Here is a 72089-nt window from a genome sequence, read left to right as displayed (position 1 = left end):
GAATGAAGCGGCGAAAGTAGGAGCAAAGCCCCAAAAAACTCCTAACGTCTTTCGTTGATTGAGGTTTGTGAAAATCTTTGACTGCCTGAATTTTTTCTGGGTCTGGGAGGATACCACTTTTGTCGACGAGATGCCCCAGGACTTTACTTTGCCGACTTCCGAACCGACATTTTGATGAGTTGAGTTGTAGTCCAGATTGTTGAAAAACTTCAAGAACTTGCTGCACACGTTCGAGGTGCTTGGAGAATGAGTCAGAGAAAATGATTACATCATTGAGGTAGCATAAGCAGGTTACCCATTTTAGGCCTTTGAGGAGACGATCCATCATTCTTTCGAACATGGCTGGCGCATTGCAAAGGCCAAAATGCATCACCTTAAATTCGAAGAGTCCATCAGGTGTGATGAACGCAGTTTTCTCGCGGTCCGATTCGTCGACGCTAATCTGCCAATACCCCGAGCGTAGGTCAATGCAGGAAAAATATTCAGCGCCATATAAGCAATCGAGAGTATCGTCGATACGGGGCAGAGGGTACACATCTTTTTTTGTTATCTTGTTTAATTTGCGGTAATCGACGCAGAAGCGCCATGATCCGTCCTTTTTTTTTACTAAGACGACAGGCGAGGACCAAGGACTTGACGAGGACTGGACAACGTTTTGTGACAGCATCTTATTAACTTCATGTTGGATAGCGCGGCGTTCGCTCGGTGATACTCGGTAAGGACGGTGGTGGATTGGAGGTTCAGTACCGGTGTCGATTCGGTGAGTAACTGCATTTGTCTGGTCAAGAGGACGACTTGGAAAGTCAAAGATAGTGTGGTACTTGGAAAGTAGGTCGTGAAGTTGATGGGTCTTATCCTCGTCCAAAGTCGGATCAATCATGGTTGTAATGCTGGCCAAGGCAGGGCTCGATAGTTGCATTGCGACGGTGCTTTCTGATTGTTCCTCGGAAATGGCTGCGACGACACAATTGATTGTAGGGAAACTTCGCGCAATAGTCATACCTTTCGGTAATATTTGATGACTCTGACCAATATTGACTACCCATAAATCTGTGGCACCACTTTGGATAATTGCGACGCAGTGTGGTAATGCAAGTTGCCTTTCAAGCAAGATGCTCATATTCGGTGTGATAATGTAGTCACCGTCTTGGATCGAGTGGGTCGTTGTGACATTTATGGCGGCAGCAGACAAGGGAGGAATGCGTGATGTCTCAAGACAACATAATCTGGACACAACCGAGTCAGAAACGTCGCAGGACTCACTGGTATCGAGCTCAATCTCGCCTTTGGCACAGTCGATGAGGGCCGAATGTGAGGAGAGAAAGTCCCAGCCGAGGATGATCTAGTGGGGACAGGTAATAAGGACCGTAAAAAGGATGAAGGTAGTCTTGTTGTTAACAATTATGCGAGTGCCGCACATGCCATGAGGTGAAATAATGCCGCCATCTGCACCGCGGAACGTTTTCGTGTCAGGTGGCGTCAGTACTTTTCGTAAGCGTCGTCGGAGGTCTTCGCGCATTATGGAAATTGCGGCTCCAGTGTCGACAAGGGCTAATGCGGTAATACCGTCAATATGAACCATGAGTCGATTATGAGATATAGCGACGATATACTGTAGAGGATTTGCGGCTATAAACTGTGATGCAGCCTCACCTCCTGAAGCTGCATGGTTCAGTTTTCCGAGGGTCGAAGATCGTGGGACGGTGAAACGGGGCGGCGAACGAGTGGGGACAATGATTGGCGGCGACGCGGGGACTGAGGGCGAGGGTTCCGCGAGGAGCGATAGAATGTTGCATCTTGGCTTGGGTAGTCATCAGAGGGTGAAGCGAAGTTTCTATTGTAATAACGACCGTCATTGGTGGGTAGAAACGTCCGGTTGTTTGGTTGTCGGTTGTTCCAGCGATTTCGACAGTAGCGGGCGACGTGAACAGCCATACCGCAAGTAAAACAAATGGGTCGGTTGTCGGGGGTCCTCCACGTGGCGGGATCACGTCGGTGGTACGGTCTGAAGGATGGCGTCGCATTTGAAGATTCACAGGCGCAGCATTGGGGTGTCTGTGCCTGTTGATCAAATGATGGTCGAAGACTTGGACGCGGCGAGCCGCCGAACTTCTCTATTTCTTGCCTACCGACAGTTTTAACGGCGGCGATGGATAACTCGCTAGTCGATGAGCGGGGAGACGGGGAAACACCGTCAGCGGGCATCATCGCCTCCAGTTCTCGGCGGACGATTTTCGTGATGCGCTCTGTGTTAGTATCAGGGTCTTCACAAGATGATGTTGCGGGGTGTTTGGCAAACGGTTGAATTTGTGCGCTATCCTGCGAGTCTTTGCAGCTTCGAACCTGCGGCACTCTTTCAGGACGTCGTCGACAGTCGAGCAATCCTTAATGACAAGTAGCTGGAAGGCATCATCTGCGATGCCTTTGAGGATGTGTTCCATCCGTTCGATTTCTGGCATTTCGGGGTTAGCTTTCCTGCACAGAGATAGGACATCTCGGATGTAGGTCACATATGACTCGGTCGATGTTTGGACTCTGGATGCAAGCTTTCGCTTGGCCGAGAGCTTGCGACCGGTTGGACGTCCGAAGAGGTCCTGAAGCTTGGCTTTGCAGAGGTCCCACGACGTTAGTTCCTCTTCATGCGCTTCAAACCATGTTCGGGCGGTATCACGCAAGTAGAATGGACACTTACCCTTTCATAGAGGTCTATCCAGTCTTCAACCTCCTGGTCTCCGGTGCCGGTGAAAAGGCCAGGATCTCGCGGTTTGGCGATAACCAGTGAAGGCTGCAGCGGAGCTTGAGCGACTCCGGGTGGTGTTTCGGAACTGGAAGTCATATCGGTGGGAGGTTGGCGGCGTCTGCTTCATGTGTCCAGGTCGGGGCCGATCCGCACCTCCACCAAAGAATGTTACGGTGAAAGATGCTTTATTTACAGACGATTAAGGAGGGTTGTAGGAGAAGGATGAGGTGGGTGCTTCGAACTTGAGGGATCCGGCGATTGGTCACTTCTTCCTTTTCCCCTGCCTGATTGCCCGTCTTTGTTTCCTTCGTCTTCGTAAGAATATATATATATATATATATATATATATATATATATATATATACTGTAAACGACTAAACTTTCGCGGGACATAATTTTTGCGAATCGCCTACAAATCGCGAAAAACACGTCCCGCGAAAAATTCGGGCAATATGTGAACGCTACGGAAGCTACACTCGATTCGCAAAAATTAGAACCCGCGAATAATTTCAAATTTTAAGCTTTTGCCCCTTTTGCGAAAGTTTAAGCCCGCGAAAATTAAATAGTTTTATTTATTTATTTATTTATTTATTTATTTATTTATTTATTTATTTATTTATCTATTTATTTAATTTTATTTATTTATTTATTTATTTACAAATGCCCTCAGGGCCCCAAGGGGCATTACAGAGGGGATCGTGCAGGCAAAACGGGTACAATTTTAAATTTCGCTGAAAAAAAATATATGTTCTGGCGTCGTCTCTAAAAACGCAGTGGCCGAAAACCGCAAGTTCGTCGGATGTTTTTGTTCTGGAGTTAAGAATTTTAAAAGAGGCCGCACCGGAAAGCAGTGCTTTCACACCCGTCATGGGTCGGATGTTTCGGTCGATTTCCCTCTGTGGATTTTCAGTCCACATTATAGTAATTTTTTTCAGCACTCTGTGAGCACAGGTGAAAGGTTCTAATACCATAACGTAATTTTAGGCGTCTTGCTCTTTTTTTTTTAGTAACAATGTGAAAAACTCCCCCTCGGTTAATTGTTGAGGAACTTTAACAATAAAATACTGGCGATCCACTTGCGTTACGTCGATACTTTTTATATCTATGGCGAGCCCAAAACACGCTCTTTATATATATTATAATATCACTCAGCTGTACGAGATTACATTTGCGGTACGTTTACGTAAATGTTATGCGAAAGCCAAAAAGCACCTATTTTATAATCGATTTCCTCAAAAAAACCTTTTTTGTTGTGTTACAATGTAGATATGATAGTTGTCTACTCGAAAAGCAAGTGAAGAAAGTGTGTATTTTCTTTGTATGTTCTATATTTAAGTATCAATATCGTACGAAACGTATTTTTACGGCAGGAAACGGACTTGCGGATTTGGCGTCTTCACAAACTTGGAAATATTTTTTGCCTTTTTTCAACGTTCCCACATAAAAATCAAATAAAATAGTTCCACCCTGTTATATTTATTGAACATTTAAATTTTATTATGTGCGGCAAGCTGCATTGGAGGAGTTCAATAGAGAAAGCAACACTTCGTAACAGACCAGCAGGCGTCATAGATATTTAATGTTTAGAAATTGGCAGATGTGGTATTGATTCGGTGCCTTCATTGGCCTATATAAACGTCCCGCTCTCTCGGAACCAGCAGATGACCACGACCTTTCGCGCTCGTTGTGTTCGATGGGACGGCCCGTGGCAGTAAAGCCAGCAGCGCACCCTGTGTCACGAGGAATGAAATGGTACGAATGTGTCCTTGACGCGGCGAACAGTGACGGCCACCAGGAGGAGTCAGTCAGTCGAAAGCAAAGGAGCTGTTGCCTGGGAGGATGAGAACACCACGGCCTTAAAGTATCGACGGTCAACAACAGTTCTGCCGGCCACAACAACGTCGCGTGCGCGCTAAAAACGGCTGCGCGGGACAAAAATTCCTCAGACGCACACGCGAAGATGGGCCGGCTTTGTTAGGGATGTGGGGAAATTTTGAAACCAGCCATTCGTGCACGCGTGAAACGATACCGCGTATTTGCCCAAGCTTCGAGCGTCCTATCCTTCGAACGGCCGTGCTCTATCTCTCTCAGCGAAGATATGACAGCACCTAAAGGTATCTCCTTTGGAAATAGCAAAGCCCGGTAACTAAAATTAAAAACGAGCGTGTTCGTAACTATATTTGTGTTTATTCTGCCCGGAGACTAGATGGGTTGAAGTCAGCCTCCTTGTTAACTATAACCGCTTGTGACGAGTGGTCTTCTCCCGGAGATGAAATGTTAGCGCCGGCTGCCGTGTTCTTTTCAAAAAGGGAAGGGGAAAAAGAATGTTTGAATAACTGCATAACTACGGTCGAATGCACCTCTTGCGTTAGAAGCTCGAGGCATGTCACGTCTCGGTTACCTTCTCGCACATCGCTGCTCGAATCTATTTTTCACTTTGTTCCGCACAGCCACTGTTCCGCACAGCTGTCGTGGCTGTCCGGAACAGAGTGAATTATAGATTCCAGCATCATCTGGGACGCCGTCATCCTGCCAGGCTTTAGTGTCGTGGGACTGGGCTCGGTGTCGGTCAGTTAAGACTTTTCTTTTATATTTTTTTTTATTCGTACGAGTTTTTTCTTTCCGCTGAACTTTGTTTCTCGGTTGCGGTTCTGCTGAACGTTTTTTTTTTTTTTGTTTGAATGTTTTCTTATTAACTGTTTCTTAGCATTGTTTAGTTGTTGGGTCTATTTCGTCATGGCGTAGCGGCCTGACGGTGCTGTAGAGAGTGTGTTCGCACGCATTTGGTTGCGTCCCGTTTAGGGAATGCCCGGAGGAGTTGGTTTTTGTTCTTGCCGTGTGCGGCTGAGTTTTTCAGTCTTGATTATATATATTTTTTTTATTTTACCTTTAGGAGTCATCGAATTTTTTGTCTCACTCTCCACCAGGCGTGGACCTATCGCCTTGGCACCACTCGAACCTAAATATTAAATTTTTTGATGAAATTTTCGTTAAAATTGAAGTTGGGAATATTATTCTTATTTATTTATTTCTATTCCGTACCCTCTCCATGCTAATCTCTCCGCGAGTTTCGGACCGTTTCTGTGTCTTCACTTTTGTGTATTACGGAAGTGAAAGGCCATTCCCGGGTGATCTGTGCGATGTGCGGTGACTAAACCCTAGCATTTGGTTTCGGAAAGAATTGTATATAAAATATCAATGATCTGGTGATTTCTATGTCTTAGTAATTGACAGCTAATAGCTAGCCATGCTAGTTTACAGTGAAAGTTTTATAAATCGAAACAATGCAACATCTGTGCCTCTTCGATATTTAAGGTCTGCTCAGCCTGCTGATTTGATTAGATATATTTCTCGCGGTTTCCCTCTCCTATAAAAAAGTTAACAACTATTTAATACCATAAAATGCGTTTATAATTGATTACAAAACGCAGAAAACAATTCAAAAAAGCTTTTTCACAATTCATAGAAACGCACGGGTCGGTATGTCTGACTTAGGTCTTGCAAAACGAAGACGTCTTTTTCCGATATTGAGGCTTTTATATAGAACATACAAACAATCTACACACTTTCTCGACTTGCTATTCGAGTAGACACTTATCATACCTACATTTTAACAAAAAAAATGTTTTTTTTATTTTTTTTTTGTTTTAAAATTGGTACTTTTTGGTATTCGCATATTATTAACGTAAACGTAACGCAAATGAAATTTTATACAGTTGAGTGAATTTATAATATATATAAAGAGCGTGTTTTGGGCTCTCCATAGACAAAAAAAAAAGTATCGACGTAACCCAAGTAGATCGAATTTTTTAATTGTCAAATTTTGTCAACAAATAACCGAGGGGGCGTTTTTGAGATTTAAAAAAAAAAGAAAAACGCCTAAAATCTTTTATGCTATTAGAGCTTTTTTCCTGTGCTCCCAAAGTGCTTGAAAAAAGTTAATATAATGTCGACTGAAAATCCACGGCCAGAGGTTGAGCGAAACATCCGACCCACGACGGATGTGAAAAATACTGCTTTCCGCCGCGGCCTCTTTTGAAATTCGTAAGTCGAAAATAAAAAATCCGATGAACTTGCGGTTCGTGGCTACTGCATTTTGAGAGACTACGCCGTAACATATATTTTTTTCAGCGAAATCAAAAATTCTACCTTTTTTGTCTGCAGGATTTGAGATGAAAACACCCATATCACTCTATGTATATAGATAGACATATATATATATATATATATATATATATATATATATATATATATATATATATATATATATATATATATATATATATATACATAGATAGATAGATATCAGTTTCTCACAGCTCTCTGCGTACTGTTTAGTTTCGGATTCGCTTAACTGCTCTTGTCCGACATTTGCAAGCTAAGATGACGTGCCACGTCACTGCCGCATGTCGGAAATAGCGCGGGCCTTAAATCAGCAACGGTTGTCGTCTACCAAGTTAAACGAATTCGAAATTAAACAGTACACAAAGAGCTCGTCAGAAATTGATTTGGCCGAAAACAGTGGCCGGAATGGTCTAATCGGTTATGGCGTCGCCCAGGACAGGCGAAGGTTCCGGGTTCAATCCCCGCCCTGGCCCAATTTTACGCCAGCTCTCTCTCCCTTTCCCTTTCCCTAACTTTAATGCAATACATTAAATAATCACCTTCTCCCCTCTTCGTTCACTATATATATATATATATATATATAGGAAGGCGGGACTCCGGCCGAAACGTCGAAGATTAAATCGTCCGTTGTTGCTGTTTTTCACTAAGGGTTTTTTTCTTCTCAGTTTTATACCCACGCCTTCGGCCTCCCGCCACCATGCCCGTTATATATATATATATATATATAGTGAACGAAGAGGGGAGAATATATATATATATATATATATATATATATGTGTGTTTAACACTAATAAAAAAGTTAATTAGTGAGTTTTAATTAGTTAGCCGACTTATCTCAAAGATTAGTCACCCACATAATGTCCCTCTCGGCATATAACTCACTCGCACAAACGGCGTAAGTGTAGCTTTCATGCCTTTTTTTTTTTTTTTAACAAATCTCCAGGAATAAAAAAAAACATGCTCGGGCTGCAGAGCGGCGGAAGGAACAAGAAAGCGACCGAAGGGTTTTCGAGTTATTTTCTTTTTTTCTTCGTGCCGAGACTTTTGTTTTGAACCGAGTGGCAGCCGCCGGCACTGCCGCGCAACTCAGCATGGCAAGAGAAAAAGCCAAGGACAGGGATGCCTCGTTGTCGAACGCGCCAACGCACTTGGCCTCCGATGACAAAGCCGCCCTCGTCCAACAGACGGGGGATGCCATTTCTGCCTCCTTCACCTCAACCCTGGGAGCTGCCGTGCTTCCAATCGTCGATGCTCTGGCCGGTCTCGCCCCACACTGCCAGCAGCCTCAGCAGTCCCTATCGCAGAACTCTGAACGCGAGTTATTTTAACCTCAGCACGGTAAGCTCGAATATCCACAGACGCGTCAATGGATCGCTTTTAACATCGCCGGAGACCTCCCCGTGTTTCCGCCGGAGGTATGGCTTCTACGGGAATCATTTCTACCAGAGTCACCAACAAGATCCGACTACCTCTGGTGGAACCCCCACCGCCCATTCTCGGAGCGAGGCTCCTTCAGGCCTAAGACATTCTGAGCGACGTCGCCCAGAACACCAGAAGTTTGTCAACGAGAGATGCCCACGAGATCCGGCATCTCCGCCCGTATTGGTTCTACTGGGATTTCAGGCTCTCCGAACACCAGCACCTCATTTTTGAATGACTGGAACTCTTTTTCGTCGTCACGAAAGGGAACTGGAGGACGGCTATCTTTTACCAATGTCCAGGCTCGAGTCCGACGTTTTCAAAGAGCTCCCCGACCAGCTACCTAACCAGCTCGACGCGGACGCCGCATGTCTCGTGCTTCCGTGAGCACCAGCTACCACCCAGGCACCAAGTCCCAGAAGGCCCCTAATCCTAAGTGAGTCCGGCAGCTACCCTGGGTCTTCGAGACCCACCAGTGCCGTCATCGACGGCATGGTCGTCTCCTCGACGCCCCTGGATGCTTTCCCGGTTGAGGCCGTTCTCGCCCATGCATTTAGCGAAGCTTGCGTCTCGGCCGACCTTGCCCTTGCTTGATCTTGGACCGAAGAAGACGACACTATTGATCCGGACTTGACGGCCACTGCCGCCGAGCGAATCCTGGAGTGGCTCAGCAGGACCGACAGTGTCATCGATCCCCACGCCGATGACAAGTCCTTCGACACCTACGATGGCGAGGAGGAAAGCCTCACCAACACCAAGGAAAACACTACAGACAAACAAAGCGACGTCGAAGACTCCGAGTCGGACCTGGGTAGCACCGCCCACAAGTCGGAACCGACGGAACCTCCGCCGCCAATCCACCCAACTGGCACCTCAAGTCGACTGGGCAGTGTTTAGTGAGGCATGTAGTTTTCACGGACCGCCCGACTTCGGCGCACTTTCCATTCGATGCACAAAGCCTTCTTGCTCACGGCTTGAACCCCTCTCCCTGACCAGATCTACCGTAACCATCATGTTGGTGGCATCATCGAACGCTCCTCACGTGGTCCGTACCTCAACCCTGTCTTCCTCGTATCCAAGACACCCACCAAGTGCCGCTTTGCTTTAAACTGCGCCGCACTTACTCCTTACTTCCAGGCACCTCAGTTCCGCCTTACTCTGCTACCCAAGGCTATCAAAGTAAACCCCCTTCCCGTCCAAAGCGTATATGGTGAAGCTCGACCTTGCAGAGGCCTTTTACCATCTCGCGCTTCATCCCTCCACCCGTAACCTGAGCACATTGAGACAAGGCCGCCGTTACTGCCGTTGTTGCCGTATGCCCTTTGTGATACGCCCGATGTCGTTTTACATGCAAATTTTGGCAACAGGGCATTTCCAGGGAAATGCGTGGCCGTGGACTCTGGGCTTGGTCTCCCATATAAAACTTCTTGCGCGCCCACCCCGACCCTGACACGTTGACGTATGCGTGCTCCTCCTCGTGGAGGACTTGTTGCGGTGGGGGTTTCGCTTAAACCTTGGCGACAGGAGCAGAGCCCACGAGACGCATGAATTTTCTTCGGTTCAGGCTCGACACAGCCGAGGACACCGTTTCGCAGACGCCAGGACGGCTCCGAGCCATTCCTCGCTCGCTGGAGCGTCCGTTTCCCCTCAAGTCGCTCCAGGGGGCGACGGGCTTCTTGGCGTTTTACTTTTCTCTCCATGGCTCTGTGATTTTTTTTCTTCTTCTTTTTCCTCTGTTTGACAAATTTTCAAACCAAATTCCCCTTTCACTCAACTGGCTTCCCTTTCTGGTGCGTGTTTGCCAAGTTTGCCGCACTGCCAACCTCTCCCCCTTCCCCCCGCTACTTAACAGCGCATGGCAGATGCCGCCGGAGTCGGTTACGGCATAGATGTTCGGGACTGTGCGCAGGCAATCATCGCCCCTCTGCCGAGGTCAATGTACATCCGGGAAGGACTCACCGTATTGTGGTGCGCGTGTATTGCCGAGAGAAGGACTCTTCTACACACGGAGAACAGAACTTTGGCTCTCGCGCTGCGCCGCAGCCATGGACGAGGTTTGCCTTGGGGCTATTGCCAGTGCCAGTTTTCTTCATTTATTTATTTACTGACATTTATGCAAACCTCGGGAAACCCTTCGGACGTTCCCTCGATTCTTCCAACGCCCTCAGCACGAGAAGGACAGTATGTCTCGCGCCGAGAGGGTGAGAACTCGATTGCCCGCCGGTTCGCCCTCGAGTGTCAAGCGCGCAACGGCAGGTCCGCGGGGCTCATGACCGACAGTGCCCATTTTATTGAGACACAGCTTCATTAAGAGAGAGAAGAGAGACGGCACTGGCAATATCTCAAGGCAAAGCTCGTCCGTGGCCGCGGTGCAGCGCTAGACCCCAAGCTGTGTTGTCCGTGTGTAGAAGAGTACCTTCCTCATTAATGCACGCGCACCACAGGAAGGTGAGTTCTTACCAGTGGTATGTTAGCATCGGCAGAGGGGCTATGATTTCCTGTGCACAGTTCCCTACATGTGCCCCAAAACCAACTCCAGAGGCATCTGCTCATGCGCTCTCGCTTCGATAACCATAGGCGATTGCGTGCACTTCGATAACCACAGGCAATTGCTTAAAAATAGCAAATATGACGTAGGCGTAACATGGCACAACAACGAAGACTTGGTAAAGGGACGAACAACATATGACATATTTTTACAGCTTTCTATGTTGTTGGTTCCTCTCCTTGGTCTTTTTTGTTTTGTGCTGTGGCATTTACATTATGTTTGACTTTTACCAACTAGCCCAGCTCTCAATTTTGTTACTTTATTTCACTTAGCAGTATTTTACTCAGACTTGTACCGTACGCATTAGAGGTAATCAAATTACTTGTAATCGAGTACTTTTTGCAGTAATTTTGTAATCCGTTTATTACTTTTATTAGGCTGTAAGCAAGTGAGTAATCTGATTACTTTTTAAAGTAATAAAAGTTACTTCTAACCGTTACTACTTTTTCAAAGGACCCCCCCCCCCCCCACACACACATTTTTTCTGAAATGACATAATAAAATTTCCTTCTTTTTTCGAACGGAAAAAAAAAACGATTTATTCGCACCTGTAGGACACGAGGTCAACCCCTTTGTATGTACAGTTTCTGTGGAATGACCGTTTATTTCGAGCTGGGACTGGGACTGGGAAGCCCCAGGGAACCTCAGTGCGAGACAAAGGCCATTCAGGGCGAAGTTTGAGGGAGTAGAATGTAGCTTTGTGAGTGTTTCGTTCAAAGTAGCCCCCTCACGCACAGAGAGAACTATAAAAAGAAAAAAAAAACAATCCTGCTTACGGTGCCTACTTGCAGCGCGTAGGAGAACCAGAACCAAAGAATGTCTAAAGAGGATGGAAAATATAACAAAGTCAGTTCAAATATTTCCCTATTTCCCCTACGGGTATTTGTAACAAGCAAGGGTTGGAGTTGAGAAGTGGTCGGGGTGATCTCTTCCGCTAATTGATACTACACATGATCGGTTTCAAATCCTGGAGCTGCTGCTCTTTTGTATAACATGCGAGTTAATCCACATGTGAATAATAAAATGAGCGACGCAAACTTTGAGCGACAACCTTAAGCTTAACAAAGTCTAGAACCCCCTCAGCTCCCCCCCCCCCCCCCTTACGGGCGGAAGCCCAAGTAATCAAACTCCTTCAAACGAATTTTATGCTTTTGTCCGCCTCGTGAAGTGCAACAACCACGAAGAGGAAACCTGTTTTTTCTTCTTCAATACTTGTGAAAATGTGAAATATAGACCTTTTCCGCTTACTCTCGCCCCCGACCGTAGAGACATGTCCGGTATGGGCGAAGGAAAAATATCGGAACGTTTCTACTTTGTTGGAACGTTTCAACCACCAAATAGTAAAAAAATAAAGGCGAGGCTAAACGAGGACGTGTGACGATTACGTTTATGTCCTAAATGCCTTCTATTGGCGTGGCGACGGCAAAACATTGTTTTCGTCCATACTCGAAGTGACGACAATTCAAGATGGCGGCGCCCTTGCGAAAAAGGTCAATAGGTTGGAAGAAGTTCATTGTTCTGAGCCCTAAAGATGTAAGTCTTCACACAATAAAGCAGCGGGGAAAGTAACGCTTACTTCTTGAAGTAATGTCCAATTACTTTTGCTGTCGAGTAATCAGGTAATCTAATCAAATCCTTTTTAGCCAAGAGTAATAGTGATTGTAATCGATTACTTTTTTTAGTCACTTGTACAGACTGATTTTACTAGAGGATGACTATAGTTCTGCTCCTTCTTTTAGAGTGGGCGAAGACTTGTCTGTATGTGTTAGGTTGAAATCAACTATAGCGACGAGAAGGTGCGAATGCTTTTTCCGGCACACAGTGGGAACTTTCTTAGGGTTGTTTACAAACGCGACCGAACAACAAAGTAGGAATGTTAATTTTCATTTTTAATATATAGAGTGCGATGATCCCATGGTAGCGGAAATAACCTGTATGCGCGTGTATCAAACAATGTAAAACAATGTAATGTAAGTGGATGTAATGAACCAGCATTGGAGCTAGAAACGCGTGCAACTTTTGACCAATTGAAAGTATTAAGGAGTTTGTGAGTTTTTTTATTATCAAGTTGTTAGATATCTGGGACTATTTTAAACCGCTTATTATAAGACAGCTGTATAGCATTCAATTAAACAAATTATTGGGAAAACCGAAATAAACCGGTTTTTAGGAACGTGTAACTGGTAACCGAAACCGTAAAAATTAAAACCATAAAAAACCAAAACGAAACCGTTATTAACAGGGAGCGCTAACCGTAACCGTATCCGATACGTTATATTTTTCGGTTTGAGTCCCTGTCTCGGTCATCATTTATATATGTCTTCTTATACCTGCATTTGGAACGTTGGGGTTGTGGTGTGTTTTCGCAATGGAAGCAGGGACCCGTAAACAAGGCGTCGCACATGCGCCGTTAAATTTGGTGTGCAATGTATTGAGATGTTCATCATCTGAAATATTTGCTTTTGTTTCAATATATTACTATTCCTTACAAGAATATAAGTTCAGGTGTCAAACAACTTAAGAGTCATTTATTTATTTATTCAGTTCAAGTACTGCCAAATCTTGCGGGTTATAGCAGGAGTGGGTACAGTAATACAGCAAAATACACGTGACACAAGAAATATACATAGAAAAATCATTCTCTCATGTGCAACTAGATGGAAATATGTAAGGACTTGATGATAGCCTTTACATATTCTTTATTGACTCACTTTTACACTAAAACAAATCAGTCTTGAAACGGTCGTTGACTCCCCAAGCACAATTTTAGCTCGTGATGAACGGTTTCGCCTCAAGCATTATCGTCCCCTTTAGTTCTTTGCCTTGTTCGCATTTTGAGCCCCCAAAACGTTATTTGGCACACCCGCTGAAAGGGTTGTTTCTGTAAAAACATATAATGGGTTATTGTAAGCTCCGTTTTTGAGGCGAAATAGCTCTTCATCTCCCAGGTGCCGTTGTAGTGCGCCAGGGCGTGACTGCGCTTAATCTGAAATAATTTTTCAAGTGCTGAAAAGTATCTTATGACGCCAAGGAACGTTTCAAGAACGGGATGTTTTTAGATTGAGAGCTAACCAAGTTTACGACCCTTATTATTGCCCAACATAATATTTATGAGGCGAGCGGAGGTTAGCACGTTCCGAAGGAACAGAACTATTTGAATAAGTCAAAGTGACATCAGTGTGTTAAAGAACGTTTCAGAAGATCGTTCCGATAAATCCGATAACGAAGCCCAAAAACCATACAAAGCATTAGTAAAGGCGCCGGGGCAGTGTCGTGTAGCGTTTTCAGAATTATCGGGGCAATCTACCAAGACACAAATGGTAGAGCCGCGAAGACAGTTGGATGAGCCATTGATGTGGAGTTTTCCTTAAGGCACTTGGCGCAAATATGCAACCCCCGGAAAATTCTAGCTTGAAAAAAGGCCTTCAATATGTTTTTTTTTATTTTTTTATTTTTTTTTAGTTTTGGATTTGTTTGCAGAAAGACCGACCTCAAATCAATCGAGGGTTTGCCGCCCGAAGACTCCGCACCCGAATGAATCTGTGCGGCTGACCCGGAGTGCCCGAGTTTGAAAGGCAGCCTTTGTCACACCTATTGCTGACCATGGATCCGCCACAGGGTGTGTCGTGCAACGTATTCTAATGGAGCGGTGTGGTCTGGACCCAGCCCGGGTTAACTTGAGCGGGTCAGTTGATTATAGGGAAGATAGCCCCACTGGTGGCTTCATGAATCGCTGGACCGACGTCTGAAGACATCTAGTCTACACAAGAGAAGTATGCGGCTCGGGATGCATGGCATGTACATGGGTTCGGACCCGTCCGCTGTTGGAGGCGCAAAGCTATTGAGGCGCCTAATGCGCGGAGGCAATATATCGCTCGACTTCGATCCCCTTTTCGTTCTCCTTCCAGTGGGGAGCCATGCTATTTTTCACGCCCTAATTTCCAGGGCAGAATATATGTTATCTTATTTTGTGTTTCCTGAAAAGGCTGTGAGATTGTTTTGCTTTGAGAATGAGCAAAAGTCTTTTTTTTTAAATGGGGAAGAAATAAACATAATATAGTGGTTTGCGAGATCAATAAAGAACCAGTTTCGGTTGATGCCTTTCTGTGCCTTTTTGTGGACTATTGTCTTTTATTTATTTATTTCCTACAGCGCCCCGAGGGGCATTACAGTAGAAAGAGTCGCAGTACAAAAAAAATTAACACACCATAGGTCATCAAGGCAGATAAGTACGCAAAGTAATATACAAGATCGAACACGCATATAAACATACATAGAAAAAAAACCTTAGTCTGCATGGAAAGAAACACAAATACGTTGATAATATATCCATGTAATTTTGTATACTTGTTAAAGGACGACTCTATGACAACCGACGCCCAATTTGCTTCCATCGTATCAGACTAATAAAGAAATGAACAACAGTCGTAGCCTCATAACTTTCGACCGTCTATAAAGGGGAAGATAATATAGCAACATTGTTACATGGTTAACTGATGCCGGCGATGAAAGCTTAAAAAAACGCAAAGATAATTTAAAGATATAAGGCAGATGCATTTTCTTTGTGAAGATATGGACTGAAAGGAAGAAAAATAAGTCAAACCTGAATAAGGAACAATTGTAAAAAAATAAATAAAAAAAAACGATGTGCGAAAAAAAGCAGAGGCGTTCGAAAAGGGATGCCAACCCAGGTAGCACACCGCGTCGGCCGGTATCGGGACTACGCAGGCCGGTCCCGGTAACAGGATGGCGGCGCCCGGCCATTGGCGCCGGTGAGCTACCGGCCCCGGCCGGCGTCGGGGTTTCGTCTTGCTCACTGGCCAGTTCAGCCGAACAAGTTACAGTGACTGGCCGGCATCGGGTTTTTGCTGTCTTTGCTGGCCAGTCTTTCCATGGAGGTTCCAGTAACTGGCCGGCATTGGTATTTTGCTGTCTCTGATGGCCAGTATTTACATGGAAGTTCAGTAACTGGCCGGCATCGGCACTTTGCTGTCTCTGATGGCCAGTATTTACACGGAAGTTCAGTGACTGGCCGGAATCGGCGCTTTGCTGTTTAGGCTGGCGAGCCCCGCCATGGAAGTTCCGTTTACTAACCGACATCGTTTTATCTTTTTTTTTTTTGCCGTTTTTACTATGCAGTCAAATCATTTAGATTCTGACGAACTGTGGCAATTCATGAATAGCGAGGGGAAATATTCGCATAGATCAATCCTTCGCAAATAACTGCCGACGCTGGTGTATTTGATCCCAGCATGGCAAGGCTGACGTGTTTTATTGGGAAAACGCGAGAAAAAAACAATGCGGCAAGGAACATTTGCAGTTCAGGATTCGAGAATCTGACCACCAACGCCGTGAAGAATAAATTACACAACGCCGAACGATACCTTTTCAGGAAGCTAGTTTAATTTGATGCACTATACTTAAGGTCGGTGGTATACGCACGTATTTGGCTCTGATAAGAAAATTAAAACAAAAACGGTATAGCGGAGAATCCGAATGAAGAGCAACAACCACAATTAACAAACACGTGGCATGATTGAGCACGCGCTTTGAGTTACAAAAACTATAATTTGCATTGCATTGCAGAATCTGGACAAGAAAGAGATGTGTGTATTGCTTATGACGCTACGAGAGGTACACAACTCTCCTGAGATCGTGTTATTGGTGATTTTAATTGAGTGTGAAAATATGCTATTTCAGTCAAGAATCGGCTGTTTTCTGTGGTAGTTACGATCATCTAACAGAAATATTTCAAATTTTGACATAGCCAGACGATCTGTCCCCCGGTAGCTTATGTTATATACGACATACCGCACCAAAAACAAATATAAAAACTTTTTTTTTTTTAACACGATAAAGGCGTTGTGGATGTTTACACTGCCGGGTCGTGAATGTGACCCCTTGACGCTGCGAAACATAAATGTTCTAATACCGAACGATGCCGTCTCTGAAAGCTAGTTTAATTATCCGCACTGTTCTTGGATCTCGGGAATAAAAACATGTCTAGGCCTAATAAAAAAGTAAAACTGCGGAGCGCAACCTCGATAAGTACAATCAGGCGGCAGGCGAGGGAAATATCACTGATGTACCAGAAGAAAATTAGGTACTACTTTCCGTAAGTCAGAAAAATAAGAGATGTGCTTAATACGTACCGCGCTGTGAGCTCAGCTAAATAACTGTCTTAAAATAGCGGTATTTCTGTTTGAACAGTGGGTAAAGTTGACCACCTTCAGACAAACTTCGGCTGCATCACTGTGGCAGTTTGACCACTTACTCATTTTCTCATTTTGCTCTCAATATTCCCATTATTATTACCTTCTTTACTTCGATGAAAGGACTTGCGCTGTTTGCCTACTACACTGACCCAGAAATTAGCACGGAGGGAGCGAATTATCCCGGCAAAACAAGAGGGCCACGGCTTGTGCATTGCATCAATTTAAATTTGGGCTCGCACTTCTTATTTCCACATTTTGCGTGATTTTTACCCTAAAGTAAGGGGCCGGCAACTGCAAAAAACAGAAAAAAAATATTAAAAAGAAAAAAAACGTAGTAAAAAAACCAATAAAAAACTTCGCGCTTCCGGGATTCGAACCACCGACCACACGATCACCCGCATAGCGCGTTAACCACCAAGACCAAATCGCCAAATCGAAAACGCGTTGTTTTTAGTAGTTTATATGTCCGGTGAGTTCGTTTGAATACATTGTACGGGTAGTTTCGTATGTAATTTTTTGTTACGTGGACAGGACGTATTTCTAATATTGTGGCAATTTTTGCATACTCAATGATTTATTATTACTGTGTCTTTTAATAGTTTTTAATGCGCTTTGCTGATCGTTTTATTGCAAGCGTGTTGAAGATACGCGCACATAGATTCCGTAAAGTCGTTAGACATCCATAATAGCCAACGAACGCGATCCAATCCAATCCGCAGCCTTGTTTTGCCGGACGTGTTGGCTGTGTGTGTTTCACATCTCTGTCTTGAGGTCAATTTACCGATTAGTCGTGATGCGTGGAGTTTAACTTAGTTTCAAATGTGTCCGAAAAAGAAGGAAGCGACTGTGAGCCGTGGAACTACGTCGAATCTGCTCAACAGCCAAGATCATGGCACGGTCGTTTCAAAGTAAGTTCCTTTCTTTGCCCGTTAGGGCTAGATTATTCTTTTTTCCGTTCAAAATGCTTGTTATTGTCTAGATCGCTTGCTTTTACCAGTATTACTAATTGTGCGCGAATGGTGCTATGCGAGGCTGTTTTGCTTCGTTCACAAATAGGCTGTGTACTCGGTCCAGGTCCATCAATAGCGGCGGAACTTTTTGGGAGATGGGGGGGGGGGGGGGGGACGGCGGCGCCGGCGGCGGCGGCGGGCGTGCGGGCGGCCGGTCGGCCGGCCGGCCAGCCGGCGGGTGGAGGCGGAAAGGGGAGGGGCCCAAGTAGCACAACTCGCCGGTTTGGGACTGGGGCGGTACCGGTCTGCCGGTAAGATCCTACTGGGGCGACGCTGGAAACGCACCGCGGGGCGACAACGGGCCAGTGAGATTGCCAGTCACTGGCCAGTGACTGGGACGCCCGGCACTGGGCGTCCCAGCGAGTTCCCGGGATGCTCCCAGCACAAATCCCCAGCGTAGTACCAGCAACGCGGTAAGATAGCAGCAAGACCCCAGGCTAGCGGCCTCAAGCCATACAGTCCCCGGGCTTGTTTTGTCCCAGTGAGTTCCCGGGCTGCTGCCAGCACAAATCCCCAGCGTAGTACCAGTAACGCGGTAAGATACCAGCAAGACCCCAGGCTAGCGGCCTCAAGCCATGCAGTTCCCGGGCTTGTTTTGTCCCAGCGAGTTCCCGGGCTGCTGCCAGCACAAATCCCCGGTGCACTACCAGCAGTACCGCAAGATACCAGCAAGACCCCAGGCTAGCGGGCTAAAATCGTACAGTTCCCGGTCTTGTCATACAGCCTAACATGTGGTTTTGTGTGCAATTTACACCTGAAAAGAAATGATGTAGTTCATAAGAACAATAATTTTAACAACAAATGAGTGTAAACAATTATGTTGCACTGTACATGAAAGTAAATTTCTGGCATAGGTATACACCTTATTGGTAAAGCGGCTGCCACAGCCATCTGTCGCTCATACACATGATAGCAAATAAAACATACAAAATTGTTACCGTAATTGTTTATTGTCAGCTCCAGTGAAGCTACAGCTTGGCTGGTCATCATGGGCTTGTCGCTAGAGGAGTGCGCTGGATGAAAGAGGCTGCATGTCACGGGCCTAGGAAATGTTCTTCACACTTTTCATGCAGCTTGTGATGCAAGTCGACCATGCACCCAGGAAGGGGAGTCCTTCATTGGAGCACCTGCAAAGAGAATCAACAGCACAGTAAAATGACAGGGTAAATCAATACCAGCTGCACATGATAATCCAGAAATTCCAAACTGGGCAAGCGCTTAAAAGGTTCAAACAGCGCAAAGGACGACGGACAGGGTAAAGGACACGGACAGAGCGCTGACTTGAAACCAAATTTTCATTGAACTCAACGGCGCAATATATACACACTACTGAGAACAAAAAAAAAAAAAAATCAGCCTGAAAAACACCCAAAACAAAAGCACAAAACCTAAGTAAGTATCACCTCTAAAAAGATAAACCAAGCTAATCAAGTGGCCAGAAAACCAGAGGCATGAGACAAGAAGCCCATGTAAAAGAAAAACTTTTTGTAACCAATGCGTTAATTGTCTTCCTTTCATTTTCAATCTGGAAACTATATCAAAACAAAAATACTTTGATTGCCCTAAGGGACACCTGTTACAACACACTGGATAACCAAGCGGCAAAAATGGCCCAGTTATCTCATAATCAAGGTTAGCTATTTGCATGAAGGCCCACTTCAAAGAAAGGCTCGTGGAAATCATCTACTTTAATTCAAAAGGGCATGTCGAGAGACGGGCAAACTCGCCGGAGTAGTTGGCATGTAGTTTAACATTGCCGTTCGTCCCGATAGGTGCGAGAGATCCAGCATTTTTAGGTAAATATAGCGATTCATTAGTCTTACTGAGACAATGACAAATCATATCCTTGACATATTCGCGACCCTAGCAAAACGGACAGCACCAAGCGGGAAAACCGGGAACCAGCCAGAACAGGTGGCTCTGCGCCTCTCCACGTCTCTGGCGGCTTTCGCGGACACGTGTTGTCGACGCGGTGGCAAACAATGTAATTTGATGAAGGTCTGAATATTTCTCAAGTTTGCCTGAGTGTTCATCAGTGTGATGAAGCCTCAGTAAATTGTTTTTTTCTATCACGTGTTTGAAAGCCTGTTTACTCCACAACACACAATCGCGTGCTTTCAATTTCTTGGATGGGGAGGAATCAAGGAAAAACGTTTTGATATCTTCTCTGTCTCGAATGACATTCAAAGTGACGACTACTCGGTAACTGATAAGTGGTATGTAAAACAGACGAGGTGTTTCACTGGAGGGAACCCCAATGCTGCAGTCAAGTGAATGGGAAGGTTCAATAGCTGCTTTTCTGGAATTTGGCAGTGTTTGATTAGCGTCAAGATTGAGCCACCCACGCTGGTCGGTGCATTGGCTATTCATCTTGGCAGCTTTTCACCGAAAAAGCCTCAGGACCACACCAAAAAAAGTTGGGCTGATTTCGCATCTACTTGATTCTCGAAAACCTCCTCGCTGCATACGATTAATGAGGGATATTATCTGCTTTCAAAAAATGGGGGACGCGTCTCGCAAAGTTAGAAGCTGTCACAACATTATGATCTATTGCGCCTCCAATATTTATAATATACCCTCGTTGAAGCCAGCAGCAATATCCGTCTACATTGCTCAGGTTGTCCGGCCACAAAAGATACTCTCTTTCTCCATCCAGGATTTGAAGTCAAGTTTAATGCAGAGGGGTTCTGCGTGAATCTCCGATGAAGACTATCTTCAAATTTGTCCGCAATCATCTCCGTGCTGCCGGCTAGAACCATATGGCTGAGTTTAGGTAGTATCTCTCCGTCTGTCAAATATACTTTGATTCAGCAGTTCACCTAATAGCTTGTCAAGTAAGCTCATATTTCAGCCCAAATAATATACTAATATCCCTTTACTGGGACATGGTACGTAATATAATGCATAACCCGCACATTCGTCAAAATGACTTCGATTGTCACTAAAACCTGAGTTGAAATAAGAGTATCAGCTGCTTAGTGGGGCTCAAGAAGCTCAAGCTTGGCTCAAGAAGCGCTTGCTTAATTTTCGTAATTTTCCTGCAGCCTATGTTGCTGATAGAGCAGACGACTGGAGCTGTTTCTTAATACGCACAAAAGCTCGATTTCGCCGACAGATAAGTCGTATGGTCGAGTGATGCGAGTTAGTTGAAAATTACTGTCGGTGGAACAATTCTGTAGTCATCGCTGCTTTCCTTACCTGATCAAAACTGATTAGAGTCTATTACCGTCTCTCCGGAGCCCATAGTTTCGGTAATGAACGAAACATCAGAAACAAAAGTTTGACATGAAAAGAACAAAAAGCACCGGGAAAACAAAACTATGCTCTAAAAGTTTATCTGCACCGGCTACACTTAACCGTCGCAGTTGAAATACCTATAAAATAGGGCATTAAACAAAAGAAAATCTGTTAAATTGAATGCGCTACCCGTTTAGGCGGCCCGGCCGAGCCGACGCGACCTGTTCCCAGCCGCCATGTTTGTTTGGTGGTGGCGCCCCCTATAGATCGTTGGAGTCGCGAATACAGCTCATTGTTGTACACATACTAATGAGATTGGGTAGACACATGTAAACATATAATATATTGCAGAGTATGGCCCCTGTGTTCCCACATAATGGCAACCTGACTAAAACTCATCTGCAGACTTCACCAAATAAAAAATAGCGACTTACCCAGAAACTAGTATATATTATTAGCGTCTACCATAAACTCACATTGAGTGTTTACCATCGGCATGCCCCATAGCCCTTGAAAACGCCCGCAAGCCTCACTTACTTTAAGCATATGACATCATATGTCAACAAACATTCCCTCGTGATCATCATTAATATCTACAGGTGCGAACAGTTCAGGCAAATCAATAGAAAGATAACAAATCAGTAGTGAGGTGGTGTACAGTGGCTGGTAGGTGCAGGTTAATATGTATGGGACATCTATTTTCTGAGTAATATTGCTTATCTGGTCAATTTTCTTCACAGACCCATCACATACTGAGACAAGGTTCTCAATACAGTGAAAAACAGGAAGGAGGAGTGAGTTCCAGATTTAGCTTTGCACAAGCTATGTGGCAACTGACTTCATCCTCTTAGAATTTATTGGAGTGGATCTGGGTATGATTATGTCTAGCCCAACAATACTGCTAGGAGCACCTTCAAAACCTTGAGAAAGGGGTAGAGGAAGTTTGAATCATAATTTCCGTATTGCGATGAGAGCTGCTCATACTGAGAATTGATGTGAGTCAATGTCGGCCATCCTTCTGCCTGAAATATCTATGTGTCAGCCACCCCCTATCAGAAAAAGTTTTAGCTGAGCGCTTTTTACGGGCCGCTCCGCTCAGCCACTGAGCAGGAAAGTAACCAGGCACGCACGTAACGCTCAGTCGGCATCTGCGCTCCGACTGGTCGTTGCTGACTGAGCGTTGTGAGCATGCAGGTGCTTTCCTTTTGAGTGGAGCGGGTCGTAACAATGCTCAGATAGAACTATCTAATGTCTATGTCGCAGCCTCAACAGCCAAACGAGCGGTCTTCTTCCTCGCTTGCACAATAGACCAAAATTGCACTGCATACTGCTTTAGAGGCTTGTTGGCATGTTTCACACTTACTCTCTGCAGACAGCTAGGACTGTCGGTAAGCGAGGAAAAAAAAAGTGTGAACACATATCATGCACGCCAAAAGAAAACATCAATGGAACTACACGAGACTGCATTAAAGTTGCCAATTGGGCACGTTTTATACCGCACAGCCACTGTGTGTGCACAAGTAAACTAGCTCTACAAATACCGCTCAGCACACCACAGCTAGGCTGAATCGCATAAGTGTCACACTTGCCGAGCTTGAAGTACAGTCGTGATCTCTACGAGTGTGAACAAGCGATCGTCGACTGCTCAGTACTGGGAGCATCATGCACCAGCGGACTTGCTCTCCTTTTAAAATGCCTTGCGAACCAAGCATGGTAAGTCATCTGATAAGGAGAGAACGTCCCCAGGGACAGCACTGAGCAGTTGATAATCACCTGCTTACCTTCATATGTATCAAGTCTCTACCTGGCCGAAGTAGGCAGTATGTGTGCAGCAGAAACGGCTGTACTGAAATCTCAAAAGGATGAAAGACCAGAACAGGCTTGGTAAGCTTTCACGTTGCAAGTATGCCCATGCGAATTTCACTTTCTAAAACATAAACACGCATTTCAAATTGTCATCCAGGACAAGCTGCTATTACACAGCTGTATATATAAGGCAGCTTACCATCAACAACCTTTGCAGACTGCCATGGACCTGATCCTCAGGTCGGCTGGTGATGCAGGAACGAATTGGCCTAGTCGATGCTAGCTTCCGTTCGGCAAGGGCTGCACTGAGTATAAAGGTGAAAAAAGTGTTGTAGATAATGTGAAACAAACAAAAGCAATCCTAGCATCCACAATTCGCTAGAGGCACTGAAAACAAAAATCAGAGGTTGGGTCAATTATGTTAATGCAATATACTTCGGACACATACCATGACTGCAGGCAAGATATTTGCTGCCTTCAATCTAGATCTGCTTGAAAATTTACAAGCCAAATAACAAATATTTTATAAGCTGAAATATATTTCGATGGAACTACAAAATCTGAAGACTATCTCTGCAAATATGGTGCTATCTAGTACACCAGGGATGAGTAGAATTGGATTACAGCATCCCCCTTACAAAGATTGAAGCGAAACCAGTATAGAGTCTGCCGTGCCACTACAGTAAAACCTCGTTAATTTGGACCTCATGGGACCGGCAAAAATGTCTGAATTATCGAAAGAACAAAGAAAGCTGCGCGAAAATGTTTCCTTTATTTTGAGAAGAAATCTGTTATTACCGCCTGCTTTCTGGACGACACTTGGGCGGAGACGGCAACTTTCCTTAGCGCGGTCGAGTGCTCCACCGCACTCGCACTGTCGGAGCTACGCATCCCGTGCGCTGACAATGTAGTACAGCAAGGCCTCTTCTAGTTTCGGGTGCACCACCTTCCAAGGCCGCATTCTTTTCGTGTTGAACTTCTCGCTCTCGAAAGCCTGTAGGATATCGGCCACAATTTTTACGTATGTAGCCAAAGTGCTTCTCTTGACGTCGCAACCTTCCATCACTTGTCGAGAGACGCCGCCCTCCAAGGCCCTCAGTATTTCCACTTTCGTCGCTAAATTCTTAGCCTAGTACAGCTGCAACGGAAAACGAGTAGCAAAACTGACCAGTAATCGGAGCGGCGAAATCGCGACAGCCGGCGCTATTTTCCCCGAGCGCCGATAGCGAGAGTGCCAGTCACGTTGCATTTTTCAATGCAGGGGTGGCCGGCGAAAAATTGAGGGATAGGATAGTTGTTAAAATGGCGGGCTTTAGGATCCCCGCGTTGAGGCATAAAACGTGACTGTCACTCTTGCTATTGGCACGCTCGGGAACAATAGCCCCGCGTGTCGCGATTTTGCCGTTCCGGTCGTCGGTCACTTGTGCTACCCTTTTTCCGTTGCAGCAATGCTTCTGCTGCTTCCATGCCAGGAGAGTAACGAGCTGAAGCACGGCGATCCAGAGCAAAACTGGTGCGAAACACGGAGAACCGAAAGAGCGAAGAACCATTAGGAAACCGGAAAAACCACGTGCGCACTTCGGATGGATAGCGGTCATACCCTTTGGAACAGACGGTAGCTAGCACCACCTGCCGAATTTGTCCGAATTAACCATAGTGCGCCGCATTCCCTCCGAATTAATGAGCGTTTGCTGCCATTGACTAATACATATGTTTGATGGGACCGGATCGACAGTTCAAATTATCCGAATTAGCGGGGGTTGAATTAACGAGGTTTTACTGTACAACAGAAACGACTCTACTGTGATGTCGTGGAGATCAGAGTTCGGAACAGGCATGAAGGATTTGGCACGAGAAATATGCCAATGTCATTATTCATTTTTGCAACATTAAAATTAATCTGAAAGTGCGACCAGCTGCAGGGTGTATTCACGCAAATCTTGCGAGTGCTGAATTGTAGGCACAGTGCCCTGGTTGTGTTCATGTGCGATATATGACCAAATACCATAGAGACCAATACTGCAAACCTCTCCGAAAACCAATGGGTGCGGTGGCGAACGGCGTGAGTGGCGCTGTTCACCTCTCTTGCTGTCCATTTGTGTTTGCGTGTTGCCACTTCCAAATGCAAACCAGCACTGCTTATCACGCAGCCCACACGTGCTCGACATAACGATTATATGTGCGAACCACGTGACGTGCGTAAGCAACGGGCGTGCGGTTGCACGGAAGAACAGGGCAACAAATTTCGAGTTTATATCCTATTGTGCAACTCGATATCGAAGCAGCAGACTACGATTAACGAAGTTATTGTATTTGAAGCGATAAGCAGGAGCAAGGTTAATGTACGCCGAGTAGATATACCACTCGCGTAAGAGCTGCTGGCCGGCAAGGTTTCGGATCGGACCGCGTTTCAGTTCTATCGAATCACGATTTATCTTGCGAGAATGCGGTTCCAACTTCTAACGATAAAGTAGGTACTAAAAGGAATAATTTGCTCATTTGTTTTCAACTAGCTGACGTCAGGGCCGCAGAACCTCAGGCAATCTCACGCTTAACGACTCGACCTCACCTCAGCCGACTTGCTTAACTGCTTATGGTTGAAGAATAACAATCCAGTCGCAGGTGGTGTAGCGCTTAGAATCCGAGTTTTTTCGCGCGCTTCCGACTCGGGATACACAGGATTGCAAAGCCGACCAGGCTAAACACGCTCATTGTTGCCAATCGAGTCAATAAAACCGAAACCAAGACAAAATAAAAAGATTTTGGCGCACATTTTGTGATCTGGCGCATAATGGCGCGAGGTATTATTGGCTGTTGCGCAGTTTCAGCAACATGGCGCAGGATGGCGCAGACACATGCGTCTGGCGCAAAATGGCGCAAATGGCGCAGCCGTTCCACCCCTGATTAACGAGGTTTTACTGTACAACAGAAACGACTCTACTGTGATGTCGTGGAGATCAGAGTTCGGAACAGGCATGAAGGATTTGGCACGAGAAATATGCCAATGTCATTATTCATTTTTGCAACATTAAAATTAATCTGAAAGTGCGACCAGCTGCAGGGTGTATTCACGCAAATCTTGCGAGTGCTGAATTGTAGGCACAGTGCCCTGGTTGTGTTCATGTGCGATATATGACCAAATACCATAGAGACCAATACTGCAAACCTCTCCGAAAACCAATGGGTGCGGTGGCGAACGGCGTGAGTGGCGCTGTTCACCTCTCTTGCTGTCCATTTGTGTTTGCGTGTTGCCACTTCCAATGGGAAGGCTGCAGCCATTATTGGGAATATTAAACAAACAAATAAAAATACAAACACAACACACACAGCAATACTGGCAGCAAGTTGAGACGCACGTCTGTTGTAAACTCAGCATTCCGCTTACGAATGGGATGCGCAATTCCCCTAGAGTGTTTCATTCCACGTGAGTGGCATCGGAATTGCTAAAGGCCAGTCCATAAACACAGTCTGCGTTAAAAACAAGCCTATCAGCAATAAGTTGCTATTATATTGCTCAATATATAGAGCACCTTACCATGAACAGCCTTGGCAGTCTTCCATCAAGCCTGGCCTTCAGCAGAGGAAGCTGTCATTCTGTGTCGCCTCAGGACACTCACATCAGGATGGTGAAAGTGAATGCCAACTTCTACTTGGTAAGGACTGCAGCAAGTATAAAGATCAAAACACAGATTAGAATATACGATAAAAAATATCATGGACCAACTTGAAAAAAGTGCACAAAAAGACAAGGACAAAAGGATAGGAACACAGAGGACGCAGACTGGTGCACACTCACAACTTGATCTATTGAGCATAAAAGAAAAAAGAAAAAGAATCAGAGAAATCAGAAAGGCTGTGTTCGGAGTACGTGAGCTTCAGAAACCGGGGCGTGAGCAAAAGATGTCAGGTAGATTGTTTTACAGACACTTTGGAATTAACAACAGCCTTTCCATGTAATAAGGTGGTGAGTTCATTCTGATTGAACATCCTGAAAAATAACAGACAAAAAACAAGGAATAAAGGAGAGGCATACATACACTACATACGAGTGTAGACTCCCAACTCACAAATTGGAGAAGAAAAAAAATAAAGAATGCGGAAGGAGCTTTAGCAAAAGTTCGAACAGGTCCAAGTGGAACGTGCTGAATCCCACCCATATGCATAAGACTGTAAAGCGCGAAACACATGTACGACGAAACCATCCGATCCGACGTCCGACCGCGCAATACGACGGTCGGAGGCGAGGGTTTTCAACGCTCTCCGATGCTACGAAAACCCTCTCCCCCCAAGGTCATTCCGGCAGTCCGCACGTCGGATCGGAAGGTTTCGTCGTACATGTGTCTCCCGCTTAAACACGATTTTCTTGGCAGCTCAGGTAACAGACGGATGTGCGAACACATTGGTGGCCCATACTAAGAATAACAAAGGCCTAAAATAATTCCCTTGTATGTTTTTCACAGTATCTGCTAATTATTCACGTTTTCTCTAAAAGCCTCGTCCCACTAGAGTGACAAACACCGATTTTTGTCCGACGACACCACAAAGTTCCGTGTCGCTGATGCTGTCCCACTGCAACGGCCAACACCCGCGACAATCGCCGACAAACCATCGACGACGGACGAGTTCTTGTCTGTTGTTAGACTTGAAGCGCAGCAAGCAGTCCCACCGAGGAACATCTGTCGGATACAAACTTATCCTCCTCGCCCACTTGTGCCCTCTGTTGCCTCTCTTTCCACCCTTCCACCCTTCCTCCCGTGGCTTGCTCCACCGCTCGACCTTCAGAGAAGCCCTTGGCGGCCTCTCCCCGTTCCCGCAGTTCCAGTCCCTCGATTGCTCATAGTGGTCGCGGGCGCGGCTTGCTTGCTGGCGCTGGGCAGTCATGTTGCAAAAGGCTTGTCTGTGGCTGGTTTTGCTCGCAAAAACTTGGTGCGCGATTTGGTGCTTCAAGACGCCGAGGTCTACGCCCCTAAATCAGGATGGATACACCCATGTTCGAGGACTGACCAAAGACCGCTCACCACGAAGTAGGACACGACGTTCCGCGGCAAGCCATTCCGGCAGACGAGACTTGTCATCACGTTCTGTGATGATCGGGATGCCGTATTGTCCCCCATAAAACGCCTGCCCTCGATCATTCGGATATGAAGTTTTAAACATCCTCAAAATCAGGGTGAAATTCCTTGGTGCTAACTTAGAATTCCTCGAACGACCCCCCCAAAAAAAAGGAACGATTTGGGTATTCTAGTTCAGAAAAAGTTTGGTGTCAATTGTCACGACTGTTTGTGGAAAGTCGCCAACGGCAAATGAAGAGAAGCGGAAGCTTTAATCAAGAAACAAAGTAATTGTCTCCACTTTCACCGTGTTTGTCGGCGCATTTAATGCCCAAAGAGCAAAATATGAAAACCGCATCGCCAGACTGTTTATCTGTGTATTTTGAAGTGTTTTGTTGACAACTCCAATCCCACTAGGAAAGAAGTTTCCTCGTCCCCGTGTCCTGCGTTGTGTCCGCCAGGTGGGACAGCGTGCGTCGTGTGTCGCTCGTCGTGTGTCGCTGTCGTTTGTTGCTGTCTGTCGCTCTAGTGGGACGAGGCTATAAGGATGACACACGAGCAGTGTAAATAGTGCATAAGTAGGTGACAATTCATCGTAGACTTTAGAGAGAGATTAAGCTGTCTTTATGTATTGGCCATCAATCTGTTGCCTTAACAGACAAGGAAATTATGGTTTTAAAATCTGCTCTTGCTAATGGGTGAATCGGCGCATTCCACTTGGGCCTGTGCTTGAGCTCCTTCTGCATTCTTTATTTTTTCCTTCTCTGTTCATGCGAGTCGAGAGTCTGCGCTTGCGTATGGTTTACACGTAACTCTGCTTGTCTCCTTGCCTTTTGTGGTGAACTGTTTTTCAAGCTGTTCAATTAGTAAAGCTCACCACCTTACTACAATCATGCAACAACTAAAAACAATTACAACCTACACCATTCGCTCAAGGCAGTACCAAACGAAAAAATACAGGGATTGGGTGAGGCATGTCTAACACTATATACTTACACTGAACTAAATATACCTCTCATAAACTGGCGAGACACTACCTTAATCCAGGACATGCTTGTAAATTTCCCCAGAAGCGGCATCAAAAAATTATTTCGTGGGCACAAAGTTTTGCGATCAGGAGCGAGCGTGAGAACATTGGAGCGTAAACAAGCTTCCTTCCTCGCCTGATAAGCTGTCGCTGCATTCGACGGCCTTCATTCCAGGTTCGTGGTTGGCTTTGGATGAATTCATCGCGGCACCAATTTTTGACAATTCTTTTCTGATAACGAGTCACGAAAATAAAGCCGTTTGCAGACGACTGCGCGGCGGAAGCTACGGACTTGCTCAATCCTCCTCTGCCTTTTGCCTGGCTCAGCTCTCCGGACGCAAATATGCACACGAAATCCACCCGTAGTGTCTAACCTAGAGCTTAGACGATGGAGGGGCACCGCGCTGAGTTGAATGCTTTATTTATTTATTTTTTTTTTTTTTTGGGGGGGGGGGGGGGGGGCACCGCGCTCTTCCAGACATCCTAGTTTACCAGTACAATACGGTGGAGGAAGGCAATCAAACTTCCCCCCTCCCCCTCCCCTTTCCGCCTCCACTTGCCGGCTGGCCGGCTGGCCGGCCGGCCGCCCGCCGCCGCCGCCGCCGCCGCCGCCGCCGGCGCCGCCGTCCCCGCCGTCCCCTCCCCTCCCCCCCCCCCCTCCCTCCCCCTCCCTTCCCCCCCCCCCCCCCCCCCCCATCTCCTAAAAAGTTCCGCCGCTATTGATGGACCTGGACCGAGTACACAGCCTATTTGTGAACGAAGCAAAACAGCCTCGCATAGCACCATTCGCGCACAATTAGTAATACTGGTAAAAGCAAGCGATCTAGAAAACAACAAGCATTTTGAACGGAAAAAAGAATAATCTAGCCCTAACGGGCAAAGAAAGGAACTTACTTTGAAACGACCGTGCCATGATCTTGGCTGTTGAGCAGATTCGACGTAGTTCCACGGCTCACAGTCGCTTCCTTCTTTTTCGGACACATTTGAAACTAAGTTAAACTCCACGCATCACGACTAATCGGTAAATTGACCTCAAGACAGAGACGTGAAACACACACGGCCATCACGTCCGGCAAAACAAGGCTGCGGATTGGATTGGATAGCGTTCGTTGGCTATTATGTTTGTCTAACGACTTTACGGAATCTATGTGCGCGTCATTTGTGCGCGTATCTTCAACACGCTTGCAATAAAACAATCAGCAAAGCGCATTAAAAAACTATTAAAAGACACAGTAATAATAAATCATTGAGTATGCAAAAATTGCCACAATATTAGAAATACGCATGAACACGTAACAAAAAATTACATACGAAACTAACCGTACAATGTATTCAAACGAACTCAGCAGACATATAAACTACTAAAAACATCGCGTTTTCGATTTGGCGATTTGGTCTTGGCGGTTAACGCGCGATGCGGGTGATCGTATGGTCGGTGGTTCGAATCCCGGAAGCGCGAAGTTTTTTATTGTTTTTTTACTACGTTTTTTATTTCTTTTTAATATTTTTTTAAAATGTTTTTTGCAGTTGCCGGCCCCTTACTTTAGGGTAAAAATCACGCAAAATGTGGAAATAAGAAGTGCGAGCCCAAATTTAAATTGATGCAATGCACAAGCCGTGGTCCTCTTGTTTTGCCGGGATAATTCGCTCCCTCCGTGCTAATTTCTGCGTCAGTGTAGTAGGCAAACAGCGCAAGTCCTTTCAACGAAGTAAAGAAGGTAATAATAATGGGAATATTGAGAGCAAAATGAGAAAATGAGTAAGTGGTCAAACTGCCACAGTGATGCAGCCGAAGTTTGTCTGAAGGTGGTCAACTTTACCCACTGTTAAAACAGAAATACCGCTATTTTAAGACAGTTATTTAGCTGAGCTCACAGCGCGGTACGTATTAAGCACATCTCTTATTTTTCTGACTTACGGAAAGTAGTACTTAATTTTCTTCTGGTACATCAGTGATATTTCCCTCGCCTGCCGCCTGATTGTACTTATCGAGGTTGCGCTCCGCAGTTTTACTTTTTTATTAGGCCTAGACATGTTTTTATTCCTGAGATCCAAGAACAGTGCGGATAATTAAACTAGCTTTCAGAGACGGCATCGTTCGGTATTAGAACATTTATGTTTCGCAGCGTCAAGGGGTCACATTCACGACCCGGCAGTGTAAACATCCACAACGCCTTTATCGTGTTAAAAAAAAAAAAATGTTTTTATATTTGTTTTTTTTGTTTTTGGTGCGGTATGTCGTATATAACATAAGCTACCGGGGGACAGATCGTCTGGCTATGTCAAAATTTGAAATATTTCTGTTAGATGATCGTAACTACCACAGAAAACAGCCGATTCTTGACTGAAATAGCATATTTTCACACTCAATTAAAATCACCAATAACACGATCTCAGGAGAGTTGTGTACCTCTCGTAGCGTCATAAGCAATACACACATCTCTTTCTTGTCCAGATTCTGCAATGCAATGCAAATTATAGTTTTTGTAACTCAAAGCGCGTGCTCAATCATGCCACGTGTTTGTTAATTGTGGTTGTTGCTCTTCATTCGGATTCTCCGCTATACCGTTTTTATTTTAATTTTCTTATCAGAGCCAAATACGTGCGTATACCACCGACCTTAAGTATAGTGCATCAAAATAAACTAGCTTCCTGAAAAGGTATCGTTCGGCGTTGTGTAATTTATTCTTCATGGCGTCGGTGGTAGATTCTCGAATCCTGAACTGCAAATGTTCCTCGCCGCATTGTTTTTTTCTCGCGTTTTCGCAATAAAACACGTCAGCCTTGCCATGCTGGGATCAAATACACCAGCGTCGGCAGTTATTTGCGAAGGATTGATCTATGCGAATATTTCCACTCGCTATTCATGAATTGCCACAGTTCGTCAGAATCTGAATGACTTGACTGCAAAGTAAAAACGGCAACAAAAAAAAAAAAGATAAAACGATGTCGGTTAGTAAACGGAACTTCCATGGCGGGGCTCGCCAGCCTAAACAGCAAAGCGCCGATGCCAGCCAGTCGCTGAACTTCCGTGTAAATACTGGCCATCAGAGGCAGCAAAGTGCCGATGCCGGCCAGTTACTGAACTTCCATGTAAATACTGGCCATCAAAGACAGCAAAATACCAATGCCGGCCAGTTACTGGAACCTCCATGGAAAGACTGGCCAGCAAAGACAGCAAAAACCCGATGCCGGCCAGTCACTGTAACTTCTTCGGCTGAACTGGCCAGTGAGCAAGACGAAACCCCGACGCCGGCCGGGGTCGGTAGCTCACCGGCGCCAATGGCCGGGCGCCGCCATCCTGTTACCAGGACCGGCCGGCGTAGTCCCGATACCGGCCGACGCGGTGTGCTACCTGGGTTTCTGCAATGGCTCCAGACTGAGCTCCCTGTTTTAGAATGTCCATTGCTTGCATGAAAACTTGTGCAGCCAGAGTTCTTATCAATGCTAGAGGCATGCTATGGTGAGATATTGTAGAATAAAAAGCAAGTTCGATTATTTTATTTCGTGTTCCCTGTACTTCGCTTACTCAAATATATTTTGTAGTGTGCGAATACATGCTACCAAAAGAGATTTTAATGAGTGGTGCTTTTCGTTTAAAAAATTCAAATATAATTTTCTCTTCATAGCAATGTCTCCGTTACTCTAAGAAATGAATGTACCTGCCTCACGACGCCACTGGCGACTTGTCTTCATTCAAAAATACTTAAAATGATTATTCAAAATAACAAGGCTTTTATTTCCACTTTTAATTTTTACAGAACAAAAAATATAAATCAGTTCCAAGGGCTGCTGTTGCAGCTTTGGATCCAGTTGAGATATATATTCTGAACTTCAACATTTTCAATATCCCAAAAATGTAAAGGTCTTGTTAAAAGTGGCTCGGTTGAATATTGTTGTTACATAATAATAGCAGTGTGTATATTCCAAGATAGGCAAGTTGCTTAACATAAAGACAACTAGTTTGAAAGTAATTTATTAGCGCAGAACGAGGGGAAAAAAAGCAATGGTCTATTTTGAACGCGGTTCCCTATATAGCAACCTTCGTTACAATTGTAAAATGTTATAATGTGTTGCTTTATAAACGACTATAGTTGAGAACTGGCAGATATTCCCTTTCATTCTTTATTTACATTTTACAAGTCAACAAAATGTGTAATTTGGTGAATGGCTGTTCGGTCCTTAGCCTGATATGAGTTTGGTAAAAAAGTGTCTATGTGAATTTAGAACTTCATATGAGGAAGTTTTATTGACTTGCAAGATTAAGTGCCAGGCTACTGAGGCATATTCAAAAGATCAGTGTTTCAAAAGCTTTAGTCACTGGCCAATTTAGGTATTTATTGCCTCATTATTTTTTAACCCGTATTCTAAGCTGAGATTTAAAAAAAAACTACTTCGTATATCTGTTCTTACAGATGTCGTTGGGATCAACCCTGATCGAGGAACCCGAATAAAAAACAAGAAAACATACGTAACCAAAAGGTTCTTCACTTAATTGACATCTCGGAATATAAATGGAAATGCAAATAGATATAACACCTTTTTACATTTCTTTGACAGCACGGTCACGAATATTAATGCATCGGGTGCTGCAAGAGTAGCCGACCTCGCCGCAGACAAAATTTTCTGTGCATAACTGCTTATTCACTTTAGATATGCGCGATCAAAGTCAGTTGAACAGTGCAACACAACAGCCCCAAAATGCTCGGCCGACCTTTTTTTTACGTTGTATGTTTTACTTTGTTCAAATGTCTATAATGGTGTGGTCCAGTACCATAGTTTTCAACACTTTACGACCGCATAAAAATGGACCGTAAAATTTACGGTCAAATAACAGGCAGCGCTGCCAAAATTGTGCAGTAAAAATAACGGTGCACTGAAAATATGGTTTACAAGAAATTTAAACGGTGACCGTAGGAATCTACGTCGCCGTTTAAATTGCATTGTAGAAATAACGGCGCGCTGTAAATCTTTTTACCGTAAATTTGAAGGCCGACCGTAGATTTCTACGGTCTCCATTTAAATTTATTGTGAACCAGATTTACAGTGCACCGTTATTTTTACTGTACAAGTTTGGCAGCATCAGCTGCCTGGTATTTGACCGTAAATTTTACTGTTCATTTTTTACAGTGTTTTTAACAACAGGCCCAACTGACGACCTGTGCTTCAATTGGAAGTGCCAATTCATTCTAAAGCGTCATATGCCTGGGCGCGAGGTATCGTGTGACCACAAAGCAGCCGCTTGCAGCCAATTTCGTTTTCTATCCCAGGGCAAGTGTTCTTAACGGGATTCTCCCCATTCTTAGACGGTTGATAGTTGAAAAAAAGAAGGCCGTCCTGAAAGCCCAGGAAATGGCAGTTCCAACAAGGGTACAGGCACCAAGCTAGGCCTAATAGGCACGGACCTATATATATATATCAGATTTTTAAACTGGAACTTATCGCAGCTAAGTGCAGTGCGTCTCGCGTGCTTCGCCGATGAATCAGTATTTTTATTTCCTTTGATTGTCAAAAAACATCATAAAACTTTGTGGGAGCATTCATTTTGACCATACAAGCGAAAACTGTGAAGTTCTGAAAATTGGGGCCGTGTCTCCTTTTCAGAAAGTTTATTTGATCAACACATTTTTTTATTAAATTTATGAATATTGCATTGAAATTGTAACGTCTCTTAAATTTTTACAAAAATTTGAAACACTCGCTGTGTCTGGCAACCGTTCCAAAGCTACCCAGACCATCCGAAACACCTGAAGGTTCAAGCGTTCTTCTGAAACTTCCCAAAACCCAAAATTCTGAAAAAGTTTCTTCCCATCATCAGTGCATAATGTTGATCAGCAAAATGGATAACGCTTTCTTATGCCTTGGTTATCTTGCATCCTTCGACGCTCAGCTGCTTAGGCCGTCATTGACCTGCACATCCAGAATGGGCACCTACAGCAGCAGAACAGGGAACTGCAAGTCTGTTGGGCAGGTGCTCAGGCACGTGGTGTCTTTCAAATACCAGGGAGAGCAGGCGAGGCCTGGGGAACAGGCGACACCTAAGGAACTGGCCAGGCCTGAACCACCCGAGCTGTTCCTGATGCCTCTACGCAACATGAAACAGTTTAGTGCTGCAGAAGCGCAGCTGAAGAGCTTCACCAACCGGACACTGCCGGTATTTATGTGTCCTCTTTTTCACAATATTGACGGGTATAAGGCTGCGATTCTTACTTTGTGGTTTAACTTGGGTTATCTGAAGATTTATGCAAATGGGGTTGGAATGTGGACTGAAGCCTTTTACCGTAATATTTCAAATGGATGCCCAGCCAAACTATGTTTTAAGCACAGTCGGTGGCAAATTAAAAATGAATAAGTTGCCCTACCTTCATTACGGGCCTTCTGTTATTTATAACAGCAGAGTGCATGCACAGCCAATGCACAATGGAAGGCTATTTATTGTAAGGGGCACCCTTAAACTGAACCCTGCGATAGAATTGTGTCAAGGTGACGCAATGCCAGTTGAACGTTTTGCAAGTCAGCTTTAGTAGTGTGCATAAAGGTTTTGCAATTGTTAAACTGCGTTTCATAGAGGCTACTGAAGGGAGAAATGTTGGAATGTGGCCACTAAAAATTAAATATTTGTGCATCATTACATTTTTGAACAGTTTTTTCCACCCGAAGGTCGTGTAGACAAGAGGCCTTCATGTGCATCCTCATTGAACAGCATTTTAAGTCTTTTTCAACTGCCGCGTCTTGAAATATTTTTAAGTAAAACATTTCACAACAAGGGAAGTGAAATTGCCCAACACATTCGCCTTTGGGTGCCTACAATATGTCGCCCTGCAAATAATCATTAAATCATGCTGATTTGCTACGACACTTCTGAACGCTTTATCCTTAGAAGTTAAATTACGCACCTCCAACAACTCTTGCCGTGAGTATGTGTGCGGAGCACGCACAAACCTGCCTGCGTGCTTTTTGTGCTTAACGCTTGCTTGACAGGATCGAGATGCTGTAGTATATATTGGGCTTCTTTTGGTTTTGTTCCTGTTCTCACTTGAGGCTATAGTCAAGAGATCTAAATATTTAGGGCGATAAATTCATTTGTGCTTTCGGCATCCGCTACAGAAGTAAAGGTACATGCTTGAAAATAACTTTTAGCCTGGTCTAAAATCGCTTTCGAGCGTTCCCACCATATCCGTATGCCCAAACAAATTTGTAAGGGGTTGCCAGATAAATCTTAATTAATTCCATCTTTACTTTACATTAGTAGCGCATTTCCAAAATGAGATGTTAACCAGTCCTAAACGAAGGTCACCCTATGAGAGGAAATAAAATTTTCCAAGGTGAAAGAGTAACTGTCATTGCATCCGCCACTTTATTCAGGGGGTGAGAGTGCATGCGTAGCTGTGTCTCCAGGCATAGCATACGGTAGTCGCACAAGCGATTATTACACGAGACGGGCTTGAGCTGAGTAAGTTGGTTCATTGGACTGCAGGGCCACCACTGAGTCAGCACTAAACAAAAATATGGAAAGTTAACTACTCATACTGTGCTGCTGTTGCCATTTTTTGCAACTATGATGACGGTTTTGGTCAATTCCTGCCTTTTTATGCCTTTTTCAATTCCAGTCTTCGTAAAGTCGTAAAATAGGTGATAAATTTGCAGGGTGACTAGCCGGCAGCTAGACTAAGCTTTAACAAATTCAAGATGCGCGGGGTCTTGAATGCACAGTTTTGAGAACCACATACATTATTAAAATTACTGAGTGGATGCTGATGAGCAAAGATGATCCATCAAAACGCTTGCACAATTTGGATGATGCAACGAATGTGACTGACTAATGAGATTTAGCGGAGTATGAAGAGAAATATTTTAATCTTTCTGGTTTCGCCTAAGACAGGTAGAGTTTCCATATGTTCAAATATTTTTTTATTCTCTCTCCAGTAAATATTGTAACATTTTGATGCGTGTATAGTGTGGCTGCTGCATTTACCTGGGCATTCACATTCTCTTACTTGAGACATGTTCATACCATTGTATCTGCATGTCAATAACTTTATTGACACGTTGAGAACACATTTTGTCTTTCTAGGAGGAGCAGCTTGTGCCTCTACGAGACAGCAAGAACCTGCAGAAGGTGGTGCGAGAGATGGTGGGACGCCTGTTCTCAAAGCAAGTCCAGGAGCAGTTCTCCCTCCTGGGCTACCAAGGAAAGTCAAGGTTCAAGGACGCCATGATGTGTAAGGTGGTCATCGGTAATGCATATTCATTACTAGCTATTAAATTGATGGTATCTCTATTGGAGCTCAATAGAAAAGCACAATTTTTGAAATATGTTGACAATTAAAGGGAAACTGAAACACTTCTTGACAAAAAAACGAGTTATAGGTGACTTCTGGCGTATTTTTGTACTCTGAACCTGAATATCACTTTCGTTTTCCCCGAAGGTGTAACTAGACGCGAGAAAACACGAAAAACCTCAGAGCAGTCGTGACGTCATACTAGGATCTTTGGGGTGCCAAGCACGTGTCGCTCGTGTGTGCGGCGCGTGCAATTGCAAGCTTGCCAGTTGTATTTTTCCACACTGACGCCAGTTGTGGCGTCTATTTCTGACCTTTTTACAAATTCAAGAGTTCACGCGCATTGGTTTGACAGGAGCTGAGGATGAGCGAGAGCAGAAATTCCGAAAACTCCCAGCATGACGTCACTCCCCGGGAAGGAGGGGCTTCAGCTGTACTTTAGAAATTAATTTCTGCAGCCTCCATGCTCCAGATTGAAAAAATAAACTCGATATTCGTGATCCTGGAGGCCATATCAAGACGATTTTAGTGTTCTTCCTCAAATACAGAACAGCTTCAGTTTCCCGTTAAGCCTTGCAATGTGCAAAATTTAAGTCGTCAGTTCCTGTCGATTTTTTTTTAATTCGATTTGCATTCTCTATTATGAATATCTCCTGTGTTAGCATTCTCGGAACCTTCATACTGAAAAGCACCGTTTTGAAGGAACTGTGAAAAAAGGTTTTTGTTGGTCTTGTCTTGTTATCCTGTTAGTTACCAGGTTGAAAATCTAATAACGACCATTTAGAGGCCTTGGTCTGTAGAGTGTCAGTTGGGGAAGTTTTGCTCTCTTTTTAGCCACTCATCTCTGCGCCCCACCCCTTCTCGCCCCCCGCCCCGTCTCGCCCCCCATTTCAGATTAATAGGATGTTGCATGAAATAGCCATATGCCTCCATAGAATCTGCACCTTAGCGTGGTAGCCAAACCCACAGTCTCCACCTCTGTGGTGCTCTCTTTCTGTCACTTTTGAATTACAGGCTAGGTGAGGGACCTATATTTACACAAAGAAAACGCTCACAAACAGCAGTGTGTGAACAGCACCTTGTGTGTAGCTAATATGCAAGATATTGGCTTCCCCTATCCCTCAACTAATCTGTGTGATCTGACAATTCTCTTTACAGGTGCCATACAAAGTCTCACTCGTGCAGCGTGGACGCGGCGCAGAAGTGGCTGACGGGCAAGGAGGCGGGCAAGTGCAATAGAGTTAAAAAGACGGACACTCCACTGGTGGTTCCAACCGCCTTTGACGGTGAGGGACACTCTGGCTGAGGAGCTAGCTGCTATGGATGCACGAGTCACAATAAAGAACGTCACGGTAAAAAAAATTTTGTATGTTCCCTTCTTGTACTACCCACAATATGCATCTGGGCAACAGATGAATGGGACATGTCGTCTCAACGAGTATACAATAATTGCCATGAGTATACTGTATACATGGAGAAAGTCAATTGTTCACACAGAATTGTTCCTTAAAATTGCACAAATACTAAACTGGCTTTTTTCAGTTCAAGTCCGAAAAACATGTTAAAAACGGTCAGCACCTATAAAAGATATGAAAACCAATGAAACAGTTTGGACTGAGAAATTTAGCATTTCCACGTTTAAGTCAATTTGATCTACTGAGAAGTTAGCTGTTAAAAATGCAGTAGGATGTCATTCCTGGGCTTTAAAGCCTGACACAGCTAGCATTCTGCTGGTTCTATGCTGGGTACACTGAATGACGCATACGCTGGTGCTGATCCGCAATTTCGCAGGCACTGACCCGCAATTACGCTGGCACTGATCTGTTTTTACGCTGGGACTAATCCGCATTGGACTGGCTCTGACCTGGAAACACGCTGGCACACTGATGGTTTCCTACCGTACCACCGGTTCCATGCCGGGGATCTGTGTCGGGAGCTCGCTGGGAACATCCCGTATTCTCGGCATCCCGGTTTCCCAACAAGTTCCCGGTACCGGCCGGATTCCGGCATTGGGCCCGGCCGATATCGCCCCTTGGGGCGTTTCCGGTACTGGCCGGTATCGGTATCCCGGCAGGCCAATACCGCCCCATCCCCAACCCGGCGTGTTGTGCTACTTGGGGAACCCCTCCCAGTTTCAGCATGAATGCAATAAATCAATGCAGACTAGACCTTGTAAACTATAATGCACATGAAAATGAATGTTTCCCACATAGTCATATATGAGTTAGTAGCTCAGATCTCTAAATAGATGTGTATTGAGGAACATTCTTGAATAAAACTTCTGGGCTTCCAATTCGACAATTTGTATTTCCATAAGGAACACCGTATGGCACTGATTTTTTTTGTGACACATCAGCAACAGCACAGCACTGTCATCCTTGCATACCTAACAAGAATTTGTATTTTTTTTAGCATGGCATGTGCTATTCTCATGCCCATACAGCCTCCTTGAACAAAACTTCCTTTGTAGAGATTTTTGTTGGCTCTTATTTAGCTTGCACGACAGATTCGGTACCTTGAATTCTCACTCAACATCAAGTTTTATATATTAAGTTAAACCTGGATGTAACGAACCTGCATACAACGAAATCCTCTATTTAACGAATTTTTTCAATTCCCCGACGCGATCTTCATAGAAGCGCTTGTATTTGTGAACTCCATGTAACGAAGCGCTCGCACTGGATAACCTTGATTTAACGAACTCGCTCCGCCGCAATCTCCATTTTTTTTCGGACTCTGGTAATTTGAACTTGTTCTATATTTCGGACCTAAAGACGGAACCCTGACTTACCCCATTCAAATAGTGTATATTCACGACGAATGTTTCGAAAGTTCGATTATTCGGACAAAATCGTCGCGAACGATCAGCGGAAAACTTCATCGAGAAGCGGCCATCTCGAATTCTATGTTGGCTGCCAATGGATGGGCTTGGTTTGGCAGCGCTACTTGGGCTTTTCTGAGTCCTACCGCTAGGTGACGCTATGCGAGCCCTTTTTATTCCATTTAGCTGCACGTCATCATCATCATCATTATTATAATTGTGCTTTGTTTTTCGTTCCTTCGCGTCGCCAGTCGCCATTTTGCGCCCGTGATTTTGCGCCTCTTCTCTCGTTCGCACAACGCTGGCTTGGGCGTCATGGCCCCATCTGTTCTTCTGCCGCCGCGATGTGCCATTAAGAAGCGCAGAAAGTACTCGACCGTAACGCTAGAAAAGAAGGCAGCGATTCTCAAGCTAGCAGAAAGTTGCCCAACGGAAACGGAGACGTAACCTGAACAAGGCGCAATTTACAGCTTTTTTGGGCCCGCTTGGAAGTAATAGAGGCAAGTTTTTCAATCTACTCATTTTTGGACTGGTCTATTTTTCGGACGTTTTTCGGTTCCCGCGAAGTCCAAATAATCGGTCGGCCACTGTACCTAAAATGCAGATCTATTCCTGTCAAATGGCCACCAAAGGCGAGCAGCCTCCGGTGCCCACCGCGAGGGAGGTCTTGGATGCCATCCATGTATGTCCGGCTCCCAGGACGACGACAGTGCTCTAAACGCTTTGGCGTCCTTTGAGCGCTGCGTGCTGCCTTCTCTCGCGCGAAAGGCACAACGCAAGCTTACAGACTTCTTTTCCACTAAATAAATGACGTGGTGAATTTGCCCACATAGATTTTTAATTTTCGCTTTCTTTCCACATGTCCATAATGAGTTTTACCGCGAAAATTGCATGTAACGAAATCCTCCATATAACGAATTATTGCAAACTTTTATCAATTTCGTTATATCCATGTTTAACTGTAATGTAATAGCGAAAGACAAGATGTACGGACTTGAGTACGGCTCACCAAGCACAGATGTTGAGAAAAGTACGGAAGAAAACTCAAATGTCAAAATAAAAATAAGGTGGAATGTGGATACAATTATGGACATGTTCATGAATACGGTTAGCAGATTCAATATGAAGAATACGTGTTAGACGCACACTCAAAGAAACCTGTGTCATCTATATTCATGCAAATTACTTCGCAGAAACCAGCGCTGCAGTCTCGGGTGCGAGTTCGCTGAATGAGTCCACTGAAAATGAGTGTAGACGGAAAAAGCAGTTTTATCTGCAACAATGAGCATTACATTGGCAAGTGACATGTCATTATTACTGTCACAGTGCCGAATGTTTCAAAGTGCCAGTCGCATCATTCTGTGAGTTCCATCCGTATATTACAGGGTTTGGCTCTCTCGAGTGCTTTGCGAGAAAAATGATGAATTGAAAATGTCTAGCATAGTTCTAGAAAAACTACTTCCAGAATCCTATGTCAGCATCGTAAAGAATATAAAAAGTTTCTAGAGATAATGTTAGGGCAGGAGTTGAATAAACTAAATACTTAGTTTTGCGAAACCATCTGCTGTAGTAAACATATAAAGTTCCCCTAGGTAGAGCTAGTCATTACGAATGATTGTGCCCATTGCATACCATAAAACTTTAATTTGCGACCTACAATATTTACAGACTCAACCTACTCTGAATAAATGGTACACTTGGCACTAAAGATTGGTCTCAGCATGACTGTCTGCTAACATCCACATAATAATTTCCATAAACCTATGTATTCCAAGAAAATATTTGGAGCGAGCTGTTTAAAACGCCATAACACTTTTTAACACTAATAGAAAGCCTGTGGTGGGCCACAACTTAAGCAGTTCTTACATCATTATGAAGGGCAATAACACATATGGGAACCTTAAAACTAGGCCTGCACTGAATTGCTTTCTTAAGTTGAACGTGCTATGCTCGGTTCAATATATTATCTTTGCAGAGCTGACAATGTACAAGTTCCCATTTTTTATATTTGATATCTCCCGACTGCTGGGTGGGGTAGGTACATAAGATTGATGACACCAACGTAACACAATGATCATTTTAAGAATTCGTTTGGGTATAGCACTAGCGAAGCCATCTGCGGGAAGTTATTTCTGTGACTCCGTCGAACCTACACCCGCGGGCTTTAAGTTCACATGTGAATCATGTCTGCAGACTCCTTTTTGTAATTGGAACTCCATCCAACCCAATATTTGAATGTTTTTGCATTTTAGGCTTAGTAGTGCTTTTGCTGTTTCACCTAAAGAATAGGTAAGAATGCTTATTTCGAGTAGCATACCTAACACCTGGTGGCACGAGGACTCCCTTGTCATGATGCTAATCGAAAGTCACAGGCAGGGAGATATGTGATGCTCTTGTTGCTGGGATTACCTCCCCCAGGGTCCTGGCCGGACCACAGAAGAAGATTGAGTCCAAGCTTGTGGCCACTAGGATCTCCAGATCTTGAGGCACCCAAGTAGCTGGAAATAAAAACAAAGCACAATCAAGTACTTGGCAGAGCTACATTAGAATGACTAGGATATTCTTTGGTGATCAGCATATAAATCCTTTTGTTTTTATACTTTGTACTTGCACCTATTAAAAACGGCTCCTTCACAGCCATAGTCATAGTCACACCCCAGGACAAGGCCACACAGGCCTTCAAATGATGGGTACCGAATTAAGGCGATTGATCAAATGCATTGATTTAACACACTTTCAACACAACCTGAGAGATTTCTGTCAAATATTCACATTTAACTCTAACTATAAAAAAAAACTACTACTGCAATGCAGAGCCGTATAGTGGGAGAGTTTAGCCAGTGGGTGTGGTGACAAAGATGCCGGAAAGGAGGTAAGGGAGGAGAGTGCCGAAAGAGGGAGAGAGAAGGCAGCAAAGAGGAGACGACCGCCATTTTGACGCAACGCTGTTGGTGCGGGGCAGTGTTGAGGCTACGTGTCGTCTGCTACTAGCTTATTTCATTTTTGCCTGAATAAAATTTTGCGTTTAAACATGCAGAAACTTCTTTCTTTAGGATTTTAAGCCACCGAAAAATAACACTATTATTTATTGCCACAGCCTGCCAAATAAAAGGAAAGGGCAGGTGTCTGATAGAAAGTTTAGTTGGCGCACCAAGAGGCTAACCAATAAAAATGGGTACTACTCTGCGCAAAATGCCTAAAAAGTGTGGATCTCTACTTGACACTAACAGTGGCACAGAGTATCTATTTTACTGACTAAAGGGTACTAGATCATTATTTTCAACTAACGAGTCAAATTAAATATTCTTCCCGACTTGCTTTTTAGGAAAATTTTTAAATTTACAAGAACTATTAAGACAACGGCCAAAAATAAAAGAAATGGCGAAACCAACAATCGAATTCGCCTGCTCTCCAGTAGCACATCTATAGAAGGCAGACCTGCAGAATGAGCAAGCAGTCTAAAAAAGAGTAGGTCCCATGTATAATTTGTTTTCATGCTGCAAAGCAAGTGCTAGAAAGAGGTTTCACGACATTAACAAAATTTCTTGCAATCAGTTGAGAACAAGTTAGAGCAGTGAACTTGTCCTTGCCCCTGGCATAACTTTTAGTGTTGCCCATGAAAACTCCAAATAAATTTGTAAATAAAAATAAAAAAGACTAACCTTCATAAAAAATATAAGTTTCACAAAGAAAAGTTATCTTGAACAAAATATGTGGGACACAGTTGTACAGCGTCCATTTCTGTGCTGAACCAATTTTGAGGCAAATCTGCGACAATGAAAACGCCGAGTACAATTAAGGGAAAGACAGAAAGGATGCCTACCTACAACCAAAAAATTTAGAACGACCACGGGCAGGAACCTCTGGTAAGGCTCTCAGAGTGACTCCCTGCAATGGGCCTGCGCAGACCAGAGAACAAGATCGGTCAGAGCTCGCAGCCATAAGGTGTTTTATACCATAAAGTACCAGAAGTAGCTGCAATTGGAAGCAAAGTGCATTTCATTTCTCTGCAGAATGAAGAGTTTAATAGCTAGTATGCATTCATAAGGTGATACAGTCACGAATGCAGATTTTTCAATGCAGCACTATATCACCAAATTGTTAACCGTGCCGGGAAACACTAAAAACCGAGAGCATTATTACAAACTATCTCAGTTTAAAGTTAACCACGACAGAAGCTGCAAGACATGGGACCTTGTAGTTGGATGCCATGGTATGTCGAGCTTATAATCATGTGTCATACTGTTTTTGCTGCAATGGCTTGTAGTGTCAAAACTGGTCCAGCTTAAAGAGATGCAAAGTATAGACGTTGGTGAGTGGGGCCCTGACCTAGTCTTCAGCTACATTGCGAGGTAGGACATTCGAACCGGGATGTTTGCTGCCTGTAACCACCCGACCAGCTTGAGCACAGCGATTGTTCGAGCCGAGTACATGTCCTTGACAGTGCCGTTATTTGACAAGCAGTTTTGCGAATGTTAAACATGACTAATTTGCAGAGAGACTGCATCTCAACGACTAATGACTTGGGATGCCTAACTGAATACTGATATATTAACTAAATGCAAAACAATTACCTGGCAGGCATTAAATTTTTCAACAGGGTGGGTCGACTCCGCATTAAGTTGAGGGAGTCGATGCGTCAGGCACGTAGCCAGGATTTTGTTTCAGGGGGGCCCACTCATGACAAAATGCTGTATGAAGGGGAGGGGGGGAGAGGTGAACACATGCAAAATGGAAGATTTCGGGTGGGGGGGGGGGGGGCGGGGGGGGGGCCGGGCTCCATGGGCCTCCCCATGGGCCTCCCCCTGGCTACGTGCCTGCGATGCGTAATAGGACAATACAAACAAAAATATGCCTTACAATTCCTTTTGCACCCCCAAAATTATGTGTTTTTGAAGGTACGATACACAATGTTCTTGATTCAGAAATTGCCTCAGCTGTAAAAATGCATATGCTTTAAGGGCACTTGCCAAGCCTATTCTCCTCAGCTCTGTGCAGGTTGAGCTAAGGTAGAGTATAGAAGTACACACTCACTGACAGCATGAGAAAGGCAGGGAGAAGTCTCTCTTGTTCCACCACCAGCCCGCCTGCTACCTTCGATGACGTTTTAGCGCCTTATGAGCCTGGAGCGAGCACATATGTCCAAAGTGGGGTGAAAAGCACAAGCACGTGCTGGAGGACGCCCAGCCATTCTCTTTTTGTCATCGGCTATTCTACATATTTTAGTGTGACATACTTTTAAGTGAGAAAAAGTATTGCAAATATGCAGTCCAACTTTGACCATAATACAGAATTCTGATAAAGATAACATTTGCCATTCACCATTTTCCAAATATGTGCTCCCACCTATCGGAACATCTAGACATGTGGTGCATGAATGGGTTCAGGACTGAGAGGCTAGAAAACCAAGCGCTCACAAGGCTTGCCTGCCCTTCCAACCACGTGGGTACATTCGTCGCAAATCCCCAATTTTTAGATAAAATGATTTAGAATCAGCAAATCTCTTCTGCGCCCGAGGTAGAACATTGAACTGTGATTACCCCATATTGTGCCAACCATCCTTCAACCTGCGGTACCACCTGCAAATTAACTATGTTGTGCTGCGGCATGCATCTATGCTGCCTGCTTTAGAGGAAAACCACTGCTCGTGTTGAAGACGACATCCCACAATGTACAGGCAACAATGTTTAACGAACTAAAAGAAAATTGATATCATTCAATAGACACAGATAGGCTCACAAAGTGTCGACACCATGATTGCTGTTGTTGGTTTTACACTTGCATACAAACAAAAGTGGCTTCCTCTTCGATGTACAGTAAACCCGCTTATCTTCGTGGCCCCTATTTCTTCTCGAATCGGTCACAGAATACATAATCGCAGCCACTGAATTCCCCAAATAAACTGAAGGCCGCGAAAATTAAAGGTTCGCCAAGATAGGGGTTTGCTGTTCTTCCGTTTGTTACATGATGTTAACATTTCAAGGAGGCTGAAGGTATTGGTTTAAGAAAAAATTGACCTATGAAAAAAATGCCCTTCTCCAAGTTAGGCAGCTTTTGGTAAAACGGAGTCACAAAAGTAGCTATACTTGGCGTCAACTATTTTGTGCTGCATTATAAAGCTAGAGTAAATTCCACAGTGCTTCGGCACAGCACTGTTTGTTGCAAGAGCATATGTGGTTTATTGTTGCATCCCATTTGCATGATCTAGAGAAACTAGCGCTGACACAGTTGGAGCACCCAAAAAAGAACAGCCGACTGTGGAAATATTGAGAGATGCACACATGCGAACTGTGCATTTCTTAAAAGCGGATTCGAGCAAAGGAAAAAACAATATGTATACTTACGGCGGCCATACTTGCCTTTCCCAAGCATGACCACTTTTCCCTCGGTAGCACCATCCAGTAAGAAGCACCAGTAACACGCCCATGAGACGCCGCCACCTCCTGGATTGAATGACGACCACCTGAGGCCTTGGAAGGAGATCCAGAACACTGCTTTAGGCCAGATGTTTTATCTGGTGGGGCAGGGACTAAACGTAAAAAGTAACAAATTTATCTGAAGTGCTACATTCCTGTAGCATAAACTCTAAGATAGCAGTATTTTTTTTGCGGTCAGTGATGCGTTTTAATTAAACACAAATGGTTGGTTTATATGATGAACCAGCAGCCCCTATTTTGCTTAAGTGTATCGCAGTGTCTAACGTTACGTCCGACGGAACCCGACATAAAAATTAAAGTTACGCCCAACGTAACTGTCAAGCATTCGAGTTGCGTACGACGTAACCCAAAAAAAAAATTAAAGTTACCGTATTTACTCGAAAATAGGTCGAACCCTATTTATTGGACCCACCGAGAATAAAAAAAATTCAAATATAGGTCGAACTTTTTTTTATTTTTAAGAACAGGGGAAATTTTGGGCAAAAGAAAGAAAAAAAACTTTATTTACATCACCCTCAGCTAAATCACGGGGCGATGCCAAAAACTTAATCACCGTTAGAACTTCTGGACATGTCATCGTCGTCCGAAGCTTCGTCAGCTTGGTAGACATCCTCGCAAATTCGCAACAATACTTCACTGACACCGTTGTAAATTGACGACAAGAAATGAAAGAAGGTGCGAAGCGACAAAAGACAAACTACAAAGACGCAAGCAAAGCCGCCGTGTCGCCATGAGCAACACGCGAGCCGAGCCGCCTCAAGCAACTAACAAAAGTAACTTTTTTTTTTTCTTTTCTTGTGCGCGTTTGCGAGGCGGAGGGCAAAGTGCATGGCGCATCGCGTTCCTCTCCTTCCCCGTTGCCCAGCAAGGGGAACGCTAGAGGCGCGATGGCGAAATCCGACGCCCGAGGGGTGCGCGCGATAGCGGCACCGACCACCGCGGGCGGCGGGTCATTTCGGTTGTTTACCAAACGCTTTTTGAAACAAGAAGCGGCGCGGCTCTACGCCAACACCGGTTCGGTGACTCGATAGCTTCATGCCTCCGGTAGGGTCGCAAAATTCGGTCGCGAATGTAGGTCGAAATTCTTTAATCGCAATTTCCGGGAGGAAAAAAAAAAAAAAAAAAAGGTCGACTCATATTTGAATAAACACGGCAGTCAGCCGCGCGACGAGACATATTATGAAAGCGATTGGTGCGAGCGACGAAGGCGATGAGCGACGTTTTCTAGAAGCCCAAGAGCCGAGCGGCGTAAGCAGCGAGAGTGAGCAATCTTCGTCGCTCAGCGCCCTCACTCGTAGCTTCTCGCCGTCGCTCGTCTCGTTGATCGCTACATAGCTTACATGCCGTTCAGAAAGGCGCTCTAAGTGCTTACCATTGCATTGGGACCAGCCTCGCATCCAACCGTAACCAGTCTTGACTTTTTTTAAAGCCGCACAGGTAGAAGTTAACACCGTACATACATCGTTTTCAAGCATGGCTCCTCGTTCATTGCTCGATTTACATTTTCGGTAAATGACAAACCGCAATGAAGCACAATTAATCTAGTTCAAAATTGTCACGTACGCTTGGCACGCATGCTTACACTGTAGCGCACCTAAAGTAATTTAAAAGTCGAACGAAAACGGGACGAGATTCGCTTACCGCTTCACGGATCCTAGGCCTTCGGATCCTAGGCCTAACGGCCAAAATCGGAAGTCGCCTGCGGTCCGGCGATCGGACGAATCGAGCCGGCCTGACCCACGCTGACCACGCCTGGTTGAACTATGAGAGGCGCAGTAGAAACGGACCGTAAAACGCAGAAGGAGCCAGCAACGCCAAGACCGCTACGTCGCCACCTCCGCAACGACCGGAAGCGTGGAAGCCGGGACAGCCGGGAAGTTATAGCCCCTTCCCCTGGCAAATACCGAGCGCTCGGCGGGCGCTCACCGAGCGGATTCTTGTTTCCCTCGCGAGATGCGAGCAATCTCTCCTTGTGCCGCTTGTAGATCTGGAGCCAATGGGGCGCTCGCCGAGCGGCTCCAACCGCTCCGTGGGAAAGTGGCGGAGAGCGCGCCGAGCGGTCCGGAGTAGTTCCCCGCGCAGGCTTTTTCGGAGGAGTACGATCTGTAGTGTCAGCATTTCAGTTTCGATTTCAACGTTCCGGCGACCGGCGAGGGAGTGAGGGATTTTCGCGGCTTTTTGGTTTTTTTTGCTGGGTAAGCTCTCTTCTTTTGCTCGCTTTCGTTCCTCGATCTCGTCATGACCGACTCGACCGAGAGTACTGCGGCTTTGGCGTCGTTGCAGTTAATTTTAGGTCTATTAGGAAGCAGTGACAGCAGCGACAGCGAAAGCAGCGACAGCGACGAAGACGACGGAGGTAGAAGCTCCTCCAGCTCGAGTGACGACGAGGCAGCCGTTCTCGGCGAAGTGTTCGCCGAGACGTTCGCCTCGCCAGCAAGAGGCCCAAGATAACCCGTTATGTCGAAGACGCTGTGCGCGCCTATTCGGATGAAGAGGCAGGGGCGGATCCAGACCTCCATTTTGGGGGGGGGGGGGGGGCGGTTCCTCGGCGTAAAACGGGGGGGGGGGGGGGGAGTGTTTATATTTTTTGTGGAGTCATCGTTTTTACTAAACTCTGATAACATAATATAGATCTTGAGAGCTTTTGTATCGGTTTACCTGTAGGGGATGAACTCTGAACTTTCTGTGGCTATGCACACCAAGGCACACGCTCCCGTACTTTTGACTGCATAGCCTCAGAAAGCTGGGCATCTGGCCAACGCAATGTCTCTGCTCGTGCGGAAAATCACGTGCAATTGCAAGCCTACCAAAGCTATATTCACGTGCACGCCACACGTGCCTGCTCGTATGGGGCACCAGTCAGGACGCTACACTGTAGCGTCCTGACTGTAAATTTGACCGTAAAATTTACGGTCAAATACCAGTCAGTTTACGGTCAAATACCAGGTTTACTGTACAAACTTGTACAGTAAAAATAACGGTGCGCTGTAAATCTGGTTTACGATAAATTTAAACGGGGACCGTAGAAATCTACGGTCGGCCTTCAAATTTGCGGTAAAAAAAAGTTTACAGCGCGCCGTTATTTTTACGGTGCAATTTAAACGGCGAGAAAGGTGGTAGTATTCAGGTTCATAACATCATTGTATAGTGATGTTATGAACTCAATGGTGTTATGAACCTCGACTGAACCAAGCACGTTTTGAAGGCTTTCAGCAAGTTGGCCGAACATGTATTGTTTGTACAAGAAATGCCGACGTTGAAATTCATAAATGATTTTTTGAACTGTTGATACCGGCATAAGAAGCGTTCCGTTAAACTTCAGGTACAAAAAAAAACAAAAAAAACAAGGTCGTATTTTACGGCCTTCCTTTTTTCTCCTGCAGACAGAGACATTAACACGTCGTAGTTATCATTAGGGGATTGCATCACGTTAACAGCACCGTCTTCATTAGAATCCGCACTAGTCGACCGAGTCGAAGAGCCTCAACCTGAAGCGGGCCTGCAGGCGATGCGCCGTCGCCCAAGAAACCCGTCACTCGTAAATGCGCCCAGTTCAAATGTGCCGTGATCGAACTATGATTTCACACCTTCTGACAGTTGGAGCACGAACACAAAAACAAAATACTGTCGGTGATGTGGCCTTTTAGATGTTTTAGCAAAGCCTCCCTTGTGTGGCACTCCTCTAGGCATGGTGGCAAAGTGCACTGAAAGCTTTCCAAACTCCTCGAAACAAACCAAACTTCCCTTAGGCGTACCAATGCCTATGTCTTCTCAAAATATGACACCTGAGAGCATCATGCGTAACAAACTGGCGACAGCATCCTTCGTCCACACACTGAAGAATTCGAGAGCTGAAAACGTGCTCATCGAATTGCACAACCATCAAGCGTGCTTGAACAGAAACTACAAATTCTGCAAGTAAACATCTTTTAGAGTGTTGTATTTATGCCGCCATTACACTATCCTTGCCAATCAAGCAGCAGATTGATAGTGAAATACCTGCCTCGAGTATCCAGTTGCCTTCCGCTCCAAATTTTCAGGTGCACGAAAATCCGGGAATGCCACAAACGAACGAGGACAAAATGGCGCGGAGACGGGTGGGAAGGCGGGAAAATGAACTTAACGTCAGCTTTTTCCACTTCTTTCCGCGTTGTCCCAACCAACGTTCCTTTCTTTTGTTTATGCTTCTAGCTCGTCGCATTGTTGCTCTACTGTTTGCTCTTAGTTCTCTTTTTTTTTCTTTTTTCAGTTAAGGCAGTTACGTTCTGCGTTGGCGCGGCTGGCGCGGACAAAGAAAGGAGGTGAAGGGGCGAGAGGAGACTCTCTGGGTTCCCGCAGCTTCCGAAAGGTCAAGCGTGGTGACCAATTAGCGAAGCGCGTCTTTTCTTTCTGTTTTCTTGCTCCATAAAGTTTTGCGTTTCCCTCTTGGTATTCTTGCTCGTTTACGGTGCATTTGAGATAATTCCTCTTCACGGCGTACTTCTAGTTTTTATTAGCGTATAGCGCCGTAAATTTGACGGTTACTTCTTACAGTGTATGCTTTCGAAGCTAAGCGCTTGTGAGCCCGAGCATGCTGGGCGCCGATAAAAGCTGCGCACAATGCCTGGTTACTACTACTGATATGTCAAAAAACACCTCGACCGCACGAACACTCGTGTGGGGGAAGCTCCAAAACTAATAGATTGCGTTTGTCCAAAGTGAAGTAGGGTAAGATTGGCCAAATGAGCCGCGGGGCAAAATGCGACAGTTGGAGTGAAGGCACCCAACGAAAGTTTTTGTTTAGTGCCAGCTATCACCTAGACACAAGTTTCAAGCTTCACTGAGGCGTGCCTTAGCCTGTTCACTTTGCGTGAGCCATAAATGACTGCCTCTGGCAAGTCCTTTCCGGAGAAAAAGAAATACCGATTTGAGATTGCCGAGTTTACCGCCCGTCAAAGAGGTGCATAATTCCGCGCGAGATTTCGCTTCGAGAAGTACGCCCCGGTTGGCACAGACTTTCTACCAAGGTATAATTTAATTTCATTCCTAAGTTGTATTAGCTTCATGCAGACCAAATTTGAGTGTTCAGCGCGCTTTTTTTTTTACGGAAATAATTATTCACGTAATGGGATACACGCGAGACAAAACGCGACAATGTGGCATTGTATGACGCGTGTGTCAATAATGTACCAGTTTCCTGGTTGTTCCTGATTCATATTTTCCTCTCGGTGTCTAGGAGGATCAAAACGTACAAAAGAAAGACAACAGGGGCTTCATGGCGCATAAGTAACACTACGAATGCTCTTGAAAGTGAAGCAACAGCGTCACTCCCTTCGCGTTGCCGCCACACTTTTTGGCGTACCAAGGGATGTGCTTCAAAAGCGAGCAAAAAGACAAAAAAATGGAAAAAGCAATGGCTCCACAAAAAAAAAATGGCGAGGCGTTTGGGGGGGGGGGGCGATCGCCCCCACCGCCCCCCCCCCCCCCACCTTGGATCCGCCACTGTGAAGAGGTATGTCGTTTCTTGGTTGTGTGGTCTCTGTGAACCGACCATCTCCCTGTGTTGCAGTTCCGACGCAACTTTCGCCTCCAACGGGAGCCCGCCTAGGCCGTGATCGAGAGGTACGAGCGGTCTGCATATTACAGGGGCTCGATTCACGGAGGGTCCAACCCGAAAATCGCCGAAGTTTGCATCCTCTCTTCTCTCTGGTAAGACAAGTTTTGCAGGTCTCAATGTAGCGAGGAGAAAGATTGAACGATTTGACCAACGATTTCCGATCCAGGCCATATTCCCCATATATATAGACCTGGTACGGTAGTTGTACTGTAGATATGCCGCGGCGGTCACAAAATGGAAGCACGAACAAATACAAAAGAAATGGAGACCCACTAAAAGCCGATAACTATATATGTATGAATTGAGCATATTAAATTGACTTTGGTAATTAAAAGTCAAATAATTGCGTCTTTTTATTAATGCGGTTTATTATTCTTATTATTATTTTTTTTGCTAACATCAATCACTTTAATATCTAAGGAAAAAACAACCTTGAGACATAGGGACAAAAATTGGAACAATACAATACTCTCAAAACTCAGCCAACTCAGCTGCAAAATGTAATTATCACGCGTCTTCTTTCTAGAGGACACAACTCCTCAAACAAAGGTAATGCCAACAACCGTGTGGGGTTAACGGTTTGTTGGCATTACCGTTGTTTGAGGTGTGGTGACCTATAAAGGAAATGTGTGGAAATAAACGTTGTAGCTGACTTTTTGAACAGTACAGAAGAAACATCAAAACGTAGAAGAGACAAAAAAAAGACAGGATGATGTGTCAAATTCCGCTAATTCGTCTATTTAGTCCAGCTCTCAATCTCAAGGTCACCACCAACACAAAGGGACAAAGACTATACAGGTCAAGCGCCTAGTCTACATCAAATGTAAGAATGTGGACAACTTCACAGGTTGACGCAATAAGGCAACATCCATCCTTGAATTTCAACTTCAACAATAGGATCTCTCTCCGCGCTATTGCACTTTATAATATCAATATAGTTAAACCAACTAGCCCACCTCAATATTTTAGTATATTGTTTCTGCATCATAACAAATTATAATAAACATCTGCGATTTGACTCAAAGAAACTCTATTTACGCTGCAGGTATGCTGGCAACAAAACCTGCATTCGAGATGTTGCAGGCCGCTTTGACATGGGGGAAAGCACCCTTTCCCGCATCCTGCATCGTGTGGCTGAGTTCTTGTGCAGCATTGCTCCAGATGAGATCCGCTTTCTTGACGATGTGGCAGCCCTTGCCAAGGATTTTGAGGAGGTTCGTTTTGTGAGCTCGCTTATTTACGTATGCTGCTGCTTCAATATTATTGGGACAATTTCATGAGTGGGACAAAAAAGAAAGAGATAATATCATACAAACAAATGATTGAACAAAATCCGAACAACTTCAAAACAAGATCAAATAGACAAGAACAATGAAAGGCAGTCAGAAATTGCTTGAAATAGGCCATGCATGCAATGATACTGGGTTGGGAACATAATTAGTTTACACAAACTTAATGGCATTAGTGTGACCCAAGTACACTCACATGAAATGCCACTGACGAGGCGCTTCATTTTGGTATAAGTTAATTCAGGGACAAAAGCAAACTATTCATTTCAATCTGTGTTTTGCAGAACTGGATGACATAGTCACGTCGATTTCGGTGTTGTAGGACCGTAAGCACTTGATTTGTGCTTATGGCAATTATTGCCTGGGCAAATATTTGGGTAGTGATTTGTGAAAGTACAATCACTACTTGTACAAGAATAGGCAAACTTCAACCATGTCTGGAGCTCAGTATGCGCCTTGTGCTTTGCCAACCCTAAAGCATGGCAATGATGAACATTGATAACATATAATCTGAACCAGATCATATGAGGCCACTTGTTCTGGCAGTAAGTTGTGGGGTGATCATTGCCCGTCTAAACGTTTCGTGCGACTGTCTATGAAGAGCAAAGCTAATGCATAAATTATAAGTAATGAATGTCAAGGGGATGCTTATGGCAAGTTCAAACCAGAATTAAAGGTTCAAAGTTGGTTAAAAAAATGTTTTACTGGCGACTAATGAAGCATACGACATATGGCTGCATGCAAGGAACTCCCCGAGGTGTTTGTAGATTATGTGTTCTAATAATTTGCATATAAGTGGAGTGTGATTTGAGAAGATGGGTCTGTAGTTTGACAATGCATTTTCTAAATTTATAGAATAGAAAGACTTTCGCAAGTTTCCATGAAGATGAAAAGGGAACTGCAGCATTTGGTAGCAATTTCTTAAAAATAATCGCAAGGCAGTGTATTTCTGGCGGATGAAAATATTTGCCTTGAGTCAGTTTTTTCAGGTCTCTAGAAACTGAAGCAACAGTACAGGTGATTACACACCTTGCATATATTACAGAAAATTACAATGTCAAAAAGACCCTTGACAGGTGTTGTATAACTGGTGTAGTGGTCTGGCTCAAAGTTTGAAATAAAAAGGCCACCTTTCATTTATTAATTTATTTCCTTTGATGGGCAGATTACATATAGCATCTCTCCTTTTAGAACTTGGTGGGAATGAGTACACAGCGCATAGTTTGAGCTCACATACCACATTCTTTTACTAGGCTTCAGGCTTTCCTGGGGTCGTGGGTTGCGTCGACGGCAGCTACATCGGCATCCGGTGCCCTGACAACAAGGTGAAGTCAACATATGTCAATCGACACGACAAGACTTCACTGACGTTGCAGGGCATCTGTGATCACAGACGCCGCTTTGTGGATGTTTTCACGGGCCCACCAAGCAAGATCCACGACTCAAGGATTTATACATTATCGTTTGTGTCGCGGATCATCCCATTTCTATGCTACATAGGCAAGTATCACCTTATGGGCAATGCAGCATACCCGTTGAGGGAGACTTTGGTCACTCCTTTTTGGGATTATGAGACACTAATAACCAGCAGAAGAGCTTCAACACTAAGTTGAGCTCCACAAGGGTGCTCATTGAGAATGCCTTCGGGCTACTCAAACAGCCCTTCAGGCAACTGGTAAACCTGGAGTTCCCGACAGTGCGCCGAATGTCCAAGTTTATCATTGCTTGTCGCGTCTTGCACAACTTGTGCATTGATGCTGGGGACACTGATATCCGTGATGCTGAGGTGGAAGAGCTGAGGCGCCAGGAGTTCCTCAGGGTGGACAGCAGGGGCTCGCCCGAGGAGGACCTGCCGGGCGTCTCTTTCTCGGATGCCGCACTCAGGGTGCTGGGACGCATTAAAAGGGACAGGCTGGTCTCATCCCTTTTCCCCACTGGTTGAGCTCCTCGCGCAGGCACCAAGCGCTCAATGGCGCCCTGAGGCAGCTCCTGATAGCCTAACTATGCAAGTGCCAAACATTGGGGAAAAACGTTTACCGTGTTGTTTTCACCGACAAACTAACTCTCTGTTGCTCATCAATGCTCACTCTTCATGCAAATACGGTGCTGTGGTCCGGAAAAGTTGCCAAAGTTTCAGACTTTGTTGTCGCTATTAAAGTTATAAGCAATTTTCTTAAATTTTCATTGAGAAAAAGGAGGATGGGGGGGGGGGGGGGCGGGATGAGGCCCACGAATACATGGTAATAAGTGGTGTCGGTTACCTAAAGCAAACTCCATTTTCACATTTAAAATTAGCAAAAAAATGACATAACTTTAATAGATAACAGCAACCTCCGTTTCGACATTCGGGCAGAGACCAATTGTTCGGTGACGCAATTTATTTTTTGCGGTGAAAAGAACACTAAATATTTTTTCTTGAAAACAACTGTACATGGGTAACTTACTTTGTCATGAATGTTACCTTTTAATATCATTTAAGGCATGAAATTGTGTTGGAACAAAAACGTTTTTATTATTTGCTCAATCAACATGTATAATCTTGAGTATATATATAACAAATGAGGCTCTGGAGTATGTAGAAAACTAGGGTATGTACAAAACGTGAATAATCAAGTGTAATGGGCTAGAGAAACATTTAGATAAAATTAATCACTTTGCAGTGTTCATGGTGTCCAGCACTCGCTCCAGCATGCCAAGAAGATTCTGGTGCCGCTCCTGACGCTGTTTTGGACGATCCTCTCTCTTCTTTTCCCTCTCTTCTCTAGGCTAATCGCGCTCCACACGTCTTCGCGTCTTTCCTCCTTGCAGGCACGTGCTTCGTGTTTTTTTTTTTTTTTTGTGAGATCATCCATTTTTGAAAAAAAGTGTTCTATATGCCGCATGCGCTCAGGGTTCTGCCGTGGACAGGGTGGCTTTTTTGGGTGGTACATTCTGCTGATGTTGATGGTCTGGGATTTTTTGTGGAGGAGGCTGGTGCATGTAGAGTCGTTTGTTTGTATACGGCCTGAGAAACGCCCATCATCACTTCCGGCTCCACACTGTCATCGGCTGCCCTGATGAGATTGAACTCTTCTTCAAACTCTATGTGTTGCCGCGTTGCTCCACTTTTTCCATTGCTGTCCACAACCTTGGTTTTTCTTTTCTTGAGGGTTTTGAAACGTGTGTCACATTGCTGTGCAGTGTAGTGGGAGTTCATCCTCTCATTCATCTCTTCAGCAATTTTAAAAAACATGTGTTTTCCTGTATTAAAACGTTTAAATGGTCCAATCTCTGGGAAATATCGAGAGTAGAGGGCAAGAAGAAGCTTCGATTCGCCTTCTGACCAGATGCAAGCTGAAAACAAAAACACAAAATTGTTGAATAACCTAATAAACTGGGCATTCTTTCGATGCAGATTGAGGGTGCTGGGCTTATACGGCAGATTTGTGGGGTTTCTTATGTAGTATGCAATTAAGGAATATGTTAATGCTCTGCATAAATCGGGTACCTGGCAATGACGGTAAATGAAATAAGCCTGCAAGACTGTGACAGGTTCAAGCGGAAATTGAATACCGACTACGAGAAACTGTCGAGAATGTCTCAAGGGGCATAAATGGGATGCATGATGCCGAATTGCCAAGTAAAATATCATGCTGACCAGCTTCACTACTGCACTGGCAAAATTGGCCCCATATTGCAAAAGCTCATGGAACATTAACCACGCAGCCAATTTGACACCACTCTGAGTAAAACTTGCATCCTATAGCATTCACTGTTAGCATATACCTTCAGCCACGGAGAATTGACTGATGAAGCTTTGTAATCCAAGTGAAGGGTATACTTTGTATGGATATATGTATGACTTACGTTGAGTACTGGAGTTCTGTGTGGAGTTCGGTGACGAACCGTCGGATTTTCCCGGTACAGGCAGAACGCCAGCGTAGCTTCCACCATTGTGCTCATTTCCTGTTGAATCGTAGGGCGCATCATTGATTAATGTGGCATCAAAATAATTGCAAAAGGAAATGAACATTCCTGCAACCATTCACCATACAAACCTTTTTCTTTTTTTTTTAAATACTGCAGTTTAGATACGTGGGCCAATTGTCATAGCAGCTATAGGTGTGGCTAGACAGGAAAAAAAACGTTTTAGCGCCATATGAAACCAAGTACAAGCTCCTGACAGATTGAAGTATTCGCATTTACTTGTCATAGGAAAAAAAAGAATACGGGAAAGCATCATGCTCAAGTCTATTGGAGAACCCACGTAGTTCGTGTTTCCTTAATTTTGACCGCGAGTTAATTACGTCAAGACATCCGAAGCACGGATGTTCTGTGACTTCATGTCGTAACTTTACGTCATTAGCAGACGAAAACCATCATGCTCAAGTCTGTACTGGCGAAACCATAGTTCGTGTTTTCTTTAGTTTTAACCGCGAGCTAATTACGTCACTACATCCGATGCACGGATGTTTCTGTGACTGTCGTAACTCGACGCAGACATAAGCTCCCGTAACATATAACGCAAAGTAAGAAAATAGTACTGTGTGAACGTACATTAAGTGCAAATTCTACATCCGTTAAAACTGTTATATCAGTCATTTAGTTTACCTCCGCTGACCAATTATTTTGCAGCAGTTGATAAGCGAGCGGTCACATCACAAATCAGATACACAATGCATGTTTGTGTTAGGAAGGAACTGGAATATTAGAAGACAATGCGCCAAATACTCCGGTGATGGAGATCGCCTTCGGAGGTGACGATCGCTTTACGGCATACGTGTTTTGTATACTGCTTAATTGCATCCAACGGCTCGTACAAGTACTTCTAGTTGTCTTCATCGGGTTTATAAAACTGTAAGGAAAAATAAATTGTCTCTTACCGTCGAGTCACCGTTTATCACATAATAAACAACCTGGGGCACTTCCGATCCGGAGTTCATTCTCTCAGCAAGGTGGCAAAGGGAACCGAAACTGTTAAAAAGCGCGGGTAGACGCTCCGAAAGCGGTGGCGCTGGGAGCGTTACGCTCGATTTGCTCCGCAGCGCGTGCCACTGAGGTAGATCACGCGACCGATCGCTCGCGGAGGCCGACCGCTCGACGACCGCTAGGTCGGAGCGCTCGGCATTTGCCAGGGGAAGGGGCTACTAGAAAAGGCGCGGCAGCGGAAGCCACTGGGCGGAAGCTTTACGTTTCGGTTTCGCTTTTCTCCGACGCCGGCTACGGCTGCGGGCTGGTGGCTTCGCGGCTGGTTGCGACGACGCGAGGGGCCACGAAAAGACGCCGAGCTGGCCAAGTACGAGTCACGGACCACGATACGAGCAACGGGCCGTTTGCCGCTGTCGACCGGCGATGCGGTATCCGCGGCTTGGTGTCACGATCGGTTTGTTGCCGTGCACGTTGAATCAAAGCTCGAAGTTATGCAGTTCCGTTCCGGCAGCAGCCACAACACGTTTTCCGGTGCATCGCACGTGGAGGCCTTTCGACGCATTCAGTGAACGCAAAGATCGCGCCCGCTGTCTTCGGTGCTGTGGAACAAGTTGGGAGACGGAAAAAGCATCAAAACCAAGGCGTTTAGGACTCCGGGCCGGGCCGCCGGTTCACTCTGAACGAGAGGCGACGTGTGTGTGCACGCTTTGAGGAAGCCTCCGCGTTTCGCCGCGCTAGACCTCGCCGATCGCGACCGGACCAACCGGACCCCGAGTCCGAGAGGCTCTTGCGCAGCCAGGAACGGCACCGAGGTAGGAGCTGCTCGTTCTGCGCTACCATGCAGTGCTCTACAGTGCTCGGAGCTCTCGGTGTCATTCGTGCTTGCACTGAAGCCTTTGTGACCCCTTCGGACGCGCAAGTCGTACTTCGCAAAGGTTTGGACGGGGCCGCCCTCACCGAGCAGCTCCGCTATACTCCGCTTACTTATGATCGCAATAAAAGCTTGCGTTTGTTCTCGGGAAAAAAAATTGCGAGACCGCTCTCCCCGCCGCCGATGAGGTTGGCCGTTGCCATGTTCTCAGCTGTTCACTCGTTCCCGCAGCGAGTGCCTTCCGATAATCCTCCCCGTGCCAAAATGCGATGCGCTTTGCGCATTATGTCGTTTACATGGCCGCATATTGAATGCGGCAACTGGATTCAATGCGACTAAGTCGCATTCATGTAAACGCGGCTATTGTTCTTTTTCGACATGTATGGTGTATGTAACGATACCGGTGGTGAACGATGGACGTTTTGTTGGAAGATGGCGGTCGTCTTTCTGCATGTATGATTTGGTTATACCGGTGGTCCTGTTGTATAAGCGTTTTGTGGGAAAGATGGCGGTCGCCTACGTCATCGGACGCAAAATCATACCAGCCAGACCGAATCATATCGGCAAGCAAACTGACTGCCAGTATAGACAGACCCGGAGCCATAGCGTGCCGGTATTTCCAGTTATGCAGAACGCCAAACCAAACTAGCTGCATGCATAACACAAAGAAATTATGGTGGTGTCATACCAGAACTGTACAAGCAGCAGGTTTGTTTCTTGTACGTTTTTCCAATAGGGAGCCGATGAGCGACGTTTTCTAGAAGCCCAAGAACTGAGCGGCGCAAGCAGCGAGAGTGAGAAATCTTCGTCGCTCGGCGCCGGCACTCGTAGCTTTTCGCCGTCGCTCGTCCCGTTGATCGCTACATTGCTTACATGCCGGTCAGAAAGGTGCTCTAAGTGCTTACCATTGCATTGGGACGAGCCTCGCATCCAACCGTAACCATTCTTGACTTTTTTTAAAGCCAAACAGGTAGAAGTTAACACCGAACATACATCGTTTTCAAGCATGGCTCCTCGTTCATTGCTTGATTTACATTTTCGGTAAATGACAAACCGCAATGAAGCACAATTATTCTAGTTCAAAATTGTCACGAACACGTGGCACGTATGCTTACACTGTAGCGCACCTAACGTAATTTAAAAGTGGAACGAAAACGGGACGAGATTCGCTTACCGCTTCACGGATCCTAGGCCTTCGAATTCTAGGGCTAACGGCCGAAATTGGAAGTCGCCTGCGGTCCGGCGATCGGACGAATCGAGCGGGCCTGACCCAGGCTGACCACGCCTGGTTGAACTATGAGAGGAGCCGTCGAGTTGAGAGCCAGACACGCAGTAGAAACGGACCGTAAAACATCTGTCCCGTAAAACGCAGAACGAGCCAGCGATGCCAAAACCGCTACGTCGCCATCTCCACGACGACCGGAAGCGCGGAAGCCGGGAAGTTAGAAACACAGTGGTTAGAAAAGGCGCGGCAGCGGAAGCCACTGGGCGGAAGCTTTACGTTTCGGTTTCGCTTTTCTCCGACGCCGGCTACGGCTGCAGGCTAGTGGGTTTGCGGCTGGTTGCGACGACGCTAGGGGCCACGAAAAGACGCCGAGTTGGCCGAGTACGAGTCATGGCCCACGACACGAGCAACGGGCCGTTTGCCGTTGTCGACCGGCGATGCGGTATCCGCGGCTTGGTGTCACGATCGGTTTGTTGCCGTGCACGTTGAATCAAAGCTCGAAGCTATGCTGTTCCGTTCTGGCACCAGCCGCACCACGTTTTCCGGTGCATCGCACGTGGAGGCCTTTCGACGCTTTCAGTGAACGTAAACATCGTGCCCGCTGTCTTTGGTGCTGTGGAAGAAGTTGGGAGACGAAAGAAGCATCAAAACCAAGGCGTGTAGTACTGCAGGCCGGGCCCCCGGTTCACTCTGAACGACAGGCGACGTGTGTGTGCACGCTTTGAGGAAGCCTCCGCGTTTTGCCGCGCTAAACCTCGCCGATCGCTACCGGTCCAACCGGACCCCGAGTCCGAGAGGCTCTTGCGCAGCCAGGAACGGCACCGAGGTAGGAGCTGCTCGTTCTGCGCTACCATGCAGTGCTCTACAGTGCTCGGGGCTCTCGGTGTTATTCGTGCTTGCATTGAAGCCTTTGTGACCCCTTCGGACGCGCAATTCGTACTTCGCAAAGGTTTGGACGGGGCCGCCCTCACCGAGCAGCTCCGCTATATTCCGCTTACTTATGATCGCAATAAAAACTTGCGTTTGTTCTCGGGAAAAAAAAAATTGCGGGACCACCGGCGCCGACGAGGTTGGCCGTTGCCATGTTCTCAGCTGTTCACTCGCTCCCGCAGCGAGCGTCTTCCCATAATCCTCCCCGTTCCAAAATGCGATGCGCTTTGCGCATTATGCCGTTTACATGACCGCATATTGAATGCGGCAACTGGATTCAATGCGACTAAGTTGCATTCATGTAAACGCGGCTCATGTTCTTTTTCGAAATGTATGGTGTATGTAACGATGGCGGTGGTGAACGATGAACGTTTTTGTTGGAAGATGGCGGTTGTCTTTCTGCATGTATGACTTGGTTATACCGGTGGTCCAGTGGTATAAGCGTTTATTTGGAAAGATGGCGGTCGCCTACGTCATGGGACGGAAAATCATATCAGCCACACCGAATCATATCGGCAAGCAAACTGGCTGGCAGTATAGACAGACCCGGAGCCATAGCGGTGCCGGTATCTCCAGTTATGCAGAACGCAAACCAAACTAGCTGCATGCCTAACGCAAAGAAATTTTGTGGTGCCATACAAGAACTATACAAGCAGCAGGTTTGTTTCTTGTACGTGTTTCCAATAGTTGTGAGTATGTATCTCCCGTACATACGGGAGATACATACAGCAAACTTATCATTAAACTTTTGCTGCCCATAGGTGCTACTTCGTGGGCTTACCGTACTATAGGCAGGCTCGTTATCGCAGTAAAAACACATGCTTTTCTATATTATCCACCCCGAACAACTACGGTTTTAATGTGGTTAATGGAATACACTTGGAAAGCTTCGATTTGTGCACAACTGCGTATTTAAAGTGTAACAATTGGGTTTAATCTAGAAAATGGTCTCTGACGGTCCTCGAACAGACGGAGGATAATAGAAAGAAAGAATTAGGCTTCCTATATTTTAATTTGAAGTTTCATTTATTTCTGCATGGTTCCGGGTGCGACAACGGCATTATGTCATTAGTTTGTTGTCAGTAGATACATTTGTTTTTGTTATTAAATCAGTTTAAAATTTTTAATATCATGACCACATTGTCATTGCAGATGCTGGGACATGGAACGAGCATTTGAACGTTGTCTCAAGGAGGAAGCAAGCTTCAGACACTTCGTCAACTTCGTGGTTCCCTACCAGTTATAGAGCCTGTTGAGTGCCAACATTTTTCGAAGCTTTATTTCAACACATTTTAATCTTGCTTGCGTGAGAAACTTTGAATCTGTAAAAATGAAGCTAGTGATTATTGGAGGCCAATTAAGTGGCTTATATTTCTTAAATCAGTGAACAACTTTGCTTTCAGTGAACAGCTGATCCAACTTGGCGTGTTCAATGCATAATTATGTGGGTCAATGTCTACACTTGTAAAGATATATGTCAGCGATAATTCCCAAGAAGTGATAGTGATAAAATTAGTGATAAAGCCCATTCCCAAGAAGTGTGCGGCGCGCATGTAATAATGGAGTGATGAGATCGTGCACAGATGACAGAGGTGCTGGCTATCTGAAACTGAAGATGCTGGGCGAGGGCAATGCAATAATTTTGTGAATTTTTTTTTTTTTTTTTTTTTGCGCTATGCAGGTGCAGTGCTCTACTTAAGTTAGTTTTAGAATGTGTGCAATAAATATGCCTCGAAATATTTCGGTCGCAGCTCTGGATTCCTTACTGGGCGGCGGGACGCCTCGATACAGAAGAACAACGAACAAACACGACTACGCACCTTATACAGCTGAAAGCGAAATCGCACATCGTATATTACGTTAGGACTTTTAGCGAGCTGTTACCGTGTTTCGCGTACCGCGTTATCGAAGCCTTTGAAACATGCTTTGTAGGCGCGCATCCGGAGTGATACCGTGACCGTGGGGCGCGCTTAAAAGCATGCTTCAAAGGCTCCGATAGTGAGGAACACGGTGACGGTTTGTCAAAAGTCCTTATTATTACACTACCGGACCCGGGCGCGATGCTCAGGGGCCTGGATCCAGGCTCCAGTACAACCCGAAGCGATCGTACGAGAACCATCCTACGAAAAAAGAGGGACGCCATGTTGGATTCTTTATGGCTTGGCTTAGAAACGGCTTTAAAGTAAGCTATACCACGTTCCAAACGTGATATACAAAAGCCGTTTTCAAAAGTGTGCCAGATATTTTATAAATAGCATGATTAGTTGTTAATATAATTTTATAATTTACCGATTATAAAATTATAAGTTGACTCGTTCAAGTAATGAGAGCCCCCACCACGGACGAGGAATTCGGCGCTACTGTACAAAACTCGACTCCATTGGCCCTATGGGAAATGTCCGGGGTTGGCTTGGTTTCGCCAGTTTTGCGACCATTGGCGTTTCTGGTGCGTTGGCATAGAGTAACGCAGTAAACGAGAAGAGCTGGCCACTCGAGCCGATTCGCGGCCCAGGTTCTAGGGACTACGACGACCGTTCAGGGATAGTGCAGTCATACACTTAACTTAGACCCTTATCATATTTTCACCCTTGATAAATAACTACTCTACAACCTAACATTTGAAAATTAATAGCTGCTCCAATTTTTTTTTAAAAAACAATTTGAACTGTTGCGGTTTTGGCTGCGGCTCAGTAAATGGCTTTGGGGCCGTCGACTCGGCGGACGGTGGCTTTCCGGTCACGTTGCGCGAAAGGTCGGTTGGGCTGCGCCTGAATGGCTCGTGCGGGCTTCTCGTCATTCTTCTGTTAGAAAGGTGAGTCCTTTTACTGACACCGTATTTTGCTTGCTTTTGGCTATATAGTAGTTTCCTCTCACCTTAGTATGGTCTAACCGCGAATGCTGTGCTAGCGCGAGCGGCTAGCCTTGACTGCCTGGACTTGACTGGAGCACTCGCTGCACGAGCGCTCGTGCAGCCGGCAAGGCTTTATTCGAAGCAACTATCTCGCGCTTTTAGCACGCGCGGCTAACAATAGTTCATACTAACGTGAGATGAAGTATAGGAGCTATTCACTGGACGGCCATATTTGAGGGCGATGTTGAGAGCGCATGCTCAGAACGAGCTCACATTAATAGCCTGCTAAGACCGGCAACCTTGATGGTGCTAAATGCACGCTCCAAAAGGACTGCGGAAGCTCGCCGTCAGCACGCACTCAGCAGCAGCGCACACGGATTGGCCGCCAGTCAATACTCCTTATAGTTGGGCGCACGGGCTAAAGCGCGAGCTAATTGCTCTGGATGAAGTCTCGGCAGTTGCACGTGCGCGCGTGCGCTCGTGCAGCGAGAGCGCTAGTAAAGGCACTCAAAGCATACTCAATTTCATACCTCCTGTGCACCGCTGTAAATGCTGGTGGCGCGAGCGCGTGACTTTCGCGCCAGCAGCTTTGACAGCGTTGAAAGCGTTGTACCTGGCGCCAGGTATGAAACAGGGTATGTGCATGTAGCCTTCATGCGCGCTTTGCTTAGGGCGAGGCCATCCTAAGCAAAGCGCGCTCACGAGAAAAATACAAAGAAATGGGGCGTGACAATACCGTGAAGGCTTTTCTTTATCACCACCCTTCAGTGTCGCTTCAATAATCTTGATTTTCAAATTGCTATGAAATGAAGGCACTAAATACGCGTAATCTCAAATTGACTTGTGCTTTTCTCGTTTCCCAGGTGATGCCGCCAGAATGTTTGGCTACGGCAGCTACTGTTGCGTAGCCTTGTGCGGAAACAATGGAAGAACGCGCAAGAAGCCAGGAACAAAGTTCTTCCGTGTTCCACGAGACGGCAGGTTTTTGGTGATTTTTTGCACTCCAGAATGTCGTGCACGGTTTTTAAAAAATTTTTGCAGGATTCGATTGTGCTGGCATGTTCGTTTCATAAATAGAAACTTGTATAAATTTCGCTTTCATTCTCGCGTCTCTGGTGTACAGCTTGAAAAGTTCAATGGGTAGAACTTCATTCTGGTGATATGTTTCAGCCTTTATGGTGCATTTCATAAGATATCTGCAAGGTAAAATTAATTTTATTTGGATTTTATTGGGCCGTGGAGACTGCATACTGGCCACTTGTTCGGATTACTTGCAGCAAGTATATTGCACTCTACTTCTCTACTGATCTATTGTAGTGACTGCTTTTTTAGATGGTCATGTCTGTTTTTTCCTATTATGGTCTTGTGGAATGTGTAAGTTCCCATTTTTATTTTTGTTAAAACTGTCTTTGAATGCAACTTCCTTTTTTTGGCATTGTTTCTGCTTTACACATCTGTTAAGCCTGTAGGAGATTGAGATCAGGGTGTTTGCCAACCTGGGCAAGCCTGAAATTCTCAGGTAATTTTGGATCACCTGGAAAGGTCATGGAATTATCAGGGAAACTGTCAAAAGGTTGGCTAAATTAGGCAAAGTGACCAGTAAAAGTGGCACGGTGGTGCGGAACGAAACCCGGCGATCAGGTGTCGCCACAGCTCAGCTGAATAGCATTGCCCAAAATGTCATCTTTCGAAGGAAGGAACAGCCAGGGAATTTTATTGAAATAGTCAAGGAAAACCTGGAAAAATCATGGACTTTGAAAGAAGCCCTTTGGTAGACACCCTGTAAGATGTACTTAATTAGGAAGTGTAAATTGTATGCCAAGCCTTGGTGGAATCATTTGTGATGAGTGGGTCGCAGGTACACCGGGCACCAGTCTGCTTGTAGCAGTCTTTTGTCAGCCATTTTATCTGTGCTTTTTATGGTAGTGGTCATGTTAAAACTTACATGTTAAATGTGACATGTTAAGCGTTACATGACTGTAAAACCTGTACTAGTTCGTCGTTTGGCTTTCAATTCCTATTATTTTGGTCATTATTGTTACTTAAATCAGCAGGAGCAAGGTATGTTTAATTGTGCAGAGCAGGCTGGGTTAGGGTTATTTAATGTCTATGTCGCAAACTAAGTAGGTCTATACTGGTGGCAATCTCGTTTAGGCATTTACTTGTCTGTTTTTTCTCATTGTGGTCATCGTGCATCTCAGAATTATTCTGCTGAACTTTTTATTTCCATACAAATTGCATTGGGTCAAGGAGCTTTGATACTGCATGGTCAGTTTTTGTAGTAGTTGTTGCTGATGCTGCATATGTTATATATGTGTGTGCGCCTTGCATGAAACTTGCTTGAGAATACAAAATAGGCTTTCAATCCAATTGCAGTTGTAATTCCAGCCGTTTGATAAGATTTTCATGGATTCCATAATATGCTTGTCATATTTTTGTGGGATGTACTGTTTGTGAATCCTTGATACGCGGTGCTCGCGGTTTGTAGTTTTTTGTAATTATATACGGAGGCACAAGCTGTCCATCATACTTTTTTGTTGCGAAAATGAAAATGAACTTTGGGGATTACTTTCTGGTGGTGTGCTTCTGAGCAGCTCAAACCTACATGGGTTTCCGGGCTTGTAAAGCCAGTGTTAACTGTACATAGTACTGTCCATTAGTAGTTCGCATTAGAATTCACACTTACGTGTGAAGTAATTATAGCTGAAGTTCGGCATTCGGGAATAGTAGGGAAAACATAACTCGCGACAAACCAGATGGCGCAGGCTACCGCCCAACACACTACGCCAAACTAGGTGTCTATCCATCTGGTATTTTGTTTTGTGACTCCATTCATTTAGTTGGGGACTACGACGGCCGCTGCGTGCGCTTCCTGCGAGCTAAATGGGCCGCTGGAGCCTATGGAAGTGTCCGCTCTATGGCGTTGGGCCGTTGGGTACATAAGTGTCGCGGGATGGAAATGACTTTAGGCATGGAAATGTGCTAATTTAATCAAGTTTATCTATCTGTGAAGTTTTCCCTTGTGATGATTATGTTCAAGATGAGCGCGGAAGACCGACGACGCGACAAAACGAGCAACTCAACACAGTTGGTAAGCATACTTCTTTGTTTGCATTGTACGCGATGAACGAGAAGTGAACATTATGGAGTTTTAGAATAATCTCGTGGCTGCTGTGCATGCGCAGACCCAAAACAAGCTTCGGACTCGAGCTTTGGGGCCTGTTATTTCTCAATAATAGCGTGGGTACCGCAAAAGGCGGCGCCTACGACATCACACTTGACCGCTTCTTTGACGCCGTCGCCTGCTCGGGAACTGCGTGAGTCGCACTCGGCGACCGCGGTCGGTATGGTCGAAGCGTACTGAAAACGCCACGGATCGCTGGATTCACAGCTCAAAGCTATCGAAGCGCGTGTACTTACGATCGCGGCAGACATGTAAAGCGTGTTTCACATGCAGCGATTTTGGCCTTAGAGCGGCGCGATTTCTGCCGTCGCGGCGCTCGAGCCGCTCAACCGCTGGTGCTGGCCAGAGCGCCGCGACGGCACAAATCGCACCGCTCTAGGGTAAAAACCGCTGCATGTGAAACACGCTTAAGCATCCCTGGGTAATGGATCATCTGGGCTTTGTAAGTACAACAGAGCATCTTGGCAGTGACAAAAACAAAACATGCGGCATTGAGTAAAAAACAACTATAAAAATGTTACTCTGGACAAAAAGCTTATTTAATTTTCAAGATAACACGTTCTGACTTCCAAATAAAAACTGTCGCGACATCTTGGTGGTGTTTTAAGCAAGAGATGCTTGCGTTTTGGGGGGTCCCCGGCAGAGAAACGCTATTCTAAGACTCTTCGCCGCAATCCCCGCTATTTTGCCGTCCGTAACGCGCGTTAAAGTAGCGAACGATATTCTAAAACTCCCTATTTTCTCGGCACACGTTTTCTCGTTAAGCTAGAATGATTTTTTTTTTATTTTGTAACTAGTTTGCATGCTTTATATGTCTTAATGTTTGGATCTATGCGTAGCATAATGATTAGTTGCCACTCATTTTGTGTATGGTCCGAGAAAGTGTAGTTTATGTCAACAGAGCACGTATTCAATTCCTAATCCTACTTTCAGTCCGTTGCATTAGAAAATGTCTTATTGGTCTAGCAGTGTACTGATGTCGTTCAACTATAAATTGATTACATTGATCATACTTCATTACATTTCAGAAGTTAGACTTCCTTGGAATTCGGTTCATGCAGAGCCATATTCCTTTTCAGTCAAAATGGTTGAAGAGGATATCCATCTTTTGTTTTGAAGTTATGGAAGTGGACTGGATTGTACTGTTAGGACAAACTTTGGTCCCCTGACTTTTTAGAATTTAACTGGGTTTACATTTGTCGGTTAGAACTATCGATAAAACAGTTGTTCCTTTTCGCCTGTTTTTTTTTTTCTCTTTCATTTCGCAATTGTGATGTGATCAAGCCGAGGGCCGCAGATATTCCCAAATGAAGCAGCAGCAGTGTGTTCCGGACTTGCTTCACTTCGATTCATTACAAGGCATGCTACGATATGAATGCCTTTGTTCATACACCGTTGGAATTGCGACTGACTTCAAAATGCAGTTCGACACAGTGTTTAAGCGGTATGGGAAATGTGTTGAATGACCTATGCGGTTGTCACAGTTTCGTGGTTGGTCAACCCGAAACGCTCCAAGTCCCACTTCCTTCTTGTCTTCCTCTTCCCATTGGTTTGAAGCTCGGCCGGCATTATACTCTGTTTCATACTTAGCGTGCAACGCTGTCAAAGCTACTGGCACGAGTGCGTGGCTTCATCTATGGTTTTAGTTCCGCGAGAAGACGTGCAAATGATCAACGAAATCAAGCCTCACCCTCGCGCCAGTAGCTTTGACAGCATTGCACCCTAAGTGTGAAAGGGAGTATAGTCTCATCCGGGCTCATGCCTTTGGCACTCAGGTCAACATGTTCGAGGAATGCAATTGACCCCCCCCCCCCCCCCCCCCGCTCCTTCCAAACCACCCTTAAACAGAACAAAAGGACAAAAAAGACCAAATTTGTGATGGCGGTGTTCGAGAGAAACTCCAGACTTTTAGTTACCCCGCCTGAAGCTTTGCAAACACTTCAGTGTGGTTGCAGTTGTGAGGGTGAGGTGGATCCAATATCAAAACTGGACCCTGAAGCGACGCCTTCAGGGTGCCAAAAATAATCAGAGTAAGTAAAAAATTAACCAACTATTATACTCCTAAATATTTGGGCCTGGTGTCGATTAAAAAAGTTTAACCCAGTTAATTTGTCACACATTTTCATGCATAATATCTCGAAAAGAATGAAACTGCAGGTGTTCCAAACTGGCTGAGGTAAAGCAATCTTGCACAGCACCAAGGTTTACACTGAACATACTTTTGTGTATTGTCCACGAGATGTAGCTCTTGCATTGAAGTTTTATGAGTTAGTTTCTTCAATGTTTGAACTTTCAGCGTGCCAGCTGGGTAGTGTGTAATTGTTTTTTTTTTATAGAGCAAGCAATATCTTATTCCTGGCGGCAGGAAGTTTCGGCTAGCAGCTGACATGGTTGGACAACGGTGTGCATGCTTGCTTTCTCTGAAGCGGCCAATGAAGCGAAATAACAGCATGTGCGGAGTGTCCATGCATTTAATGTTTTGTTTGTTGTTCGTTTCAGGCTACATGTGCTCCCAGTACAAGGGGGTGGCCCTCCAAGCGCTGACGACCCGCATGTAGTCTCTGCTGTGCTGTCGAGGGAAGTTTAAAGGGTAAATATTGCAGCTGCAGTTTTTTTCTATTCTCTCCCTGCTACACTTCCTGCAAATTTCTCTGCATGCTTGGTCTTTTTTGTTTTCATGGTACTGTAAACTTTTGTTATAGTCCGTTGCAACTATAGAACAGCACAAGCCCCTCCCAAAATTCCCTTTGCTCGCCATGATTGGCGGTGTCCTCTCGGCTCTCCTCCTCTCTAGTGGTTGCTTATTGAAAAGAGTGAAGGGCTTTGTAAGGGGGGCTTCTGCTATTCTAGAGTGGCAACAGAGTATAGCGCGACCTCAGTTAATTTAATCATTTTGAAGAGTACTAGCGGGCACCCATGCATTTTTATAGGAAGGACTCTGCATCATAATTTAAACCGAGAAAGTGACCCCACGAACGGGAAAACACGGATCTTCTGCTACAAAATTAACCGGACCAAACTTTGTTTTCAGGATCAGACCGCAAAAAGTCGACTCCTGTCTTATAAACGGCAAGTAAAAGAAATCCTGTGCTAGTCTCGCCACCTTGGGAAGCTAATGCATGACCCACATCTTGATTTCTTTAATGCTTGTTGTGGCTGTTTTCACATCTGGTATTTTCACTGTTCTTTGGCCAGAAGTGAGTGGCAGGTCACCATAGGTTTCCAGAAGAAAGCGGTCACATATGCAGAAATTTCTAGCAAGTTCGTAGCGCAGTGGCGCTTCGTCGCAACCGAGGACAAACTCTGGGGTATTGATGGTGCAAAACATTAGGCCTCACGACTAGGAGCAACTTAATCGTGGATATAGAGCACCATACGGCGTTTTTTTGAGCTCCACTTCACACAAAATAGTACAGGGGCACTTAGGTATTCCTTTGTGGATTGAATACGAAAGGACTGCTATTCCTAACGACACTTCCTTTTTTTTTCTATTGTTAGGAATGGCAATGCTTTTAGACTCAATCCACGTATGGATACCTAAGTGCCCCTCTAATATTTGTTTTACATTACATCATATGGCGTCACACATGATGGTACGTTATGTCGTCACGTGAAGTGTGATGTCATCGGACCGAGGACATATTTTGATGACCATCTCTCGGGCAAATCAACGCCGATGCCGTCTTTTGTCGTTGGTTGAAGAAGTCTTTATCGGGATCGAACTACTTCGTAAACGCTCTTCTAATAACTGAACCCTCGTTTCGCAAACAAACACAGACTTCCACATTTAAAGCATAGGAGAAACTGCGTGCGATTCTAAAACATTGACTCCTGTCGTTCGGGCACATTTGCATTTAAAGAATGTATCATGACAATCGTGAATATGTTTTCTTTTTGTATTTACACGCTGTCTTTTTGAATTGGAAAAACGTCTCGCATAAGATTTAGTACTAATCTTGTTCTTTTTAAAGGCAGTAATTGAGACCTCGGCGGCCATTTTGTTCTGTGACTCAACGTTAAAAAATAAGAGGTTATACTTCAGAGGTTGGTGAAGCCTTTGCAGTATTCGTAACAGCCGCTGGAAAGAAGAGTGTTCAGTTGCACTGGCAGACCAGATATTGACTCTAGAGCACTTTCTTGCAGTCAGTACCCATCGAAAACTGTTGAGGGGCGTTTTAAAGGGGCCCTGCAACAACGTTTTGACTGATTTTTAATTTGCACCGATCCTGAGAGCACTGAACGAAGTAACTTAATGAAACTTTGCTTTTCTCAATTTCGCTTTATTTGAAAAGTTATAGGCAAATTATAATTACAAAAACAAGCAAAAAATAACCTCCTTTATGACGTCGTAGGTCCGGGCTTGAGCGGCCGTGAACTAGAGGAGGGATAGTGAGCTCATCGAGCGCTCACGGCTGCCGCACTCCGTGTCGACGGCTCGAGAGGGCGCCACTAAAGCACGTGTTGGATAGGCTGTATGGAGCGGGCGGCCAGGGCGGCTCGCATTGTATTTGCTGCAC

General features: G+C 45.1%; 2 pseudogenes; both read left to right on the top strand.

Moving 5' to 3' along the window:
* The first annotated feature begins 7956 nt into the window (after positions 1 to 7956).
* On the top strand, positions 7957 to 9984 carry LOC121833973 (annotated as a pseudogene).
* Positions 9985 to 49085: 39101 nt separating this feature from the next.
* LOC8036598 lies at positions 49086 to 55545 on the top strand (annotated as a pseudogene).
* The last annotated feature ends 16544 nt before the right edge of the window (positions 55546 to 72089 follow it).

The sequence above is a fragment of the Ixodes scapularis genome, unplaced genomic scaffold (assembly GCF_016920785.2).
Source record: "Ixodes scapularis isolate PalLabHiFi unplaced genomic scaffold, ASM1692078v2 ptg000216l_1___fragment_2___debris__unscaffolded, whole genome shotgun sequence".
Lineage (NCBI taxonomy): Eukaryota > Metazoa > Arthropoda > Arachnida > Ixodida > Ixodidae > Ixodes > Ixodes scapularis.
The sequence above is the reverse complement of the archived record's forward strand: the minus strand, read 5'-3'. Positions and strand labels throughout refer to the sequence as shown.